General features: G+C 42.5%; 1 protein-coding gene and 1 long non-coding RNA gene across 2 annotated transcripts; both read left to right on the forward strand.

The window, feature by feature from the left end:
* The first annotated feature begins 14022 nt into the window (after nt 1-14022).
* Nucleotides 14023-28428, forward strand: TNFRSF9 (TNF receptor superfamily member 9). Its single transcript, XM_028108540.2, has 8 exons — nt 14023-14104; nt 14813-14996; nt 15736-15843; nt 16252-16389; nt 16830-16896; nt 18905-19035; nt 19545-19679; nt 26845-28428. The coding sequence occupies exons 2-8, from the start codon at nt 14873-14875 to the stop codon at nt 26931-26933; spliced, it is 792 nt and encodes a 263-aa protein (XP_027964341.1). The 5' UTR covers nt 14023-14104; nt 14813-14872; the 3' UTR covers nt 26934-28428.
* Nucleotides 28429-35343: 6915 nt separating this feature from the next.
* On the forward strand, nt 35344-44135 carry LOC148164569 (uncharacterized). Its single transcript, XR_015768118.1, has 3 exons — nt 35344-35433; nt 43475-43624; nt 43883-44135. It is a non-coding gene; the product is annotated as an uncharacterized LOC148164569 (long non-coding RNA).
* The last annotated feature ends 15998 nt before the right edge of the window (nt 44136-60133 follow it).

Here is a 60133-nt window from a genome sequence, read left to right on the forward strand (position 1 = left end):
TGCCCTACCGATAACACTTAGGTTATTTCCAGCTGTTTTTTGTTTTTTTAGAGTAGGCTCCCAGCCCAGCATGGAGCCCAACCTGCAGCTTGAACTCTCAACCCTGAGATGAAGAAGACCTGAACTGAGATCAACAGTCAGATGCTTAACCAGCTCAGCCACCCAGGCGCCCCTGCAGTCATTTTATTGTACAGACAGCATTGCATTGAATCACCTTATTCATATGCCCTACTTGTGTAGGTAAATCTGGAGGGTAAATTCCCAGAAGTGGTAAATACATTGGAGCAGCTCCGTACCAGTTGAGTCACTTACCGCTCTTGCCAGTAATGTGAGGTCAAACAGTATTTTAAATATGTCGGTGTTTTTGAAATTTCAGTTTAGCCTTTAAAAACATTTATTTTCAAGAAATAACTTACATTCCTTTGTTCGTTTACAGAGCACTTTAATATTTTTCATGAGATCCTTACAATGATGGTTAGAGTGGTTTTTAATAATTTTAAGAATTGTAAATGTATAAATTGCAACACCGCATTGTGCAAAATTTTTAAGTGTCTTTAATCATTTGGCATTTTAAGAAAACATTTTGGGAGTTCTGGAATAACTTCATCTTTGGTTATTTGCAAAGGAAGCAGGCAAAAGACACCCCCTTTCAGTTTTGAAGTATGGTGGGAAATAGGCAAGTGGTCAGATGTGTGTTTCAAAAACCAAGGAGGGATTTAGGTAGATGAAGGAAAACCAAGCGCAGATGGGCTGTTGTGTTCCAGTGCCGGTAGTAAACTCTTATAAGGAGACAACCATGCTGGTGGCCTGCTGCAGCATGAGATAGCCAGCACAAAACAAAAATGGCAAGACAGATAGGCTTAGCAGTGAAAGGGAGAGAGAGAATGAACCTGACTTAACACCCCTGAGACATCTGCATCACCATCAAGATCTGAAATGGACCTGGGTCAGCATCGATTTTATCAAAGAATACACTGCATGCAGCGTTTACAACTCAAGTATTATTTCTTTTAGAAATATTCACTCTTTCCTCTTTTACCTTCTGAGTGGAGGATATTCCCTGCCCCTTGACTTTGGCCTTGTTTTATTTATTTTTTTAAGATTTTTACTTTATTTATTTGAGAGAGAGAGAGAGCGGGGGGGAGGGGGCAGAGGGAGAAGCAGACTCTCTGCCAAGCAGGGAGCCTGATGTGGGGCTCGATCCCCGGACTCCAGGATCATGATCTCCGCTGAAGGCAGACGCTTAACCAACTGAGCCACCCAGGCTTCCCAGGTTTGGCCTTGTTTTAGCTAATAGAACGTTAACAGATGAGGCCTGAGCAAAGCCTTGAAAAGCACTGACCTGGGGACCAGGCTTGCTCTCTTGTACTTTTGCACTGTTGCATGAAGAGCTTTCCTCCAGGGCTGCTGCTGCTGCCCATTCAGTCTGGGTTTCAGAATGAACACATGTGGAACCTGTACCTGTGCCGGAGGCAGTCACCACAGCCAAATGGCAGACTGTAGGACTCAGATTTTGTTACACCGCGATAGCTCAGTGATTAGGCTTTAAAAGGCTCATAATGAAAAACAGCAGTCTTCTGACTCAGCCCTTTCTACCCCTCAACCCTGCTTTTCAGAGGCAAATATTTTCAACTCTTTAAATTATTTCTTGTAATTATCTCAATACAGTTGACCCTTGAACAGCATAGGCTTGAACTACGTGGGTCTGCACAGATATTTTTCGATGAACACAGTTCAGTACTCTAAATGTATTTTCTGTTATGATTTTTCTTTTATTTGAGAGAAAGAGCGAGCACAAGTAGGCAGAGGGGCAGAAGGAGAAGCAGACTCCACGCTGAGCAGGGAGTCCGACCAGGGGCTCAATCCTGGGACTCCGGGATCATGACCTGAGCCAAAGGCAGACGCCCAACCAACTGAGCCACCCAGGTGTCCCTCTTAGGATTTTCTTAACATTTTCTGTTTTCTGGCTTACTTTATATAATGAACAAAATATGTGTTAATTGACTGTTTATGTTATTGTTTATGTTATTGTATGGTGTCCAGCCAGCAGTGGACTATTAATAGTTAAGTTTTGGGGGAGTCAAAAGTTATATGCAAATTTCTGACTGCACAGGCTTGGGGGACAGGGGGTGTTTGGTAGCCCTAACCCTTACATTGTTCAAGAGTCAACTGTATTTTTAAACAATATGTTAATACTGTTATTTTTCCTTATTGGTTTAGACATTATATATTAACTTCCTGGAAAACATACTTTTCATTTCACAGCTGCAGAGGTTGGAGTCTTGGGGGGGGTGAAATGACTATAAAAGGTCCTGCAGAGTGTTGGTCAAATTCAGATATTCTTTTTTTTTTAATTTTTTTATTGTTATGTTAATCACCATATATTACATCATTAGTTTTTGGTGCAGTGTTCCATGATTCATTGTTTGTTCATAACACCCAGTGCTCCATGCAGAACGTGCCCTCCTCAATACCCATCACCAGGCTAACCCATCCCCCTACCCCCCTCCCAAATTCAGATATTCTGATACCAAAGTTCACACTCTACCCACCATAAACTCTTATCAGTATTACTTAATAAGTACACAACACCCATGACACTCTCTTAACTTTCTAGTTCATACCTCTTTCTCATCACACATTTGCAGAATAAAACAAAACATTAAACCATCCACCAAAAAATGTTGCTCTATTACTGGCAGTGAGGATACCTCCTAATTCAGTCCCTGATTTCCAGGCAGAAAAACCTCATCCTATTCAATATTTTTTTTATTCAACATTTGACAAGTCTTTATGCATTGTAAGAAGTGCAAACTAAAAGTCTCTGGCTGTTTTCAGGGAGCCTAAAATCTCCTTTTTCTTGCAGCATTTGCAACATTTAATTAAAAGATACTGTTCTGCCTTGGTGAGCTCCTAATCCAGCAATGGAGAAATGATATTGATAATGTGAGTGAAGGAGTTTGGGACATGCTACCTCCAAACACGCCACCTTGGCATATTGATTAATTTGAGCTAAAGGCATTTTTTTAAACAACAGGTGCAAAAAAGGCACTCAGATTCCCATTTTTTCATCCTGAAAGGAGAAGATGAAACTCTCAGGTGAGAACTGTGCTTCCAGTGCCAAGAGGAAAGAAACAGCACCAGAGAGGCGCTTGAGTCTGGAAGAATTTGCACATGGAGACCTTGTTAAAATAACTCATATTCCTTTAGTCTCCCTGTTCTACTTTACTTTTCCACAGTTGCCACTCTTTGTTCAACCCAGTATGTAAACATTTAGCTTTGCCACCTCTTTGGGTCTTCATCTTCTTATGAAGGCTCCTGGGTCTCGTAAAATTTGCATTAAATAAATTTGTATGCTTTTGTTCTGTTAACCTTTTATGTCCATTTAATTCTCAGGCCCTGCCCACCAGAGACCCTAAAGAGGTAGAGGTGAAATTTTTGCCTGCCCTACATTAACAACAGCCACCACTGGCCATTCTGATCCTGGTTCCAAAAAACAACCCTCCCCCAAAGTAAACTGGTCACAATTAAAGAAACTGCTGCTGGGTTACTTATTTTTCCACGCATCCCTTACATTTCGCATCTCATCTCACTAAATACTCATTTTCTATGAATGTGGATGTATCCTTTATCTCCTTGATAAGTACTTAACATCTTGTCTTTTGTTTACTTACCTGTTTCCCTCTAATCCTGTGAACTCAGTAGGACCTTCCTGTCTTGGTGACTACTGAATCCCTACCACCTACTACAGTCCCTGGCACATAGCAGGTGCTCACTAAATACTTGCTAAGCATTATCTTAGTTTCACCCTAAAGATGTTCCCTCCTTTGACTATGGCTATAGATTAATAGTTTATATTTGTAGAACACTAGAGTTTACAATGGGGCTCCAACCAATTTCTTACTCCTATTTTAATCTTTTCCACATCAAATTCATTTCGCCAGACAGCGAATGGGAAATTTTATGTGCAGCGGAGAGGGTCACTTCATTTTCACCCCTTCCTAGGTTCACTAAAAAGGGCGAGGGGCTCCATTGCAGTTACTGGGTATAAGGAAGGCGTTTGCGGCATTGCATAAAGGTATTTTTCAACATCCACCAGAGGCTGGTTCGGGGCAAGCTCCAGAGAGGTCCGGCAGAACCGGCGGATTTCCCCTCGGCGCCCCCGAAAGGTTAGGTCGGCGAGACAGGAGAAGAGTGGGCGAGCCCTGACATTTGAGGCAGCGCTGGCGCAAGGGGGAAATTCTGACACCGAGGTCTGTGAGGGGCCCTGGGGGGGGTGGCTTCGCCTCTGCTCCCAACGGTGTGAAAGCCCCCCGAGCGTGGGCCACCCGGCACCACTCCTGCGGCCGGACCGGGGGCCAGAGGCCGGCCGCCGGCCCGCAGCGACGTCAGGCCCGAGCCGCGCCGCAGGGGGCGGGGCGGCGCGCGTTCCCAGCGGCCCGTGCGGCGCGCTCGCGCCTGCGGCGGCCGGCCACCCTCCGCGTGGCCGGCCGGAAGTACCCGCACGACCTCTCGGCCGCGGTGGGGTCGCCGTCACACCTCAGCGACCCCGCGAACTTCCGGGGGAGGTTGCGGCCCGCGTAGGCGAGGCAGGAAGTCGACCCTTCCCACCTCCGCATCCCAGATTGGTTCCGGCGGCGGACCTCTAAGCGCCGCTACGTGCAGGCTGCTGATCGCCCCGCGGTGGCTTTTTGGAGAACCTGCAGAGCCCTGCGTCGAAACAGCGCCGTGCCGTTGGCCCCGTCCGTGCGCATTTCTCCTTGGCTCTTTGTGGAAGACGTCGTTCTGCTCTGCTGTTACTGCGATCTTCTCGGATCAGGATCTGATTAGGGTTTCGATGTAGGATTATCAAAAGCGTTAAAAATACCTTTCACTTGTGAAATGTGAATAGTAATGCCTGCCCATAGTTTTGGTGAGGACCTAGTGACAGCCTACGTAAAACAAGAGCTCGGAGCAACTGAAATGTGGGGTCCCACCTGGCTCTGTCCTGTGGTGGTCCTTTAATTCTGTTGCAATGTTTCCGGATTCCAGGGATCTTGGGAACACGGTGATCCACGAGCCACAACATTTCTCCCAGTGGTCGAAGTGATCAGTGTTCCACCTAGCAGCACACATTGGAATCTAGCAGAACTTCCTGAGTCCTTGCTCCTCCTGCCTTTTGATTGTGTCCTGTGTCCCTTTCTTTTCTCAAGCCCACTTACTGCACGTGGTGTTAAACCGGGGCTGCACCCACGGTGAAAACAAAGTATTCTGGCAACCTTTGGCATTCCTGCGTAGTGCTGTGGATCTGCTGGCTTTGGCAGTGCACGCCTACGCAGGGGATTACAATCAAAAGAAGGTATGCGACAGTGTTCAAATCCCTCCACGCTGTGGTTCCTTATTTTCCACATTCTTAACCTCTTACTCTCCCTCACTCATTTTTTATGTTCCTTGAACATACCCTGTACTTTGCCTCCTCCATGCTTTGGTACAAAGCAGTTCCCTCTAACTGGAATGCCATCTGCTTCCCTACCAGCCTTTCAAGGTATTTTCCATTTTGCAAGACCCAATTGCAGTGCAAAGCGCTCCAGAGGACCATATATTCCTATAGCACTTTGTTCTGTTATAGAATCTGTAAGGCTGGGTGGCCTTATCATAGTTATTTGGGTCAACTTCTTCCTTCCTTTCTAGAGTGTGAAGGCTGTTGGCATGGTGTCTTACCTAGATACGCCTCACAAGACAGCAAAACTCATTCAAGAAGCTTTGAGTGCCTGTCATGTGCCCAGCGCTGCTCTGGGTGCTGGGGATACAGCAGTGAAAAAAACCGCTCCCCTCCGATGGCGCTCACGTCAGGGAGAGTGGGAGAAGACAAACAGTAAACAAATGCACGAAAAGCTCTATGTGCCAGATGGTAATATGTACAATCGAGGAAAGTAGAGGGGGAAAGGAGATGGAAAACAACAGGGAGAGGAGGAAACCTCAGTGAGACGAGGAGACAAGTCATCTAGAAAGTGAGAGGACGAGATTTTAGATGAGAAAGCAGCAAAGAAGGGCCCTGAAGTGGATGTGTGTTCCCTCCGCTGAACAACAGCAGGGCAGGCCGGCTTGAGGGGCGCGGAAGGACTTAAAGTGGGAGAAGTGGCGGGTCAGATCATGTGCACACTTGCATCAGACATTCAGTAAATGCTCGTGAGTCAAATTTATTGAATTGATAAGGGATTAGAGAATAATGATAGTAATAATGAAACTTAGAAATTGTTAGAGTGGGATAGACCTGGTGGGCATATATTAGGTGTTCGCAACTTACATGCGTGTCCACTGGAACTATTTAGTGCGGCAGCATTTAACGGAAAAAAATCTCCATGAATACCGATGGTTTATGCAGTGGTCTTCCATTAAAATGGAAATCTGGAAGAAAAGGACACATTCTGTATAGGATGAAATGGACTGACATGTGACTGGAGTTATTTGGTAGATAATACAGATCACCATTAAAGAGTTCAGAAGGAGGGGACGCCACTAGGCTGAGTGTCTGCCTTTGGCTCAGGTCATGATCCCAGAGTCCTGGAGTCTGGATCCCTGCTCCGCAGGGAGCCTGCTTCTCCCTCTCCGTCTGCCTGCCACTCCCCCTCTTTGTGCTCTCTTTCTGTCAAATAAATAAATAAATAAAATCTTTTAAAAAAGTTCGGAAGGAAACAAAATCTATCTTCTGATGTTGTCTTGCTTTTGATTTGGAGGGGGAAAAACCTTGTATGTTAGTTGACAAAAGTTGAGTTTGTGAAATAATTGGATATATTTGTGTATTTGTTCATTATAAAAGGACTCTCCTTCCCCATGGCTCAGGTGAATGCTACGGAGAGGGGCCACAGGCAGAAGGTGGCTTTCAGCAGAAAGTCATAAGCTTCAGGACAACTTTGCTTGTTGGGGTGATCCTTCTTTGATCACCGTTGTCACTTGCAGTCCAAAGAACATTTCCCCTTAAGTGACCTGTGGCAACTATCTTCAGTGGAATTTTAGAATATAGAACACTTGTTTACTTAATAATTTTTGGTTACGTGCTCTTAAATTCTTAAAAGTCAATCTAGCTTCCTTCAAAAAGTGGCTACTATTGATTGCACTCTTCATCACATTTCTCAAGGTTGAAATCGGCTGTCAGTTTATTGGCAATCATTCACATAGATGAGCTCAAATGTGGTTTCCGATTCAGCTCTCAAACCACTGCATCGGCAGTCTCAGGCTCCGCTGCTGAGTCAACAGATCTTTTTATTCATTCACAGGAATGAGTAGCTCCTGAGTTAGTCATAACTCTTGGCCCAATGTTAAGGTAGCCGTGGAGTGAGAACAGCGGGGCTCCGGCCCTGGCTTCTTTCCCTAACACTGCGGCTGTCCGGTGTGCCGAGAAAATACACTGTCCTGATTCCAGCCTGTCGGTGTTTAAGCCCACCTCTGCCCCGTGAGAGCTGGATGATCCTGACCAAATTAGCTGACCCTCATGCCTTGGTCCCCGTCTATACAACAGGGATAACCTCGCAGGGTTATTCTGAGGATTAAAGGAGTTAACAGAGATGAAGCTAGAACAGTGGCCTGTAGAAGACACTCTAAAACTGTCATTAACACTTGGCTCGGTCACTTGAATTCTTTCAGCTTCTGTTTCTTAAACACTAGAAGAGTATCAATAGTTCTTGCCTTGTAGAATTGCCAAGAGGCCAAATAGTATGCTGAGTACAACATCTGCAATGCAGGAAGCAACCAGTAAGTGTTAGCTATTATTAAGTATTAGGAAATATTTATCAATAGTTGCAATCTGTTTAAGTTCATTAGTGAAGAGCCCATAGGAGAGGAACATAGAAAGTGATAGACCATAAAAACATGCCATCTTGATGAGGATGGTGACGGATACAAATTGCATAGATAGAGCTTTTGTCTTAAGGTGCAGTGACAGGATCCACACAAAGATTCAAAAGAAGAACGAATCAAAGACTAAGCAAGTTCCCGGAGCTAAAACTAAGTATTGAGTATATCTGTCTCAACACAAGACATGAAAGGCAGCAAGGAGGCTAGGTACAGGGCTTGTGATCCTGGGGTCGGCAGAAGACCAAGGGGCACGGATAAAATTCTGGAGTCTGTGAACTTGGATGGGGAGAATTACATCTTTTATTTTCGCTAACCTCTGGCAGAAATCTAGTATTTCCTTTGATCTTGAATTTAAAAATCAACAGAGAATAGCCAGAGGCACAGTACATACGATATCACACCAGTGGAAATCAGTTCTTTTCTTTCTTTTTTTTTAAATTTTTTATTTATTTTTTCTTCTTTTTTTTAAAGATTTATTTATTTATTTGTCAGAGAGAGAGTGAGAGAGCACAAGCAGGGGGAGCAGCAGGCAGAGAGAGAAGCAGGTTCCCCGCCGAGCAAGGAGCCCGACTAGGGACTTGATCCCAGGACCCTGGGATCACAACTTGAGCTGAAGGCAGACGCTGAACTCACTGAGCCACCCAGGCGTTCTGGAAATCAGTTATTTTCATATCATGTTACAGTTATCTCAGATAACCCAAAATACCATTTACACTCATGATTAATTTGAAATTATGACTCATGGTTAATTTGAAATTATGACAGGTATGACGAAGTCCATATAGTACCACATTGCAAGTTGGCCTTTTAAATATTTGGTGAGTATATTTCAAGACAATTAGTTTCCTCTGTAATCCTTTGTATTTTATTTTACAAATTTAAGAATATTATTCCATGAGGGGTAAGCATAGAGATCACAGGATGGAAGGGCCCTGTGCATAGAAAGGTTAGGAGTCCTTGTCAAGAGCATAGGGTCTGGAGCCAGCCAGCCAGCCAGGGTAACCCTTTCTCTGCTCCTTACCATGACACTGGACAGGCTACCCAGGTTCTCTGCGCCCCAGTTTTCTCATCTGTAAAGTAAGGACAAAGGCTGTTGGAAGGTATACTTGGGGAAACTATGTAAACACGTAGAATAGTGCCTTGCAGGGAGTAAGCCCTCAGTAAATGTTAGCCATCAGCAGAAAAGCATCTTACGTGAGACCCAAGGAAGGGAAGGGTACACCGTAGGCGGGGGTACACACACCAGAATGATTTCCCAAGGGAGAGAGAGAAAGAAAAGGTTAGGGCATGAGGAGGCAGGCAGGCTGTGAGACTGGAGTTAGCAAACTCATCCATTCATTTACTCATTCATTCATTCATTCAATAAAGGTTTCTTGGATGCCTGCTACATGCCTCTCAACACTTTCACTAACACTTGTGGGGTCTGGAGCAGGTGTAGAAATGGAACCCACGTACCATATGCCTGAATATTTAAAAGTGGCAAATCAAGCTAACGATTTGTTAAATGTGTTCTGTTTTCTCTACTCCAACAGAGATGTCTTCAAAATAACACTAGTAATTGTTTTTATGTCACAAAGTTGGGAAAATATCAATGATAACCGAATTTAATTATTGCAGGTATCTGAATGTATTTGGATGGTCTGGGAATGTTTAAATGGGTGGTAAAGACACACAATTCATAAATTATTATGTATTTGCTCCATAAAATTTCTTTTTCCTTGCCTTTATTTCATTTGTCATAACTGAGAACTTCACATAAATTGTGTTTTGTTGACAGTGCTGACAAAGGAGTAAAAAAACCATACATAATTGTACTCAAAGCATACAGAATTTATATGCATGTAATGTAAAATGTAAATGTAAATAGAATTTTTTTCAATTAAAATTATTTTTCGTGTTTGTTTTTAAAGTTACTCTACCAAAAGCTTTAAAGTTATCTATTAAAATAAAAATTGATAATTGATAAATATCAAATATCTAAAATTATTTCAATATATCTGAGACTTTTTATTTTTGAAATGTAATTACATTTCTTTTTTTTTTGAGAGAAAACGTGCAAGTGGGGTGGAGGTGGGTAGGAGCAGAGGGAGAGGGAGAGAGAATCTCAAGCAGGCACCACACTCAGCGTGGATCCCAATGCGGGGCTCATTCTCATGACCCTGAGATCATGACCTGAGCCGAAATCAAGAGTCAGAAGCTCAACTGCCTGAGCAACCTAGGCGCCCCTGTTTGTTTATTTATTTAAGTCATCTTTGCACCCAACATGGGGCTTGAACTCACGACCCCAAGATCAAGAGTCACATGCTCTACAGACTGAGCGAGCCAGATGCTCCCAACCTTGCAGTATTTTTTTTTAAAGATTTTATTTATTTATTCATGAGAGAGAGAGAGAGAGGCAGAGGGAGAAGCAGGCTCCCAAGGAGCAGGGAGCCCGATGCGGGACTCGATCCCAGGACCCTGGGATCATGACCCGAGCCGAAGGCAGACGCTTAACCATCTGAGCCACCCAGGCGCCCCAACCTTGCAGTTTTTATGTTACTTACTATGCATATACATATTTAAAAGTAATATAAATTAATATTGCAAAGAGTTCCTCAGACTTCATTTGCAACTCTTATGAATTCCATGCTAATTCACAAGGACTCCCAGAACCACAAACAGGAACAGTAATAGGATCAAGAAGATGGACACTTGGGACTTTTGGAAACTATACTTGCCATAATATTCTTGCAAAATAATAGATTATATGAGAATCTGTTACATCTCAGGTATTGCAAAATAATAGACTATACAAGAATCTATTACATTCCAAGGATTTGGCTAATGAATTTGCCTTTCCCAGCCGCAGTACTCTGGGGCTCACACTGTGCCTGCCACTCTGAAGCTGTAGCTCAGTGCAGAGAGGCTGTCATCATGTATTTCCAGGTCATAGACCAAGAGCTGTGGGGAAGTGTTTTCCTTTGGTTAGCCTGGATAGTACGTGCATCAGGTCAACTATAGAATTTGCCTTAGCTTCCTGTGATGGTTTTATCAAACAAGAATGTGTTAAATGAACAGTATACAACTCCTTAAACACTCGAATCAAGCCGTGCATAGCCTTCAGTAGACTAATTGTGAAGTGGTTGATTTTGGGTAACACAGGCTGATGAAGCTAATCTTGAGAATCCTTCCTCTCAGTAGAGACTTTTATGTCACTAGCCCAGCCTGAAAAAGTGAGCTAATTATTGTGCTGGGAAATGACAGACATCACTTTCAGAGGAGGTAATATCTCTGCCCACAGACTATCCAAAACGTAGATTAGTAACATTTAGTTAAATGAAAATAGAGTCCAGTTAAATGTCATGCAGCAATGTTAAACAGAGGACCACATGTAAATGAGGAGGCAACTTGGTTAGATCGTGACTTTGAAAGTGTTAGGTGATCAGCAATGTCATTTTTATATGGTATGAAACTCCTACATGGGGCCAACTCTGCTGAAGCCCGTGGAGGGAATCCCATAATCATTACAGGTAAAGTGACTCTCAGAGGACACTCAGAATTTGGGAATAAGTTCTATGGACACCCCATGCATTTTCCTTCTCTTTTGCTACTTGCCCTGGTTACTTCACTGATGACCAGCATGGGAAGCTAGGGAAGGCAAATTTTAAAGCAGTAAGTCTTGTAATAACAGTTACTGTTTTCTTGAGACCTACCTGCCAGGCATGGAGCTAAGTAGTTCATATTCATTGTTTCATTTAGTCCTCACTAAATGAGGATGAAGCACAGTGTTACTGTTTCTGTAAGAAGTGGTTGGAAAAATTGACTCAGGGAGGTTAAGAAATTTGTCCAAGGTCATATAGCAGAGCCTGGATTCAATCCAAGTCCATCTGACAGCAAAGCTTGGGCTCTTGGTCATGTGCTACACTCTACCGCTCCCATTATGTGGGGGGGGGCGGGGGGGGCATAATGAAATTGGGCTAAGGTAGCAAATGAAAACCAGAAGGAAGTACCACCTACCAGGATGACTATAGTAAAAAAATTTAATGAAAAACAAAATGGAAACATAACCCGTCCCAGCAAGGATGTGGAGACATTGGAATCCTTATCCATTCCTGGTGGGGATGTACAATGGTGCAGCTGCCCCCGGAAACAGTCTGGCAATTCCTCAAAAAGTGAAACAGAATTACCATACAATGCAGCAATTCTACTCCTAGGTATACACCCAAGAGAACTGAAAAAAAAATGTCCATTCAAAAGCGTACACACACATATTCAGAGCAGCATTATTCATAGTAATCAAAAAGGGGAATAATTCAAATGTGCATCACCTGATGAATGGAGAGACAACATGTGGACATCCATCCGGTGGAATATCATTCTGCTAAGTGCAAGAAGCCAAGACGCTGTATGAGTCTATGGATATGGAATGTCCAGAACAGGCAAATTCATAGAGACAGAAAGCAGACCAGTGGTTACCAGGGTCAAGGTCGGGGTGCCTGGGGAGTGACTGCTCTTAGGGATATTTTGGGTGTGACGAAAATGTTCTGGAATGTTATACGGATGATAGTTGCACAACATAGGGAATATCAGTGAATTCTGGGAAATAAACTTTAAAATAGTGACATTTATGTTATATGAGGTATATCTTAATTTTTTTAAAGATTTTTATTTATTTATTTGACAGAGAGAGACACAGCGAGAGAGGGAACACAAGCAGGGGGAGTGGGGGAGGGAGAAGCAGACTCTCCACCGAGCAGGGAGCACGATGTGGGACTCGATCCCAGGACCCTGGGATCATGACCTGAGCCGAAGGCAGCCGCTTAATGACTGAGCCACCCAGGCGCCCGAGGTATATCTTAATTTTTTTAAAGACATCTTCAGGTCAGGTCCCAGAAGTCCTTGAATAGTGGGCTATAGGATCCAGGTTTCCTTTGGTGGTCAACAGGGAGCCACGGAAACTTTCTAATGAGGATGGTGGCATGATAGGAGTCATGGAAACATGTAAAATGCATAGTACATAGCAAGTGTTTAATACATATTAGCTCCCTTCTCTCTTCCTCCCCCAATTCGACACTAAGCCCCCATGACTCCTGGGGGAAAATAGTTCTTTTCTGTTTGGATCCTAACAGAAAGCCATCTGTTTTAGTTGAAACCACTCTTGCTATAGTTCCCCTGGTCATCTTCCTGAGGGTCCCTAGCCTCTCAATGTTGGGCAGGTTCATCTCAGTGTCCCTAGAATATCTTCCTCACTTCCTCCCTCTTCCTCACCACCGCTTTCTCCTCTCTTTCTCCTGTACTCCTCTTCCTCTTCTTCCTTTTCAATTTTTTAAGTTTTTATTTATTTATTTAAGTAATTTCTACACCCAACATGGGGCTTGAACTCAGGACCCTGAGATCAAGAGTTGCATGCTCTTCTGACTGAGCCAACCAGGAGCCCCCTTCTCCTTCCCTCCGCCTTTTTTTTTTAATTAAAATAATGGTTTTCTAAAAAACCCTAATAGATCTCAACTTTACCCAGAGTTATCCACCATATAACTTCTATGCCTTCCTTGTCTCCACTTCATTTCTCCCTCCTTCTTCCCCCATCTCACCCACATAGCAAGGAGCTCAGTAGAAAGGAATCAGATTGCCCTGGGTTCCAATCCTGGCTCCCCATCCTGCTGATTTTCTGGCTAGACTCATAGGCTCAATGTTCTCATTTGCATAATGCCACTCTAATAATAATGATAATGTCAACTCCTGGGGTTCTTTTGAGGATAGTATTCATTAAAGCGCTTATTAGAGTGATGCCTGGTACATCAGCACCCTCAGTGAATTATGGTTAGAGCATCGCTATTATTATACCGGTAGGGGGTAGGGTATGGCAAAAGCGCTGATATTTCTTTAGAAGTGGATTTCATCCCTCAAATCTCAAATATGTGTAGGACTCATTAAAGGTTTTGACAAGGAGGGCTACTTTAAGTGACAACAGCCTTTCCCAAAGTCATCTGAGAGATGTCCTAACAGTACGTAGCTGCTTCCAAGAAATGGTTTGAAGTGCCATTATTGAGGGAGGATGGGGGCTCTAGGGGATTTTGGGGTCAACAAACATCAAATGGGCGATCTCACAGAGGGTGGTGGGGATTTCCCATGAGGCCCCGCCCCCGGCTGAGTCACCAAACCCCTGTGTTTGACTTGCAGCGAGGGAGAGGCAGAACCTCAGTGCTCTGAAGATCAAGGAGTGGAAAGTTCTTCACCAGCACTGAGAATCTCAAGGTTTGTCGTCTGGGACAGTCGGGGTAACGGAGTTGGGGTAAGGATAGCAGCTTTATTCCTTTTCTCCATGGCTAGACTTTTTGCCCTTCTAATTTCTAGTAACTTTTATTCCATAGCCTATTAAATAAAGATCAAGCACCTGGCCCCAAAGAGATTTCTTACTTCTTAGTTTTGTTACTACATGAGCTTCAAATCTCAAAATGGGCAAATATATATCTATCAAGAAAATGTGATCATGAGTTGAACAGAGCAGTGCTTCAACATTTTAGCAATTGGGTGTTGAACTGTTCACATATTGTTCTGACAAAGGGGAAAGAGTAATGAGATATCTTCCCACTGAGCTGAGCTGTTAGGTAAGACTGACAGGTTGTCACTTTAAGAACTCTATCTCAGAGCCAGCAAAGAGCTGCCATTGTTGAAATCTGGATGCTAATGCCAAGTGTCTATGAAAGTCCCTAAAAATTCTTGTTATTGTTATTTCTGCATTTTGGCAAAACATGTTGGAGAGTGCACGCTTAGACTTTGGCAAACCTGCACAAAGCTATGTGTGTAGTCATGTTTGTCTTATCATAGAAGTGTCTTATCATAGAAGTGTCTATGTATTTGCACCTTTTCCCTAATATTCCATCATTGTTTCTGAGAAGCTCCAAGTTATGGTCTTGTGGATGGCATAGGTAATGGTTGAAATGTAGATAATCCTAAAAGGAGAAACCACCTCATTCTTGGAAATTTTTACCTTTTGCAGAGCGGTATTTGTGAAACCAGCTACTTTGATTAAAACCCTTTTGGAATCTGCTTTGCTCATATGCTGTCTCTGCAAGATTTCACCATGGGCAGTGGCTATTACAACATAGTGGCTACCGTGTTGTTGGTCATGAATTTTGAGAGGACAGGATCAATGCAGGATTCCTGTAGTAAATGCCTAGCTGGTAAGAACCAAATTAACATGTGTGTTTGATCTGTTCTGTTGAACTCATGGTTCAGTGAGTCTAGTAGTCAGGGTTAATGAGTTCTGTTTCAATTATTTTTTTAAATTCATTCATTTACAAATATTTCTTGGGTGCTACATCTTAGCTGTGTGAAGAAGGTAGCCATGTCGCTTAATCCCTTGTGCCCCAGCTTTGGCAACTGGGGATGATGAAAGAACCTATCTCATTGCTCTGCTGGGAGGATCCTATGATAGGTTCTGAACAGTGCATGGCACATGGCAAGACCTCAGTAAATGTCAGCCTTATCTGTGAGGACCTGTGCTCAGACTGGGGGGCACAGCAAGGAATAAGAAGTGGCAGGGGGCTTCACAGAGTGGGGAAAAAGCAGACACATTACATTGTTAGTATACTGATGAAGGATGCTGATCTCCTGAATCCAGTCATATTGATCTCCTGGATCAATCAAGAGAAGTCATTCTTTTTTGTTCAATAGATAAAGGAAACTGTTTTCTTTCTGTTGGTTTGTCTGATGCAATATCTATACTTTGTTATTTGTAATTCTGCTGCTATGCTAAAGGCAATCTTGCAAATGTATAATTAAAAAGTCACTCAAAATAAAGTCACTGTGCCATCTAGAAACTAATCATTGTTTCTTACTCTAGTTTTCTTGTGAACTTCATAATGCTTTGGGCAATTACTATGCATTGTCCAACAGTACACCTATTATCTATCTTCTTAGGTACTTTCTGTGGGAAAAACAAGGGTCAGATCTGCCTTCCTTGTCCTCCAAATAGTTTCTCCAGCACCAGTGGACAAAAGGCCTGTGACATATGCAGGCAGTGTGAAGGTATGATTTAAAAGATGTATGTTGATCCGGGCATGTGTTGGGACAACGGGTTTTTATTCCCTAGTGTGTTGATCTCGGTGGAAAGTGTTAAGTGTTAACTATGCTGGTTCCTCTGTCAAAAGGCAGGTGCAGTAAAATAATTTGTTGTAAAAGCAATAATTTGTAGATTGAGGTTTTAAATATTAGAAGAAACACTCATTTGACCAGAGAGAAGTGTTTAATTAGGAAAATGTAAAAATGTCTTCTATTGAGATTTAAAAAATGAACTTTATGCTCTAAGGTCATTAGGAACATTATAAGAGTGAGCATGGTTTTTGTGGGTTTGTTCAGGATGATTTTTATTGCAGAACATAAATTTGCTTCCTGGATTCAGAGGTCAGCTGTCATGTAACTTGGGAAACTTTGTAGGTGTTTTCAGGACCAAGAAGGTGTGTTCCCCCATCAGCAATGCAGAGTGTGAGTGCATCTCAGGATTCCACTGCTTGGGGGCAGGATGCACCATGTGTGAACCGGATTGTAAACAAGGTCAAGAATTAACCAGAGAGGGTAGGTTTGCTCTTCTTCAATCTAGTGCAAGTCTGTTTATCTAGACATATGTCATTAATTTAGGTCTTGGTCCTTTGAATATAAAGTAAAACATAGATTAATAGAACCTTAAAGTAACATGCAATGAACCACTGAGCCAAGTATACGATATTTACAAAATTATTTTTCAATCAATGGAAATAATTTGAAATCACAACATTTGTTATTCACCAGGATTATGCATTTGCATACATTCTATACATATATATACAATACTCTATGTACAATTAGAATAAAAACTTTAGTCATCTTGGGGTTTCGTTTCAAGAAGCATTGTTGAACAGCCTGTGTAGATTGTATTAAGTTAATGACTTTATTATTATGTAATTATGTTCATCAAAGGAAAAGTTATGAAATCATAAAAAATTCCCTTTTTTATTGTTACTTTAATTTTTATGCAGGTTGTAAAGACTGTCGCTTTGGGACATTTAATGATCAGAAACATGGCTCTTGTCAACCGTGGACAAAGTACGTATAATTTCCTTTTGCTTTCAAAATAGAGAATCTGGATTAACATTTTTGGTTTATTTATTTATTTATTTTTTATAAAGTTTTTTTTTTTAAAGATTTTCTTTATTTATTTGTTAGAGAGAGAGAGAGAGCACAAGCAGGGGGGATGGCAGGGAGAGGAAGAAGCAGTCTCCCCACTGAGCAAGGAGCCTGATGTGGGACTCGATCCCAGGACCCTGGGATCCTGACCTGAGCTGAAGGCAGACGCTTAACCGACTGAGCCACCCAGGTGTCCCTGGGTTAACATTTTTAAAGACAAAGAATGTTATCAATGAAGTTTTAAAAAAATCTCTCTGGGACGCCTGGCTGCCTCAGTCGGTGGAGCATGTGACTCTTGATCTCAGGGTCATGAGTGAAGCCCCACGTGGGCCTATCAAATATAAGCATAGAAGAGCATATGAATGGGCAGTGTGTGAACAGTATGAGGTAGGAGTGATTTGATACAAAGTGGGCATTTTCTCCAGAAATGATGCCCAGAGCATTTAGCTCAGATTTACTAGAACTTTGTTACTGTCTGCCCCAGCTGAGAACAGTCATTCTGTTCTCTTTCCTTCCAATCTCTTTGCTGTCTCTTACCTTTCCTCACTGATCACTCAGCCCATCTTCAAGGGTTCAAGGCCAGCATTGAGGATGACACAAGAAGGGTATAAATTATGTTTCCTACCCTCAAAAACACAACACCTACTTGGGCAAACAAGACCATCACAGAAGTAAAACAGCCAACAGCATACATGGGAATATGCCTGTTGACCTGTGTGATCAGGACCAGAGCTACTCAGAGTGTGGTCTGTGGACAGGTGCTGGTCCACGGACAGTTTGTGGTGTCTGTGGCAGGAACACTACACATTCTAAGAGTGAGCGTTTAGAAGTGTGAAAGGCAATTGGCGGAGTTATATGTGTCCATCAACTCTAATAAAAATTGAGTTCTTGTGTTTTGTATGCTTTTGTTCTTTTTTTCCATTTGATTTTCTTACTAGAAAATCATTTTGATTAATATTTTCCATTTACATTCTTAGGTGTTACAAAAATATTGGTTTGTACAGATTGGGAAAGTTTTTTTTAAGGTCTTTCAACACAAGTAGTTCAGAGAAGTCAATGAGTCTGCATGGAAAGTGGGATTGAACTGGTTTTGGAAGAAGAGTGGGTTTGCATTAGGTAAAGGGATGAGGGAAAAGACATAGGACAATGGTGATGGTGATGATGGTATGTTGATGGGGATGATGATGATGGTGATGGTGATGATGGTATGTTGATGGGGATGATGATGATGGTGATGGTGCTGATGGTGTGTTGATGGGGATGATGATGATGGTGATGGCGCTGATGGTGTGTTGATGGGGATGATGATGATGGTGATGATAGCTACCATTTACTGGGATGTGTGGGTCTGGGTTCATAATGTCCAGCCCTACAAGTGTGTCCCTGGGGTCATTCATTTGCTCTTCACAACAGTCCTTGGTGCATGTATTCCTTATTTTACAGATGAGAAAACAAGCTTAGAGAGATTTTCTTAACTTGCCCATGGTCATTCTGCACAGAGACAGACCCTGGGCTCAAACCCTTGTCTGTCTGATGCCAACACATCATAAGGTTAGGAACTCCTAACCGTTGTACTAGGTTGTCTGTCCTTCATATATGCCAGAGATGGTCAAATATGCTTAAGAAATTGAGGGTGAGAGACTAACCAGGCAAAAACAGTCTGGGGACAGTTGTGGGACAGGGCTCCCCAGCCTGGGAAGAAAGAAGAATCCAGTTAGGTGGGTAGGATAGGGTGAATTATGGAGAACTGTGAAAGTTAGAGGAAGCCAGGCAGTCAAGTGTATGTTTTCCGTAGTATCTTTATGAACCCAGACCCTCACCCCTTTGTCACTAGGTTGCTTTATTGGATGGAAAATGTCAATATTTTTAATTAGAATGACCTGTACCTAAATTAATTATTTGAACTCTTTTCATTGAATGGTCTAAGCTGTTCTTTGGGTGGCAAATCTGTACTTGTGAATGGGACAAAGGAAAGTGATGCAGTATGTGGACCAGCTTCGGCTGACTTCTCTCCAGGTACAACCTCTGCCTCCTCGTCTGCCCCTGCAAGAGATCCAGGTAGCTGGTTCGTTGCTATTGCATCAGAGTGAATGTAGTATGGCTGTTCTGACTGGAATCTAAATCACCCCAATACTGTGATGTCTCACATCTCTGCCTACAATGGGCACCTCCTGCATGCCTTCCTTCTTTTATCCTGGCGTCAAGAAACCCATCAACTTTTTTCAAGTGTTTGTCATACAATCTGAGACACACATTAGTAAGCAGAACAAGGTGAAACTACCCAGACAAATACTACACCTTTGATAATGTCAAATTAAGGGGATTATGGAGTCCCATATTTTCTATATTCTAGAGAGGCCAAGCCATTTAATTTTTGTGGGTCTCTGGAAAAATTATTTAGGTTTTTTAAAAAAAGTTTTCTTATACGCAAGCAAGTTTATTAGGTTAGAGATGTCCAAGACCCCACTTCTCCTTGTGATTAGGGGTTTACCAATGTAACTATAAAAATAGGTATATTTGCAAAACTGTATATCTGCATGCATTTCTCCTTTTGCTCTTTTTTAAAGGTCACACCCCCCAGATCATCATCTTCTTTCTTGCACTGACGTCGGCTGCCGTGCTGTTCCTGGTGTTCTTTCTCGTGCTCCGTTTCTCTGTTCTTAAACATGGCAGAAAGAAACTCCTGTATTTATTCAAACAACGTAAGACCAATATAAACATATTCAATATGAGCTCGTCTGAGACAAGGCTTTTATAGTAGAAAGGAAAAGTTTCTTTTTTAAAAGATTTTATTCATTCATTTGAGAGAGAGAATGAGAGAGAGAGAGCACATGAGAGGGGGGAGGGTCAGAAGGAGAAGCAGACTCCCCGCTGAGCAGGGAGCCCAACGTTGGACTCGATCCTGGAACTCCAGGATCATGACCTGAACGGAAGGCAGTCGCTCAACCAACTGAGCCACCCAGGCGTCCCAGGAAAAGATTCTTTTTTTGGTTAGTATAGCACAGAGGTTATGTTATCAAGCAGGGGCAATTTTGCCCCCAAGAGGACATTTGGTAATGTCTGGAGACAGTTTTGATGATCACAGCCTTGGGGGTGTGGAGAGCATCTAGTGAAAGGAGTCAGAGATGTTGCTGAAATTCTACAATGCACAGGAAAACAGTTACCCACCTCCCCAAGTTCTCACCAAAATCTCTGATTTAAAGAATTATCCTTCCCGCCTTCACCCCCACCTACAATACAAATGCTTTGCCAAGAGTAGTGATGAGTAATTAGTGAGTTGCAATGAAACTGTAATCCATTTTTTAAATTTTTAGACCATTAAAAAAAACTTTCTATTTTGAAATAATTATAGGTTTACTGGAAGTTGTAAAGACAGTACAGAAAATTCTCGTGTTGTTCATGGGGTTACATCTTCTGTAACTAGAGCACAATATGAAAACCAGGCAGTTGACTTTGGCACATTGTGTGTGTCTAGCTGTATGTCGTTTGGTCACATGTGTAGATTGGGGTAACCTCCTGCACAACCAATACAGAAGTATTCTCTCACCACCAGGATCCCCTTCTGCTGGTCCTTTGTGGTCACATACACTCCCTCCCCACTCCCCGCTGGCAGCACAAGTCTGTTTTCCATCTCTACACTTTTTTTTTCAAAGATTTTATTTATTTATTTGTCAGAGACAGAGAGAGAGCAAGTACAAGCAGGGGGAGCGGCAGGCAGAGGGAGAAGCAGGCTCCTGGCTGAGCAAGGAGCCCAATGCAGGACTTGATCCCAGGACCCTGGGATCATGACTTGAGCAGAAGGCAGATGATTAATTGAGTGAGCCACCCATGTGGCCCCCATCTCTACACTTTTGTCACTTAGAGAATGTTATATAAATAGAAGCACGTAATATATAAGTGGATTATAAGCATGTGACCTTTTCAGATTAGCTTTTTTCACTCAGCTTCATGCCACTAAGGTCCACCCAAGGCATGATGTGCTTCGACGGTGGGCTCTTTTTTTTTTTAACCGCTGACCAGTGTTCCATGGCATGGTTGAACCTCAGTTTGTTTGACCATTCACCAACTGAGGGACATTTTGATTGTTTCCAGTTTTTGACTATTGCATATAAAGCCTTTGTGAATAATCGTGTACAGGTTATGTGTGGATGTAAGTTTTCACATTGCTAACATAAAAGCCAGGAGTGCAATTTCTGGGCCATGTGGTTTGTTGTTTTAAGAAACTGCCGAACTACTTTCTGGAGGAGTTGTACCATTTAACGTTCCACCAGTGGCATATGAGTGATCATTTCTCCACACTCTTGCCAGCATTTTGTACTGCCACAGTTTCTTACCCAGCTGTTCGAAGAGGAATACAGTGATAGCCCACTGTGGTCATTTGCCTTCCCCTAAGGGTCAAACAGCTTTTCACATACTTCTTTTTTTTTTTTTAAGGTTTTATTTATTTGAGAGAGAGAGAGAGAGAGTGAGAGAGCACAAAACAGGGGCAGCGGGAGAGAAAGAGGGAGAAGCAGGCTCCCCATCTAGCAAGGAGCCCAACCCTGGGATGATGACCTGAGCCAAAGGCAGGCGCTTAACCGACTGAGCCACCCAGGTGCCCCTCACGTACTTATTTTACACCTGTGTATTTTCCTCAGTGAAAGGTTCCTTCATGTCTTTGGTCTATTTTCTAATGGGATTTTTGTCTGTTTGTTTTACTGTTGACATTGGAGAGTCCTTGATACCTTCTAGGTCCTTCAGCAGGTGTGGGGTTTGTGTTTCTGCCCACTCTGTACCTTGCCTTTCCCTCCTCTTCATGGAGTCTTCTGCAGAGAAAAAAGTTTTAATTTTGATAAAGTACAATTCGCCAGTTTTTTTCATACATGGAGTCATGTCTGAGAACTCTTTAAGTCCTGGATCGCAAAGATTTTTATTTTCTCCTTTCTCAATGTTTTACATTTAAATCATGGTTTATTTTTAGTTAAGTGTTGTGTAAGGTGTGAGAGGTTTAGGTCAAGAATTTTTTTTTTTTTTTTTTTTTTGCTTTCAATGTCCAATTGCTCCAGCGTCACTTGTTGAAAACATTATTCTTCCTCTACTGAATTGCTTTTGTGGCTTTCTCGAAAATCAGTTAATTATACTTGTGTGGGGACTATTTCTGGTTTTTCCCTTTTGTTCCACTGTTCTGTGTGTTTATTCTCTGCCAGTACCACACTGTCGTGATTACTGTGGCTATAAAACTGGTCTTGAAAGTAGGTAGGGGGTAGATGGATTTTTCCTGCTTTATTCTTCTTTTTCAACATTGTTTTAGCTATTTTACTTCCTTTGCATTTCCATATAAATTTTTAGGACAATCTTATCTGTATCTACAAGAAGTCAGCTGGGATTCTGAAAGCAACTGTGGTAAACCTGTATATTAATTTGGTGAGAATTGATGTCTTTACTATGTTAAGTATTTATGTCTTAACATAGTAAAGACATTTCTTTTATTTCTTTTTCTTTTATTTCTTTCATCAGCATTTTGTGGTTTTCAGCATACCAATCCTGTACATATTTTGTTAAATTTAGGCCTTAGCATGTACATTTTTTTAAGAACTGCAAATGGTATTTTATATTAAATTTTGGCTTCCAGCTGTTCGTTGAGAGAGAGAGAGAGAGAGAGAGAGAGAGAGAGAGAGAGAGAGTTGTTATTCTATAAGAGTATAGTTGATTTTCATAGATTGATCTTGTATTCTGTGATCTTGCTGAACTCGCTTATTAGTTCTAGGAGCATGTTGTAAATTCCTTGGGATTTTACATGGACTATAATGTCATCTGCAAATAGAGACAGTTTCATTTTTTCTTTTCCAATCTGCATTTCTTTTTTTTCTTTTTCTTGACTTTATGTTGGCTAGAACTTCCAGCACTATGTCAAATAAAGTGTGGTCAGAGTGAATATCCTTGCCTCTCTTCTAATCTTAGGTAAAAATCATTCAGTATTTCACCAGTATGATGTAAGCAATAGGTTTTTAGTAGATCTTCTTTATCAAGTTGAGGAAGTCCCTCCTCTAGTGTTTAATTTTGTCAAGTGCTTTTTCTGCATCAATTGATATGATCATGTGACTTTTCTTCATCAGCCTAAGATGGTGGATTACATAGATTTGTGTTTGAATATTGAACCAGCCTTGCATCCCTAGACTAAATTTCACTTGGTCATGGTATATAATTCTTTTTATATACTGCTTAATTCTATTTGTTAATATTTTGTTAAGAATTTTTGTAGCTACATTCACATGAGGGATAGTGGTCTATGTTTTTTTTTTTTTTTTCCTAGAATTGTCTTTGTCTGGTTTTGGTATCAGACTAATACTGGCTTCCTCAAATAAGTTGGGACGTGTTCCTTCTTTATTTGCTGGAAGAGAGTGTGTAGAGTGATGTTAATTCTTCTTTAGATAGTTGGTAGAATTCTCTAGTGAAACTATCTGGACCTGAAGATTTTCTTTTTGGAGATTTTTAATTACAAAATCAATTTCCTTAATAATATTAGGATATTATTAATATCTAATAACTACTTCATAGTGAGCAAGTTGTGATCATGTTTTTTGAGGAATTTGTCCATTTCCTCGAAATTGTGAAATGTATGTGTTTAAGTTATTCATAGTATTCCCTTATTATCCACTTAATTCTCCAAATATATTTGTGAGCTTGTATATTTCCCTTTTCAGTTTTGTCAGGTTCAGCTTCACTTTTTTTTTTTTAAAGATTGATTGATTGATTGATTGATTTGACAGAGACACAGCAAGAGAGGGAATATAAGCAGGGGGAGTGGGAGAGGGAGAAGCAAGCTTCCCGCTCAGCAGAAAGCCCGATGTGGGGCTTGATCCCAGGACCCTGGGATCATGACCTGAGCCGAAGGCAGACGCTCAATGACTGAGCCACCCAGGTGCCCCCAGCTTCACCTGTTTTGCAGCTTGATTGATGTACACACATTTAGAATTGCTAAATACTGGGTAAATACTGGTCTTCTGGGTAAATTGACTTTTTTAAAATTAAAATTATGAAAGTTCCCTCTCTGTGCTGATAATTTTTTTTGCTCTGAAATCTACTTTATCTGATATTAATATAGCCCTGCTTTAAAAAATTAATATATACATGGTATACCTTTTTGCATTCTTTTACTTTCAACCCAACTACATTTTATATTTTTTATAAAGATTTTATTTATTTATTTGAGAGAGGGAAAGAGAGAGAGTGTGCATGAACACGAGTGGGGGAGGGGCAGAGGGAGAGGAAGAGAGAGAATCTTTAAAAAAAATTTTTTTATTATTAACATATAACGTATTATTTGTTTCAGGGGTACAGGTCTGTGATTCATCAGTCTTACACAATACACAGCGCTCACCACAACACATACCCTCCCCAATGTCCATCACCCAGCCACCCCATCCCTCCCACCCCCACCACTCCAGCAACCCTCAGTTTGTTTCCTGAGATTAGGAGTGAGAGAGAGAATCTTAAGAGGACTCCACACCGAGTGCAGAGTCAGACACAAGGCTTGATCTCACGACCCTGAGATCATGACTTGAGCTGACACCAAGAGTCAGATGCTTAACCAACTGAGTCACCCAGGCGCCCCCATTTTATACTTGAAGTGAATTTCTTGTAGACAACATATAATGGTCACTCTACTAATCTCTGTCTTTTAGTTGGTATATTTAAACCATATATATTTAATGTAATTATTTATATGGTAGAGCTTAAGATACTATTTTATTTTTTCTTTTCTGTTTGCTTTCTCTGGTTTTCATTTCTCTACATTCCTGGGATTACCTGAACATTTTTTAGAAATCCACTTCGATTTGCCTATGGTTTTTTTTTTAGTGTATCTCTTTGTATAACTCTTGTCATGGCTGCTCTATTTATTATCATAATTTATCCATCTGCTAGTATCAACATTATAACACTTTGAATGAAATATAAAAATATTACCTCCCTTTGCATCTTTTTAAACTCCTCCAATTTATAATATACTTATCTTAAATATTACCACTACATACTTTGAGAACCATATTAGACACTGTTATAATTTTTGCTTCAACTGTCAAACAAAATTTGGAAAACTCAAGGGAAGGAAAGTTTATTGTATCTACCCATATATTTGTTCATTCCTTTTTTCTTTATTCCTTCCTGATGTTCCAAGATTCCTTCTTTTATCATTTCTCTTCTATTTAGACAATTTCCTTTCAGCCATTTTTTTAGGGTAGGCCTTCTGGTGACAAATTCTCTCAATTTTTCATCTGCGAATGTCTTGATCGCCCCTTCATTCCTGAAAGATATTTTCACCAGGTATTGAATTTGGGCTTCCAGGAGTTGTCACCAGCCTTTCTGGTTAGACCGGGCTGGAAGATATTCTCCACAGCAGCTGGAGCTGTGATTCAGCTCCTTGCCTGGGCATGGGCAAACCAGGCTATATAGTGGGCAGATCTGAATCAGGCAGATTTACACTCCATCAACTACCTTAGTCAGGGTGAACCCTCAACTTGGCTCTGAAGATAAACAAAGCTACTGGTTGGGATTGCTACTTGGACTCTGCAAATATGTACTCAGTCTGCCAAGATCTGTGTGCTGGTTGCTGCAAGCTCCTCTCCCTTCTCCATCACAGTCAGATTGCCAGTGGTTGGACGCTGCAGATTCCCCTGCCTTTCCTGTAGTGCAAGATCAGACTAGGAGCTCCCGTAAAGGGACCCCAATGCTGGGAGAAGCTGGAAGTTCCCTTTGGGTCCTCTTTTCCCACTGGAGGAGCCAGAGGCTTGGGGAGATCTGTCTGTGTGGTGCTGTCCTTGTCTGCAGGAGGGGCAATGTGGTCAATGGTAACTGCTTCTCTTACCCTCCTAAAACAGTCTGTCTTGGTCTCTGTGATGCAGAGGTGGGGGTGCTCCAGCCTCATCCCCATGTTCTAAGATTCTGCCAGTGGTGTCTTGTTCTTGAATAGTTCTTAGTTGTTCTTATAAAGGAGACCAAAGTTGGGAACAAACTATGTTGCCCTCTTGTGATGTCACTCCCCTTGATTATTTTTTTTACAGCAAGAAGCATGTAATATCTTAATATTAGGCACTTTTGCTTTGTCGGGCTATAAAAAAAGTCTGTTTAAGATGAAAAGTTGCTCAGGGCTGGGTGACTCAGTCAGTTAAGGGTCCAACTCTTGATTTTGGCTCAGGTCATGATCTCAGGGTCTTGAGATTGAGCCACATTGGGCTCCATACTCAGCACAGAGTCTTCTTGACCCTCTCCCTCTGCTCCTCACCCCCCAAACCCCGCTTGCGCGTACACACACACACACACTCTCTCTCTCTCTCAAATAAATAAATATAATATTGGAAAAAAAAGGATGAAAATTTGCTCAGCAGTAACACAAATACTTCACCCTAACATGTAAAAGGAAACTAGGAAATTAATGTACAAATCAATTATTTAATTGCCGATAGATGGAAGTAGTGGCAGTATTTTAATATCTTGGTGTCATAAGCATTTCATTCAAAAGAAACTGTCTAGTGTGTAATCTGAGTAACCCTCAAGACTAAAATCCATACTGCTGAATTGAAACTATGGTTACGTTTGGGATATGACCAATTTTGTGCTATAGTGATTCATGCTCAAGTTTTTAGCCATCGTACAAAATAAAGAAAATCATTTTTCAGGACCAGTAAGAGTAATTGGTAAGAATAAATTGTAAATAATCCTGAGAAAAAACTCCTACTTGCTATTGTCTCTCTTATTGATAAACTTGTTCAAATTAGAGTTGAGCATGGTTGTGACTAGAGATGTCCTGTGACTGTGATTTACAGAAACTGGATGTTAAATGGCTAAAACAAACAGCAAAAGACAAGTTGTTTTTAAATTACTTTTCAGCATTTGTGAGGCCAGTACAAACTGCTCAAGAGGAAGATGCCTGTAGTTGCCGATTTCCAGAAGAAGAAGAAGGAGAATGTGAGCTGTAAAGCAGAAATCCAAAACTCCACTGGGACTGTCTTGAGAAGGATCACAGGAGAAACATGAATGATCCCACCATCATATCTTTTTAAATTGAAGACACTCGTCCTAGATAAGACTCAGGATTACCCCCAAATTTTTTCAAATACCGACAGGTTAGCCTTTAAAAAATGTACCCCTTTTAGCACATGTATGGGACAGAGCTTGTGGGAAAGGGGCATTTTCTAGATAATGCTTAATAGGCTTCAGCTAGTTTGTTTTTGAAATCCAAAGAGAATTATACTTAAAATTACATCACATAGGATAATGGCCCAGCTAAAATGATAGCTAAAAATCAATTCCGTTTTGTGTGTGTGTGTGCTAATATAACATATGACAAAAAGCCATAAGATGCAGGAAATACCCCCAACCAAACTTTCCATTGGTTCGGATATTCAAGACAATGAGCTCTACTGATATGAGGGGAGAAATTATGACAGTGCCCAGATTTGAGGTCAAGGAAAAAATATCTCAGACCTTGAGGGAGAGTTTTGGAAAGAGTTCCAATGTCTTTGCACATTTTGTGGTCCCCTCCATCTTTGTATCTTCTGCTTTGTATTGCTCCTCTCTGAACCAGGGCTTACGTTTTGCTTCTTTGTTGTTTAGATTTTTTTTATTTATTATTGAAGTATAATCGACAATGTTATATTAGTTTCAGGTGTACAACATAGAGGCTCCACAATTCTGTACATTACTCAGTGCTCACCGCGAGGAGTATTGTCCCCATCTGTCCCCATATGGCGTTATTACAGTATTATTGACCGTATTCCCGATGCTGTACTTTTCATCTCTGTGACTTGTTTATTTTAGAATTAGAAGTTTGTGTCTCTTAATCCCCTTCATCTGTTTTGCCCATTTTAAAAAATTGGCTTATGTGTTTTCGATTCTTAAGAACATTAAAAATAATATCTGGCACATACACTAAATAAAAGGAAGAAGTGGGAATGAACAATCATAGAATGAAGTCCCATGAACCCATAGCCCAACCAGAGGACTAGAGCGGAGTTGTCAAACTTCCACAGGCCAGATATTAGGGGTCATGTGTCTCTGGATGGCTTATGAGCTAAAAATGATTTTTACATGTTTAAATAGTTAAAAACAAATCAAAAGAAGACTAATATCTAATGACATGAAAAAGTATGTAAAATTCAAATTTCAGAGTCCATAAATAAAGTTTTATTGGAACAAACAACCATACTCAGGTGGCTTTTGGGTTACAACAGCAGATTTGAGTAGAGACAAAACACTGTAAGGCCCACAAAGCCTGCAATATTGAACATCTGACCCTTCATAGGGTCAGAGTCAAGGTCAACCACCATCTGTGTGTTGCTTCCCTCCCTCATCTGCCTACCTCCCCACCTTGCCCCCAGGCATGCTCTCTCAGGAACGTCAATTTGATCCATTCCCTTGCTTAAAAAAAGAATCATTGCTCATATATTTATGAGCAATGTTATTTAATTTTGCTTGTTTTTGAGCTTCATGAAACTATGTTATTTAATTTTGCTTATTTTTGAGCTTTATGAAAATGGTATTATGCTGTATGTGACTTGCTTTATTTTTTTTGTGACTTGCTTTAATCACTCAAAATTCTATTTATAAAGACTCATTCATGTTATTGTGTATAACTAGAATACATTCTTTCTGATGATTGTATCATTTAACAAATATACCATAATTTATCGATCCATTCTGAACCAAAGGACGTTTGAGTTGTTTCCAGGTTTTTTTGCAATTATAGACAATGTTGATATGAATGTTCTTTTGTGTGTGTCTTGTGGAAATGTCTCTAGGGAAATTTCCTTAGAGTGAAATTTCTGGGTCTTAGGGCACATGAATGTTCAACCTTATGAGCTAAGTTATGCAGAAATAAAAAATGACCCTCCTTACCCACCCCCACCTCCAATCTTAATGGACTACAGCAAAACAACAGAGATGCAGAGATGCATTTCTTGCTGTCATCACATGCTGGCCGTGCCTCTGTCCCACATTATGTCACTTGGGTTTAGGTGGAAGGAGCAGCTTCCACTTGGAATGCCGGGCGTCTCATGGCAAAGGGGTACCGGCCACTTTGCTCACAGCTGGTTGGCTAGATTCTAACCTTTAGAGCAAGTCACACAGTGAAGCTGTGCATCAACGGGGTGGAAGGCATAATCTTCACCCAGGGAGGACCAGAAAATATGCCTGAACAATAAGAAGTCCGCTGTGGTGCTGAACTGCTTTTCAGAACAGTGGTTCTAAGTCATGCACCTGTCAGCCTCACTGAATCCCATCCTTGCTACCCTCCAAGATCGTCAGACTCTTAACTTTGCCCATCTAGTGGGTTTAAGAGGGCATCTCACTGTGGTCTAATTTTGCATTTCCCAAATTACTAATGAGCATCTTGTCGCATGTCTTATATCATTTGTGTTTCTTTTTGTGAAACGCTTGCTCATGTTTTTTGCACATTTTTTAAAAAGATTTATTTGAGAGAAAGAGAGCATCCATGGAGGGGCAGAAGGGGAGGAAGAGGAGAGAGAATCCTCAAGCAGGCTCTCTCCTGAGCACAGAGCCCGCTCATCCCATGACCTTGAGATCATGACCTGAGCTGAAATCAAGAGTCAGAGGCTTAACCTACTGTGCCACCCAGGCGCCCCATTTTCCACTCATTTTTAAAAACTTGGTTGTTTTTTTCTTATTGGTTCATAGTTCTTCATATATTCTAGATAATAATCTTTGGTCACTTGTATATGTTATAAATATCTGCTTTGTTTGTAATCTTTTTCTCTTTTACATTGTGGCTTTTTCAGTCTTTCCAGTAATAAGCAAAAAATTTCTTACCTTAATTTGGCTAAATGTACAGCTCATTTCTTATATAGTTAACACTTTTTTTCTTTCCTGATTAAAGAAGCCCCTCCCTGCCCCAGTATCATAAAGATACTTTCTCACCTTTTATTCTGAAAGTTTTAAGTGTCTATTTAAGTCTAAACTATCAAGAACTGGCTATTGCATGTGTTGTGAGGTCGTGGTCCAACTGTGAGCTCTGTGTGCAGGTATAACCACTAGACCCAGTGCCATTTATCCCATGGTCCTTTTCCCTGCGGATCTACACCACCACCTCTGTCCTTCACTGAGTTTCCACATGTCCTTGCATCCATTCCTAGGCTCTCTGTTCTGTTCCATTGGTCAAGGAGTCTGTGCCCATGCAAATACCACACTGTCTTTGTTACAGCAGCTTTATAAAAGCTCTTGATACCTGGTAGGACAAATATTTAATTTAATGTCCCACAAAATTTTATAGTTTCTCCAGAAGTTTGCGCATCATTTATTAGATTTATTTCTAGGTACCTTGCTTTGTGTTTGCTTCTTATTTTATAATTTTTATTTATTATTTATTTTTTAAAAGTGGACCCCATGCCCAACGTGGGGCTTGAACTCACAATCCTGAGATCAAGAGTTGCACGCTCTACTGACTGAGCCAACCAGGCACCCCATGTTTGCTTTTTAGGTGGTTTTGTTTGTTGTCAGAGTATAAAGATGTAGTTGATTTGCTTATATTAGTTTATAGCCAGTCTCCTTGTTAAACTTTTTTATTATTTCTGATAGAATGTATGTAGATTCTTTTGGGTTTTCTGTTCAATCATGTTATTTGTTATAAGAATCGTTTCTTCCTTTTCTAATCCTTTGTTTTTTATGTCTTTTCTGCTTGACTTAGTGCTGGGTCTTGCAGGGCAATGTACTAGTCTTTTCCATCTTATTTATAGGGGATATTTTCAGGAAATTTTTTTTAAAATATACTTCATCAGGTTAAGTTCCCTTCTGCTCCTGGCTTGTGAAGAGGGTTAGTTTTTATTTTTAAATTATGAATGCGTATTGAATTTTACCAAATGATTTTTCTGGGGGAGAAAAGAATAATTTGCTGATGAGTCAGTCAGTGGTTCTATCATCTTTGACTTGGATCTGAACTTCAGCCACAGTCCAAGAAAATTACTGCCTGAAAGAAATATAATGTAATAATAGGTATTTCTGTTTTTCTCCCTTCTTTAAAGGATGCATTTTTTTAAGCCTTTGGTGTATGATTTAATTATATGTGCTCAGAAAAAATTTGTTGTTTTAATTTAAATAGATCAAGTATCTTCATTTTTCTTTGAATCTTGTGGATTGCCAGTGCCACTTCAAGATCAAGGCTGGGGTATAAATTCTAATGTGGCTTTCCCTCTCAGCTTTGGGCACCTGGTGTGTAATTCTCTGTGGTCCATTACCCACATACACAAAAGGATTGGTCATGCTCTACCATCTTGGGTCACCCTCGCTAACTCAACTAAACTCATCTGTCCCAGATTAGAAACACAGGAAGTCCAGTTTATTCTGTGTTTATTACTCAGACTGTATGATACTTTTATCATGGTATATTTTGTTATAACGTATAAAACTTATAAATGAAAAACAAAGGAATTTGGGGTAGGAGTCATTTTCCCCCTAAATGACAGTTAACAAAGAAAGAAAACCAAGACAGACTAATATGATCCCCCTTGGGGATTAATTTAGGAATCTGATAGTTAAGTTTGATAGAAATGAGTGTGCATTTTTACAAAAATAAATGAGCATATTTAGGGATGTACACATTGGAAACAGTTTTCTAAATGCTTAAAAGCAAGCTTAGGTTACTTCTGAAACAAATTTTTCTTTTCTTTTCTGGAGGAAGGCATCATTCTGATGGAAACTTTTGATATGAGGGGCATATGGCTGCTAAAGTGGGTGTCTTACTTCTGTGCAGAGCAGACCTTTCCATTTGTGGGTGAGAAGTACCCATGGACCTCAGTTTGGGTGCGTTATATGTGGTCTGTGTGTGATGGGGTGGGGAGACTGGTCATTACCAATGTTTTTTAAAAAAGGGCTCTATAATAAAAACACAAAGCTATCATTTTCACAGAAAAAAGAATATCTAAGAAAAGAGTTTTTTTTTTTTTTTAAACCCTTCATATTACTATGGTAGCATCAAATCGTAAATGCTAATCATGAAATACCATGCCATTCTTTGTAAACCATGGAAGCAGACTTTAGTGCCAGGGTATGTGAAAGATTTAGAGTTTGGGATTTCTTGCTCCCAACATTTTAGTTACATAAAAATGAACGTTACTTTTTTTTTTATCAATATAGATTCTGATAGCTGTATCTCAAATTAATTGTCATTGAAACCTTTCAAATATGTCTCTTACAAATTCATTGAAGAGGCTGATGCTGACTCTGAAATACAGATCACCCCTCCACTGAACTAGCATCCCTCCAGTGCTCTGCACCAGGCACCATGTGAGGGCACAGAGATTAAGGACCCACTGCCCACCTGAGGGCTTTGAGTCCAGGAGACTGACCGGTACAACCTGAGAAGAGACATAGTGTCACCAAGACTTACTGTGTGCCAGGAATACCATTGTGAAAGTAGTTGGAAGGGGTCTCCCAGCCTGGTAGGGAGACAGTTGTTGGGGTGGGGTGGAGGTGGGGCTCTGTGTGGTGGGAGGCCAGCTCAAGAAGGCGTGGAGGGAGGAGGGAAGGCTTTGGGGGGGGTGAGGAGGAGTTATCTACTCCCAGTGTGTGTTTCCCAGAAGGAGCAAAGGGCCCAGGCAAAGGGGAGGGAAGGTGGGGGCTGGGGACTGAGAGCAGATGAAGGAAGCTGCAGGGCCAGCAGGGAACACATACCCAGATTTTATAGGCTATGTTGGGAAGCTTGGATTTTAAACTGTGGACACTGACTTCGGAACCAGGGAAGGGATTTGATTAGATTTGTACTTGGGAAAGAGCTCCCTGATTATAGTCAGGAAAATGGATTAATGAGAGGCAAGACTGGACTCCAAGCCAGATGAAGGGGTTCCTGCAGGAGTCAGGGTGAGCCTTTTGGGGTGCAGCTCCTGGTTTCTGACCTGGGCAGCTGGGGGGAATGGTGTGTAGGCAGAGCCAAGGCCCTGCAGGAGATGCTGGGGCAGGAAGGAGCTGGTTCAGTGTCAGCATGGACCCTAGGGGTGCCCGGCATAGGGCCAAGTTGGTGGTGGGAGAGAGGAACAGGGAAAGTAGTCTTGCAGAGGCTGGGGTAGGGTCTCCAGAATCCAGTAGGTGAAAGAAGAGTCAGGATGGCCAAGGTCAACAAGAGGCCAGGAAGTGACAATAAAACATACTTTAGGTTTAGCAACAAGACAGTCACCTTACTGGAAGGCCTTGCGAGGGAGTGTTAACTGTGAAAGCCAAGCCCTGGGATGGAGAAAGTCATGGAGAGTGACAGCAAATGCACTCACACTTTTCAAGATTCAGACGAAAGAAAGGAGATGGTGTGAGACCTAGGGGCTGCCCGTGATCTTGGGTAGAGAATCACATAAAACAGGGGATGCCCAGTGAAATCCAATCTTCAGAGAAACAATAATTTCTCAGTATAAATATGCCCCAGGCAGCATTTGGAACATGCTTTTACTAAAAATTATCTGTTGTTTATCTGAAATTCAAATTTACCTGGGAGTTCTGTATATTTATTTGCTGAATTTGGCAAACCTAGTGATGGGGGAGTACAGTTGATTCTTGAAAAATACAGGAGTTTAGGGGCACCCAACCCTCTGTGCCCCCAGTTAAAAGCCTGCCTATAATTTTGGACTCCCCCAAAACTTAACTACTAACAATCTACTATTGTCCAGAAGCCTTAAGGATAACAACATAGTCAATTAACACATATAGTAAATGTTATATGTATTATATGCTGCATTCCTACAATAAAGTAAGTCAGAGAAAATAAAAAGTCAAGAAAATTACAAGGAACAGAAAATACATTTATAGTACTGTATGGGAAAAAAAATCCGTATATAAGTGGACCCACACAGTTCTAACCGGTGTTCTCTTTATCACTATATGTTGCCAGCTTACTTACAATATGTCTTGGTGCCAGTCTGCTTCTGTTGATTTTGATGGGCCTTCTCTGTGCCTCCTGGATCTGGATGTCTGTTTCTTTTCCCCAATTAGGGAAGTTTTCATCTATAATTCCTTCAAATAAGTTCTCTGCCCCCTTTTCCTCTTTTCTTCTTCTGGGACTCCTATGACATGAATGTTATTACATTTGATGGAGTCACTGAGTTCCCTAAGTCTATTCTCATGATCCATAATTCTTCTCTCTCTGTTGTTGAACTTCATTATTTTCCATTACTTTATCTTCTGTGTCACAAATTCACTCCTCTCCTTCTTCCAGCCTGCTGTTCATTACATCAAGCCTGTTTCCAATCTTGTTTATTGGGCTCTTCATCTCTGATTCTTTTTTTTTTTAACTCTTTTATCTGTGCAGAAGGGTCTCCCTGATGTCTTCTTTTCTTTTCTTAAGCCCAGAGAGCATCCTTATGATTGTTGCTTTAAATTCTCCATCAGGTATGTTACTTATATCTGTTTCACTCAGATCTCTGGCGGTGGTCTTATCTTGCTCTTTCATCTGGGATGAATTCCTCCATCTTGGCATTTTGTCCAAGTCTCTGCCTTCTTCCCTATGTTAGAAAAGCCATTTATGTGTCCTGCTTCTGAGACTAATGGTTTTTTGAAGAAGAGGTCATGTACTGTCCAGGGAGTGTCTCTGGTGGGTGCTGCGTGTGCTCTGCTGTTGTGTTCTGACTGCTCTATCCTTCAAGCGAGTCATCTGCAGAGGCTCTGAGCCCTTGCCTGCTGTGGGCAGTATTTGGTCCCTGGCCTGAGTGTGGTGAGTTTTAACTAGGTGTGCTCTGGTCTCCTTGTGAAGTGACACCTGACACCACCTCCACCAGAACTGAGGCCCTGTAGAACTCTCTGGTCAGGAGATGTGGTGCGGGCAGGAGTTTGTGCTGGTCTTTTGAAGAAGGGGCCTTCCTTGCTAGGACTGAGGCAAGTGTGACTGAAAAGCACAATCCCACCAGAGTGGGGATGGGGTGGCACCTGGTGTAAGCAAGTTAGGCAGCCTGGGTCCATGCTGCCTGCTTCCTGAAGGTGACTTTGTGTTTAAGCTGAGGGGTGGGGGGAAGGAAATGGTACCTTGTGCATTCCCCTGTGTGTTACTTTCTCACACCCTTTTCCATGACAAGGGCTCTGTCTTCTTCACAGCAGCCACGATCTGTTTCGCCCCCAGACCACATCTCTGCACTTCCTGCCTTCTGCGATGTGGCCTCTTCTCTTCCTTTAGTTGTGGAGTTCATTCTGCTAGTCTTCAGGCTGATTTCTGGGGTACTTAGGAAGATTTGATAGTTATCTAGTTGTGTCTGTGGGATGAGACAAGCTTAGGGTCTTCCTACTCTGCTGACATCTTCCCCCTTCCTTCTAATTTGTATTCTCTTTCTCTCTCTCTCTAAGTAGGCTCCACGCCCAGCATGGAATCCAATGCAGGGCTTGAACTCACAACCCTAAAATCAAGACCTGACCTCCGATCAAGAGTCTGATGCTTAACCGACTGAGCCACCCAGGCGCCCTCTTGTGTTCTCTTTTAATTGGAGAGACTCAAACAAGGTGAGATGCAGATGTTTGAGAGAGTCTATAATGGGGGTCCCAGAAGCTGGTGTCTGGTGACCCAGAGGACGGGCCAGAGCATAGGGAACAGGGAGGATGGAAGATACCGGTTTCATAGGAGGATGGGGCCAGATGAATGCAAAGGCTTGTAGTCTCCTGATCTTGATGGAGGAGAACAGAAGGGGTACTTGCCAGAAGGTTCTCTGGGATCTTCTGCAGGTATGGGGGGGCGCAGGGGAGGCTGGAGGGTGGGAGAGTGGGACCTGTTTTATTGGAGGCTTGGATTGCCTCCAAGACCCAGGAGAACCCTCTCCCTGCAGGGTTGTGGGCAGATACAGTACAGGCAGATGGAGGTTCCTGCCATGGCTCAGGAGAGGTGGGGCAAACTGCTCCTGGGCTGAGGTTTTCCAGGAGGGAGCCACAAAAAGTCAGAGGGACAAGGAGGTTGAAGATACTGGCCGAGTAGCAAAAGGACTCCACATTCAGATTTTACACAGTAATTGTGTACTTGTTATAAGGGCCATTTTAATCCCGTATTCAATCTTTCTTTTTTTTTTTTAAAGATTTTTATTTATTTATTTGAGAGAGAGAATGAGATAGAGAGAGAGCATGAGAGGGGGGAGGGTCAGAGGGAGAAGCAGACTCTCCTCCGAGCAGGGAGCCCGATGCAGGACTCGATCCCGGGACTCCAGGATTATGACCTGAGCCAAAGGCAGTCGCTTAACCAACTGAGCCACCCAGGCGCCCTTATTCAATCTTTCTGAAGACAGGTTAATGAATATGCTTAAACCCACAGGGTGATGGTAGAAGCAGTGCCTTACACAGCAGCCTCCTCCGGGAAAGGGGGTCTTAGTGTTTCACGGGGACCCAGTTTCAGTTTTATTTTGTTTCATTTTTAAGATTTTATTTATTTATTTGACAGAGAGAGACACAGCGAGAGAGGGAACACAAGCAGGAGGAGTGGCAGAGGGAGAAGCAGGCTTCCGGTGGAGCAGGGAGCCCGATGCGGGGCTCGATCCCAGGACCCTGGGATCATGACCCAAGCCGAAGGCAGTAGCTTAACCAACTGAGCCACCCAGGCGCCCCCAGAGTTTCAGTTTTGCTAGATGAGAAAACTGACGGGGGCTGATGGTGGTGGGGGCTGCACAGGGTGAATGTGCTTCGTGCCTATAACCTGTGCACTTAAAAATGGCTACAATGGGGCACCTGGGTGGCTCAGGTCATGATCCCAGGGTCCTCGTATCGAGCCTTGCATTGTGCTCCCTGCTCAGTGGGGAGACTGCTTCTCCCTCTCCCTCTGCCTGCCATTCCCCCTGCTTGTGCTCTCCCTCTCTCTGTCAAATAAATAAATAAAAGCTTTAAAAAAATGGTTACAATGGTAAATTTTATGTTATGTATATTTTACCTCAATTTGAAAAAAATAGATAATTCTTTAAAAACCACGATGAGGGCAGAGACAGGCTGTTCTGTCGACTACTGTGTCCCCCGCATCCCGCCCAGTGCCCGGCATGTAGTAGGCCATCAGTAAAAGTACAGTGAACGCGTGAATGAGCAAATGACTGCATTGAGACGAGAGTCAGAGATGGCCAGAGGGTAAAGCAAGTGAACTGGCCACATAAGCACTCATACTCTTGTGTTCTTAGGTTTCTTTCTCTCCTCCTTATGTGCTCAGGAGAGGTTTCTAAAAATTATCCAGCTTGGCAGAATACACCTTTTTTTCGTGACATATTGCATAGAATAGAAACTCAAGAAAAACACATGCCAGCTAAGAGTTTGTCTGCTCTCACTTCCGGGGCCTCCTTCTCTCGCTGACCTCCCTCCCCACCAGACATTTCCCTTTCTTTCTGCACCTGCTTCCTTGGAAGTTCCAGCTCAGCCCTCTGCCCATCCAGGCCTTGGGACCACATTTCTAGGGATTGGCATCCAAACAAATCCCCAGGATCATAAGTGGCGTGTAATTGTGCTTAGATATGCCACATCTTAAGGCCATAGCTTTATTTTTATAACTTTTTTTATTAGACAAATAACTTTTGTTGACAATTAGGAAATCCTTATACATTTAAAAAATAATAAAGCCACCATCTGCTCACTTGGCTTTTGTAATAGAGGAAGCGTCTATTGAAGATGATCCATATATTTCACTGGGATGTGGATCAGGGCATCTTCCCGTCAGTGTTAATGGGAGAAGAAAAAATACCTTTTCATCTTTTCTAAGTTTTTTCTAGGATAATCTAAGTGTTGAATTAAAATTTTCTGGTCCCAATCAAAGGAAGGGAATCAAACACTTACCAGGCCTGTCCCATATATATCATATTTCAGAGCAACCAAATACCAGGAGGGAGGGAAATTGTGATATCAGAAAACAACAGCAACACCATCATTTTACAGCCCATAATGAAATAATTAATTCAGACAAAGATCATCAAAACCATCAGATAAAACTGGAGACTGAAAACTAGACAGACAGACAGATGGAAACATATGTACGTATGTAGATACAAATGGACACACAGAAGAGGGCTGGCTGGACTAACGGAGTAGATGAAACCTCTAATCCACACGAAAGCTAGATTTCAAAGCTGAATTCACTATGTAATCCCCTCGAAACTGCCCCTCTCCAGCATTCTCTCTCTCTTGTTCCAGGAGTCCTGCCACCAAACACTCCCAGGCAAGGAACCTGGGGGTCGCCAGGGCCCTGTCCCTCACCCTCACCCTCACCATCAAGCCAGTTTACACCCTCAGGCATGTCTCCAACTGCACAGATGTGACCCATCACTGTACTGCCTACCCTTGATCAAGGGCTTCCCAGCATCCCCAGGGTGAAGTTCAAAATCCCAGGTCACCATCCCAGCCAGCACCAGGCCAGTCTTCCATCGAATCGCCAGTTCTCTGCGCATACCATGCTGTTCTATGACTGGGTTTGACCACAGGCTTTTCCCTCTGCATGAAATGCTCTTATCTGCCTGACAAAATCCTGCAATTCCTTCAACATCCGCCAAAGCAGCCTCCTTCTGTGAGTCTGACCTCCCTCCACACAGCCCTCTCTCCCTCCAGAGGGTTCGTTCCTGGACCTCCTATGTCACCTCATCCCTGTGCCTCCCACGGTCTGCATACCGCCCTGCGTCCGTCCATCCATCTTCCTCTTACCTGGCTGTAAACCTCCTGAGGGCAGGAACTGTGGCTTACTCATCTCTGAATCCTCAATTCCTATGTGGTATACAGTATGTGCTTAATAAGTGCTTCCTAAATATATTGAACAGCTCCTTTAAAACTGTGGGGGAGGGGCACCTGGGGGGGCTCAGCCAGTTAAGCATCTCGGACTCTTGATTTCGGCTCAGGTCACGATTTCAGGGTCATGGGATCAAGCCCTGCATAGGGTTCTTCGAGCTTAGCGTGGAGTCTGCTTGAGATTCTCACTCTCCCTCCGCCCCTCCCCTGCTCATTCTTTTTCTCTAAGTAAATAAATAAAATCTTAAAAAAATAAAATAAAACAGAAGTGGGGGGGAACCTTACATTTCACCTTAAGGAACACTACAAGGAAAAAAGAGGTTTATCTGTCTGATTAAACTTTTGGTGATTCTAGACAATACCGGCAGTTTTTGCCTATGGAGTTAGTAAATTCTTGACTACCTGCACTGAAGAAAGAAGCAGTGGTATGAGAATCAAGTAATTTATATTTGAACTGGAACTGACCTAGGAAGGTGTTTTAAACAGATTTACTTTTGCATTTATACTCTTTTATCATATTACATTCTCCATGGATATCCTCATGGAGGAAAGGGAGGAAGGAGCAAGGCTCATCGACCTGGGTTTTTCAATTTGTGCCATATAATCCATGTATGGATTAGTTAGAGTTGGTACACAGTTAGGAAGTTTAAAAACCTTCCAGATTTAAACAGTATGGAGGTTCCTCAAAAAGTTAAAAATAGAACTACCCTACAGTTGAGTAATTGTGCTACGGGGTATTCAGCTAAAGAATACAAAAAACACTCATTCAAAGGGATACAGGCAGCCCTATGTTTATAGCAGCTTTATTTACAATAGCCAGACTATGGAAGCAGCCCAAGTGTCCATCTACATGAATGAATAAAGAAGATGTGATACACACACACACACACACACACACACACACACACACACACACACACACAATGGAATATTACTCAGGCATAAAAAAGAATGAAATCTTGCCATTTGCTGCAACATGGATGGAGCTAGAGAGTATGATGTTAAGTGAAATAAATCAGTCAGAGAAAGACAAATGCCATATGATCTCACTGTATGTGGGATTTAAGAAACCAAACAAATGAGCAAAGGGAAAAAGAGAGAGAGAGACAAACCAAGAAAACAGACTCAACTATAGAGAACACACTGATGGTCACCAGAGGGGAGGAGGGGGGGGGGGGTGAGATAGGGGATGGGGATTAAAGAGTGCACTTGTCGTGATGAGCACTAAGGTATAGACTTGTTGACTCACAATGTGGTACACTTGAACCTAATATAATGCTGGAATACATAACTATAACTAACATAACTATACTGAAATTAAAATGAACACTTAATAAAAAATTAAAATAGAAAAACCCTTCCAGATTTTACAAATATCTCAATCGCAACATTTCCAGCATAATTTGTAGAAGCTGATTTCAGAGGATTGCTTCCCTGCCCAAGGTCTGACTTGAATGAGGCCGCCATGTAGACAGGGCCGAACTGGCTCCAGATTCCGCCTGGGATGCTGTTCCGGGCTGACCTCAGGCTCGGTCTTCTTTGCTGAGTCCTACACGAACTTTTCTTCCGGGCAACCTGCTTTCTCGACAACCCAGAACAGTCAGGGCTTTGCTTGATTTCACGGACTTTCATTCATTGTTTCCGCTTCATCCAAAAAAGCTAACACTGGCTAACATATATATTTACTTGACATATTCCTTAAAAACTCACTGTAAAAAACAAATTTCTATTAGAACCATAAAAATTAAAATATACTGAAATGGATAATAAATAGATTCTAATAGAATTTAGGGAAAAAATTACCCTAAGTTCTCAATTTTAAGAACTCCTTAAAATTCTAACTTCGGCAGTTGTGGGCCAAAAAATTCTTTCACCTAATCTTTGTTGTGAAAGGTACACATGGGTAACGAAACACATGAAGTCCATTTTCCAAATGCAAATTCAGAGAGTACTAGTCAAGGAGAAAAAAGGTAACCATTTGTTTGGAGCCCCTTTGGTTCTTGCTCGGAATCTAAAAGGTGGTGGCTTCTTAATTTTCTTTGCTTTTCTCTCCCTCCCTCCCTCACTTCCTCTTTCCTTCCTTTCCTTCCTCCCCCTCCTTTCTCTTGCTATCAGCAAGCATGACACTCAAATATAAACGTAGTAACACATGTCTGCAGACCTTTACTCTTGCAACATTTGATTCTTTTAGATTCCAGTAGAAGCTTTTAAGTCAATCAACTGGAAAGAACAAGAGCCCTCTGCCACAAGGGGGCAGTAAACACCACCCTGCAGAGGGTTGGCCCGGGATCAAAGGGAGAAAGGGGCCTCTTCTATGGATGGGAAGACGGAGGACTGAAGTTCCGGACCTGTCTGAGATGGTGGAGCTAGTCGCCAGAGTCTGTTATCCTCAAATATTAACATGCCCCCAAGTGCCAGAGAATGAAACAGGAGGTGCCTAGTTAGGGATGTTGTTCCCCAATAACTCAGCTGTCTGACGGTTATGTACAACTCACCAGAAGAAAAAAAGTAGATGCTCATGGACAGGAAATGAGAAACTCTTTCCTGCCTTAGGCGTTTCAACTTGCTCTTCCTTCTGCCTGGAATGCTTTCCCTCGACCTAAACCCCGGGGCTCAGACTCATGCACTGAATTATTTGCTGGGCAAGTCTGCATGGATTCCCACAGATATCTCAAACTTGAGATATTCCAAAATGGTTTAGGGTACTTGCTTGGGGTTCCACGGCACTGGACTGACCCTCCTCACTGTGATGGTGAATAGTTACTTAGCCTCTCGCTAGGTTCGTTTCCTCGTTTAAAAAATTAAGATAAGAACATCTGCATTACAAATTTTTCCCGAGGTTTCAGTGACATTACACATTCAATTAGATTGTGTATATCGTGTGGCACGGTACCTGATCACCTCAAAGCATGGCAGCTTCTTCAGTAAAAGGTATCGTTTTCCTCCATAAACCAGCCCTTCTCACTTCCTCTCCCAAGGCCAAGAAGAGATTAGCATCCCTCCACTGTCTCTTTCACCATCTGCATTTAACTAATCAACAAATCTCAGTGTACGTTTCCAGAATCCAGTCCTACCTTTCGATCCCAACTGCCACTATCCTAATTCCTGCCTTCAGTACTTTTTGCCTGGACCACTGCTGCTGACTCCCAGCAGCCTGCCTCTCACCCAGGTTCCACACGGCAGGTAAAGTAATCTAAGTAGGATGGAGCTCAGCCATGTAATAAGAGACTACTGTGAACAGTGAAGTCATCTGGGTTTAGGGCTTAATTTGATGACATTTTTACCTCAGTTTTAATTGATCCCATCTAGAACTGATGTTTATGTTTGGTGTGAGGTAGGGATTCCATTCCATTTCTTCTACTTGTATAACCAACCTGTCCCCCCTTAATCTGCAATGTCACTCTCGAAAACTCGAGTATCCAATTACAGATGAAGTGAAATCACAGTTTTGGGGCTTCATTCACATACTAAGGTTCAAGTAAAGCCTAGGAAAAAATTTAACTCTGCACTTGAGACCTTTCCCTCGGAAAATGTTTTCAGAATGAGCTAAAATGGGGAAAAAGCAGCCACTCCCCCACACCCATTAGCTTGTCTGGATGACAGAAACAGATAGTTATTTATCTTAAGCTCTGCTTTAAACAAACAGACAGACAAGGTTGCTTCTGAATTTTAGCATTTAACTGAAAAATGGAGAGAGCATCCCATGATGTACATTCAAATCTTTCATCCCAGTTAGAGTATGAAATTCTTTAACAAACTTTAACAATTCTTGATTAAGAAATGAGCACTGAGCAATTTGACCTTTGTTTGGCTCTGAGTATGAAAGACTGTTTTTCAAATGTTAGTTATCTTTAAATGAATAACTGACAAATTACTGATTCTAAAACAGCTCTGTGTTGTTCCTCACCTCCCCTTTGCCACGAGCATCTATGCTGTGAATTTCTTGTGCTGATCACCCAACTTGTAGCCACTGTCTTCCCTAAGAGCAAAGGGGATGGCAATAAGAGGACCATAGTCCGGTCAGACCTTCTAGGTAGGGCCAATTTGAACTGATGCACTGGATGGTGCATTTTCTTTCTTCACAAAGGTGATGAAGAGGACAGAAGTTACACATCTGGACATTTATATTGATATTTACAAACCCAGGAGGCCAAAAAAGTCAGTAAAAGATTTAAAACAATTTCCTCGTCTGAAGGTGGCATATTTTCTTTCCCTCTATTTCTCAGTGATCTGAAAACCCCCTTCTTCCTGTAACCTTCCCACATATTCTGTTGACTTTGTTTCTGCTTTTTGTGATTGTTTTCCCCCAGTGAATGTGGCACAGACCCCATAGAAGCATCTGGATCCATTAACGGTAAATTTCACCACCGGATCGCAACCTGCATGTGGCATGGATTCGAGGGCCATGAGGTCATTGCCTCAGACAACTTCCTGGGGCTGAGAGGCACAGGGCGAGGAGCAAATCATGATAGGGAAGCCGAGGGGAGGGTCCTCTTTCCTGCCCCGTGCTGCCAGTGCTGCCGAGCACAGAAGGTTGGCCTGGGAGGTCTGACCACTGAGACTCCAGGAGCAGGTGCGGGAGCACTGTCTGCGCTCTCCCAGGTGTGTCTGAGGACCAGGAAGGGAGGCTGCCCCTCACAGGGTGGCCTCCAGCTACGATGCACACCACCAGCTTAGCTCTTTGGAGCATTGGGCTGCGTGATTCATTTTAAAGAGAATGTTTTTCTTTCATTTCATCCTTACCTGTGTCAGTTATTGATCAAACACACATAATCCATGCCTTCCTTCCCTTCTCTTGCTTTTATTTTCACAGAAGGATCCAGACTGGCTGGATTCCATCTGCACCTTTGAGCCCTCTGTGCAGCTCATGGTGGAGGGAGCCCGTCGCCCAAGCAGCACCTGGCACAGAGCAGGTGCCCCGCGTACAAGTCGCCTATAGAGAAGGAGAGGATGTTCCAGCAAGGTACACCTATAGAAGGGCCAGGGAGTTTCATTACTCACCTTATCCTAAGGAAGGCAGCAGAGTGGGATATCACTTACTGAAAGAAGATTTGCATCCAAACATACACCTCCTTTTTTGGAATGAGGAAGAAATAAAAGTTAGGATATACTTTTATAGATGTGACGAAGGTTTGGAGAGAGCAATTAAGGTTTTTTCATACATTGGTTGTTGAAGGTGGAACTTGGAAACATTACTTTCCTGCATTTTTGTGTCTTTCAGCTTTCTGGCTATTTGAACATCTTCCTAAACGAATTTCAGAATTATTGAAAGGTTTTAGAGAACTGGTTTTGGAAAGGTTGTCAGAACAAAGATAATTGTTGAAGTAAGGAGGGAGAGGGAGAAAAAAAGAACAAAGGTAATTGTTAATCTGTAAGCCACATCTTCGCTTCTTGCTTGCAGACCTATTTGCTCTGCAATGCTCACAGAATTTTTTAAAAATGCAAATGTTAGCTAAGTATTCTTTTATTAATTTGCTGCAGGTCAAATCTTGTTGTAACACATTATCATGAAGGAGTTTAAATAGAAAGTCAAGATTCATAAATCTCAACCATAGCCCCACTTTCTGATAAAATCAATAGTTTTTTAAATATTTCACTTATTTATTTGACAGAGAGGGCAGGGGAGAGAGCACAAGCAGAGGGAGTGGCAGAGGGAGAGAGAGAAGCAGACTCCCCGCTGAACAGGGAGCCCGATGCGGGGTTCAATCCCAGGACCCTGAGATCATGACCTGAGCTGAAGGCAGACGCTTCACCAACTGAGCCACCCAGGCACCCCAAAATCAATAGTTTTTAAGAACAGAAGACCTTAGGCAAGCTGCTGGTGTCCACTGAAATAGGATCTCACCTGTATCATAGCTGATTCTACTCTTAAATGGCCACTTCTCCCGTGGGGTCAGCTTCCTGCTCCTGAGACCAGTTCCCAGACGTGAGGTTCTCCATGTGCTTTCTTGCCTCACAGGTAAGTAGGGCTTTGCCAGTACCATGGGTCGCCCAGAAGGAAAAATTGGAGGCACTGGCCACTGGACATCTCACGGGAGCAAAATCAGACACATGGTCCCTAGACACCCATTTCTGGACTCACACAGAAGATTCAGCAAAATGGCACCAAACATCCAATTTCCCACATTCTCTGTGTTGTTCTCTAAATGAGCTGTTTCCCATCAGCCTGGCCGTCATCATTCCTAGACCTGGCGTTTCAGGGGCCAGCAGAGCGGCGGGCGGGTCAAGAAAAAGTTTCTGAGGCCCAACTGTGCTCCATCCTTGCTGGGAGAATGAGCCCCGTCCTTCACCTCGCTCTGGCTGTGACCTCATCCTGGAGGGCTCGGGGGCTGTCAGGAGGATGAATGAGTTCATGTTTGTACGGGGTTCAGGGCACTGTGAGAGCTAGGTTCAATGTTCATTCACCAAACACATAATTTTAACATTCTCAAAGGGTAAGACTAAAGGGACGTGAACTCTACAATTCAAATCCATTCTCGGGGAGTGTTCCTATGGTCCTGAGGAGTCCCTGCACGCTCCGGTCTTTCCTTTGTTAATAGTTTCAGATCAACGTGTGCCTCCCAACTGCATGCTGCTCATCCTTTGGCACCTGGCAGGAAGGCCAGCAGGCTAATTCCACAGGCTTTGCACTGAGGTAGGTATATGTGTAATTTTTCTAAAAAGATTTTATTTATTTATTTGAGAGAGAGCAGAGAAAGAAAGAGAGCACGAGCAGTGGGGAGGGGCAGAGGGAGAGGGAGAAGCAGGCTCCCCATTGTGCAGGGAGCCCAACATGGGGCTCGATCCCAGGACCCCGAGATTATGACCTGAGCTGAAGGCAGATGCTTAACCAACTAAGCCACCCAGGTGCCCCTATGTGTAACTTTTTAAGGTATACGTAATATGATTTAAAAAAAGATTTATTAATTTATTTCAGTGTGAGAGAGTGCAGGGGGAGGGGCAGGGGGAACGAGAGAGAGAGAGAGAGAGAGAGAGAGAGAGAGAGAATCTCAAGCAGACTCCCCACTGAGCACAAGCCTGACACCGGGCTCAATCTACAACTCTGAGATCATGACCTGAACCGAAACCAAGAATTGGATGCTTAACTGACTGAGCTATCTAGGTGCCCCCATAATGTGATTTTTTTTTTTTGACACTATGTTTTGAGCATCTTTCTAGGTCAATAGCCAATAGACCTCATCATTTGCATGCTGCTAGAAACATCTTGGCAAGTACATATTTGCAAATTTTCTGATAATCTCCTTGGGATGAATTCTTTGAAGTGGTATTACCACATCAAACAGGATCTACTTCTTAAAGATTTGTGAGCCATAGTCCCAAATTTGGTCTTGAGGACAGAAGAACCCTCTGCCTGCATGGCCGTTGGGAGGAGGGTGGACATTCAGATGTCTACTTGAAAAGGCTTTGAGAGAGAGGAAAACCTGATTCTAGTTGGCCAGAGTCAGTCAAGGCCAGAGAGTGAAAGGCGGTATGCAAAGAAGCTGAGATCAAAAAGGATGTGGGAGAGATTTTCAGAGAACTTTCTAAAAAAGATTGTCTTGCGGTTTGTTTTGTTGGCATTTTTCTTGCACTGTTAATCAAGTGCAGTGGTGGGGAAAGCCTGGGAGAGAGGCTCTATTTTTATTTTTTTTTTTAATTTTATTTTTAGGGGCTCCTGGGTGGCTCAGTCGTTAAGCGTCTGCCTTCGGCTCAGGTCATGGTCCTGGGGTCCTGGGGTCAAGCCCCACGTTGGGCTCCCTGCTCAGCGGGGAGTCTGCTTCTTCCTCTCCCTCTGCCCCTTCCCCTGCTCATGCTTTCTCTCTCTCAAATAAATGAATAAAAATGTTTAAGAAAAAACTAGTAACTTAAGGAAGGAAGGAAGGAAGGAAGAAAGGAAGGAAGGAAGGAAAGAAGGAAAGAAGGAAGGAAGGAATTAATTCATCCTTCTGCTTTCTTGATCTCTGCCTTTGCCTCCGGATCACACAAATGTGCCCGAGTCCACGGGTACCATAGGAGCTCCTCTGGATCCAGACACCCTGCGATGCAGGAGAGAGGCCCACTCAGGGGTGCAGTCTGCAGGGAGAGGCCCTAATGGAAAAGGCTAGTCCAGCCACTGCGTGCCATAATGGAACCTCTTAAGAACTGGGCAAAGATCTGATGATTTGTGTCACGCTGACAAAATCCTCCCACATGCTACTTGGCAGTAAAGGACCGGGACAACAGAGAGAGAAAGAAATACAGCCTGACAGCCACAAGAACGGTCAAATTTGAACTCATTTTTGCCATTTTTTCCCCCTGACAATTAAAAAAAAAGTCCTAGGAGAGTCCGTGTATAATGGTGCTGGCTACACAGGGCTTAAGGATGGAAGCTCAGGGAGAGCAGGGCTGGAGGGTGAGAGAAGTTCTGCTCTAGGGTTAATGCCAAGACCGCAGTGAGTTTCCCATCTGCTAATAGCTCCTTTGTGAGCTGTAGGTCTCTCTTCCCCCTGGTAGGACCTGCCCCCGCGCTCAGCTCATCCAGAAGCCCTGCCTTTCAATGAGACATTTAACTCTACAAGGACTATTGATTTCTCTGTATCTTTAGGAAAGCAGAGACTACTGCTTCTCTCTCTTGGAAGGTGAAACGTTCAACAACTGCTTTAGTGCTGTGTTCATGGTGGGACCAGCCCACTGGGGCTACAGACTGGTTTCCTTAAACCAACCGTTACATGTGGGCTGGGAGACTCCTGGAGATGGTGTGTGGGTTTGTTAATGGAAAGAAAGGAAAACTATTTTAAGTAGTTTTGTTTTTATTTATTTTATTTTATTTTAAATTCCGGTGTAGTTAACATACAGTGTTATATTAGCTTCAGGTATACAATGTAGTGATTCAGCACTTCCCTGCATTACTCAGTGCTCATCACGATAAGTGCCCTCCTTCATCCCCATCCTCTGTCTCACCACCACCCCCACCCACTTCCCCTCTGGTGATCATCAGTGTGTTCTCTATAGTTAAGAGTCTGTTTCTTTGTTTGTCTCTTTTTTTCTTCTTTGTTTTGTTTCCTAAATTCCACACGAGTGAAATCATATGGTATTTGTCTTTCTCTGACTGACTTATTTCACTTAGCATAATACTCTCTGGCTCCACCCATGTTGTTGCAAATGGCAAGACTTCATTCTTTTTATGGCTGAGTAGTATTCCATTGGTTAGATAGATAGATGACAGATAGATATCTTCTTTACCCATTCATCTATTGATGGACACTTAGATTACTTCCATAATTTGGTTATTATAAATAATGCTGCAGTAAACATAAGGGTGCATGTATCCTTTTGAATTAGTGTTCTCATACTCTTTGGGTGAATTATCCAGCAGTGCAATTACTGGATCGTATGGTAGTTCTTTTTTTAACCTTTCGAGGAACCTCCACACTGTTTTCCACAGTGGCTGCACCAGTTTGCATTCCCACCAACAGTTCATGAGGGTTCCCCTTTCTCCACATCCTCACCAACACCTGTTGTTTCTTGTGTTTTTGATTTCAGCCCTTCTGACAGGTGTGAGGTGATATCTCATTGTGGTTTTGATTTACAGTTCCCTGATGGTGAGTGTGCTTAAATAGTTTTTAACTACTTCCAAATCTAATAAAACTTGAGTCTGACAGCAATATTCATTCTGAGCCTGTGGAATATCAACTTAGGTTTTCTGAGATTCCCTTTATAGGGATTGTAGAAGTTATCACAGATAACTAGATATATCCAAAAGGACAAAGAAATTGTGCCAAAGGAGCAGATAAAGAGCTGGAGAGCATCTATAGGAAAAGGAACCCCTAGGCACTCATCAGAGGCTGAGCCTGTATGAACTGAAAATTCACCCATGTTCTAGTTCTAATGTTGTGTAACAAACAGCCCCAAAATACAATAGCATAAGACAGTCATTTTAATATGATCATGGATTGTGTGGGTCAGAAATTCAGACTGGGAAGATTTATCTCTGCTCCACCAAGCTTGGGCCTTTAGCTAGGAGATTCCACGGCTGGAAGTGACAGGTTATTTGGAAGCTGAGCTCATCCAGAGTCTTCTTCACTCACAGGTCCGGCAGTTGATGCTCGTTGTCAGTGGGAGCCCAGCTGGGCTCTCAGCCAGAACACCTACACATGGCCTCCCCTGTGCCCTGGGATTCCTCATAACACTGTGACTTCAGGGTGGTCAACTTCCTGCACAGTGACTCACAGCTCCAAAGGTGAGTGTCTCAGTGAACAGTGAACAGTGAAGAAGCTGCATCACCTTTTATGACCTAGCCTCAGAAATCACACAGTACCACTTCCCACACGGTGTGGGAGTTTTAAAAAATGTCCACAAATTCTTTGATTCTCCCTTTCAAGGGTGCACCTAATTCTCCTACTCTATACTTAGTGACTCATATATCATGAATACAATGTGGCAGTGATGGTATATGACCTCCAAGACTAGGTAATAAAAGGCACTGCAGCTCCTTCCTTCCACGCCCACCCCCACCCTGTTCTTGAAGCCAGCTGCCAAGTCATGACTGCCCTCAAACCACCCAAGGGGGAGGTCCTGCCAAGAGTCATGTGAGCTGGGTATCTTGGATGTGGATTGTCTTAGTTTGTTTGGGCTGCTATAACAAAAATACCATGCACTGGGGGGCTTAAACAACAAACACTGATTTCCCACAGTTCTGGAGGCTGGGAAGTCCAAGATCAAGGTGTTGACAGATATGGTGCCTGGTGAACATTAACTGGTTTCTTCATAGATGGCTGTCTTCTTGCTGTGTCCTCATCTGGCAGAAGGGTGAGAGAGGTCTCTGGGATCTCTTTTATAAAGGCACTAATCCCGTTCATAGGGGCTCTACCCTCACGACCTAATCACCTCCAGGTTGCACCTCCAAATACCATCACTTTGGAGATTAGCTTTCAACACGAGTTTTGGGGGAACATGGACATTTAGCCTGTAGCCCGGATCAAGCCTTCAGCTGATATCTCGACTGTAACCTGAGACCCTGAACCAGAACTACCCACTTAAGCCATTCCCAGATTTCTGTGCTCAGAGACTTAGATAATAAATATCTGCAGTGTTAAGCTGCTAAGCGTTAGGATAACTTGCTACTCTGCCATAGAAGATTAATATACAGGGCCAGGGCACATTCGAGGGAAGGTGACATACACTCCACTTATCAATGGGAAAAGTATAAAAGAATTTGTGGACATGTTTTAAAACTGTCCTAATTCACAAGGGAACAATAAAGAATTATTTTGGTCCCCACCCACCCACAAAAAAAATTTAAGGGTTCTGTGGAAGCTTCACCACAAAACCTGCTTTTGTTATTTGTTCTTCTTAATGTCAAAACAGTAACATGTGCTAGAAATCCTGGGTCCCTACTTGGTCAAAGAAAAGAGAGTTCTTGATGAAACTGGCCTTCCACCTTTGACTTCATTAAAAATATGAATTCCTTTTTCTGGAGTTTCTCTCAAGTAGCTTCTGTGAACATATTATGCTTGATCTCACCTTTAATCATGCTGCTCTCAGGCTGGTCCCTACTTTCCTCTTCAATTTCCCTTAGTAGGAAACTAACTCCTCTTCATCCTTTATATCCGAGGTCAGGAATCCACCATATCCAAAAATATACTCACCAAAAAAAAAAAAAAAAAAAAAGGCTCCCTAGGAGCCCACTGCTGCCCAGAACTCCCAGGTGTGCATCTCTCTTACTGTATTCACTACCCTGTATTATGAAGATCTGTTTGTGTGTCTGTCTTTCCCATCGGGATGTGCGGCAGGGACTGTGTCTTATTCCCCACATTAGTGCCAGCATCCAGCACACTGGGAGCACTGCCTGTCAGTAAACAGTGATGATGGTGTGATCGCCACACCTAGAGGACCAACAGCGAGAATTGACACCACCATACAACATGCTAAGCATGTTTTCACACCATCTCTTTTAATCCTCGAAATGAGAAGATCAACTGCAATTCCCCTTTGGCAAATGAGGAAACTGTTGCACAGAGAGATTGAGAAATTGTCTGGTACCCAGCTGGTGAGTGGGACCACCCACCCACTCATCCACAAGAGTCATCAGACCCCAGAGTCTGCCCTTCTGCCCCAATTCTATATTGAATTCTATATTCTCAATCCAAACAAAACCAGTTCCAACAGTTAGGATTCTTAGAAAGAAATAACATTTGAATAAGTAATGTCTCTTAGATTATATATAATTATATATAATGTGCCATACTATTAAGTGGTAAAAAAGAGGATGAAAGAGAGTAAAGCACAACCGAATCATTTTCATAAACAAATTTTGCACATCTTAAATAAAATGTTGTGCACAAAAATGCAGACATAGGTAAAGGGGAGGCATTCTTTGATTGAACTGTAAGACCTACTCACACTTAGAAATCTACAGGCTCAGGGGCGCCTGGGTAGCTCGGTCATTAAGCGTCTGCCTTCAGCTCAGGTCATGATCTCAGAGTCCTGGGGTGGAGTCCCGCATTTGGGCTCCCTGCTCAGCAGGAAGTCTGCTTCTCCCTCTCCCACTCCCCCTGCTGGTGTTCCTCTATGGCTGTCTCTCTCTCTGTCAAATAAATAAATAAAATCTTTAAAAAAATCTGTGCAGCTCTGGTTTTTGTTGTTGTTGTTTGTTTGTTTGTTTTTCCAGAGAATAAGGAAAAAGGACTGAGAGCAACCCCATTTCAGATCTACAAAGTAGCAGAGAGCATAGTGAAAACTCAAAGAGAAAGTCTGGATTTCTGGCCACAGGACTGAGAAAGGGGCCCCTGGGAGCCAAAGAGTCTTTAGGGAATTACAGAGTGGAGAGGTCTGGTGAAGGGGATCTCTTAATTCCATGTACAAATGGGCACGAATCCTCAGCTTGCCCTAGGGCTGTGCATGTGCAGGAGAGACCCAGAGCAACACAGCAAAGACTTTGAGAACTGAACTACAAACATAAACAGCTGCTTGCACCCCAGCTAACCTCTAAGTGCTACATGCATGAAACAGACACCAAGGAACACAGCAAAGATTTTAAAAACTTAAGTGATATTGGAACCACCATTCATTCACAGAAGGCAAAATAGAATTTGTGGTAGTAACCTAGCCAGGTAACTGCCTGCTAAACAATAAGTCAGTGTTCTCCAGAGGATTTTAGCAGGACACAGAGTCTCATAACACCATCATCAAAATGTCCAACCCTATTTGGCATACAAAGAGCCAGGAATATGTAACCAATTCTCAAGAGAAAAGAAAATCAACAGACACCAACTCTGAGTTGACCCCAGTATTGGAATTAACAGAGGCTTTAATGTGGGTATTATAACTATGCTCCATGCGGTAAAGGTAAATACACTTCAAATGAATGGAAAGATAGAAGGTCTCAGCAGAAAAATAAAAACCACATAAAGAAATATAAACTTTAGGGGTGCCTGGATGGATCAGTTCATTACTGTCTGCCTTTGGCTCAGGTCATGATCCCAGAGACCTGGGATTGAGCCCTCCATCAGGCTCCTGGCTCAGCAGGGGGCCTGCTTCTCCCTCTGCCTCTGCCCCCGCACCCCAGCTCTCCTGCTCTCTCCCACTCTCTCTCAAATAAATAAATAAAATCTTTAAAAAAATAAATGTAAACTTTAGAACTGAAAAATACAATGTCTGGAAGAAAACAGAATGGAGATGACAGAGGAAGGAGTCAGTAAACTCGAAGATAAATCAAAGGAAATAATTTGAAAAACAGAGAGAAAGATTAATTACAAACAACTGAACAGAGCTTCAGGGACCTCTGGAACAACATCAAAACATCTAATATTTGTGTCACTGGAGGTCCAGAAAGGGAAGAGAAAGAGACTGGTATGGAAAAATACTGGAAGAAATAATGACTGAAAACGGCACAAATTTGATGAAAGATATAAATCTACAGGTCCAAGAAGTTCTGTGACCCATCAAACAGGATAAACTCAAAGAACACAGGCTGAGATACAGCATAATAAACTGGTGAAAACCAAAGATAAAGGAAAGATCTTGAAAGCAGCCAGAGAAAAGTGACACCTCGTACAGGGAATAATTGGAATGACTGTGGATTCCTCACCAGAACCTACAGAAGACAAAAGACAGCAGAACAACATTCTGTACTCAGTGCAGATATTCTTTAGGAATGACAGCAAAACAAAGACATTCTCAGATGAAGGAAGACAGAGAATTTGTTGCCAGCGCACTTGCTCAAAAACAAATACTAAAGGAGGTTCTGCAGGCTGAAGGGAAGTGATATCACAGGGCAACTTGGTACTGCAGGAATTCCTTTAGGAATGAAGGAAGAACAATAGAAGGGGTATATATCTGACTAAATATACTAGACTATTTTCTTAATTTCTCTAAAATATGGATATTGCTGAAAGAAAAAAATTATAGCATTGTCTGGTAGAATTTTCAGTGAATATAGGTGAAATACACAGGGACAACTATAATATAAGAGAGAGGTTGGGGTCACGTGGGTGGTTCAGTTGGTTAAGCGTCCAACTTGTTTCAGCTCAGGTCATGAGCCAACCATATCAATAAGTACACTAAATGTAAATGGTCTACATTACACCAACTAAAAGAGAGATTTTCAGATAGGATTGAAAACACAAGACCCAAATATATGCTGTATTTAAAGAAATATAATGACTTACGTTAAAAGCAGAAGGATAAAAGAAGATATACTATGAAAATACTAGTCAAAAAATGGAGCAGCTATATTAATATAGACAAAGTAGATTTCAGAAAAAGAAATGATGAAAAAGGGATCAAAAAGAACTTTAATAATAGTAAAAGGACCAATTCACCAAGAAGACACACCATTCCTAAATGTACATGTACAACAAAAGAGCTTCAAAATCCATGGAGCAAATCATGACTGAATGAAAAAGAAAGTTCATAATTATTCCCGGAGATTTCGACAGTCTTCTCTCAATAATCAATAGTTTCTAGTGCAGAAAATCAGCAAAATATACGACTTGAACACTGTAAATCAACTTGATCTAATTGAGATTTAGAAAACATTCCATCTGGAGTGCCTGAGTGGCTCCATCAGTTAAGCGTCTGCCTTTGGCTCAGGTCATGATCTCAGGGTGCTGGGATTGAGCCCCAAGTCAGGGAGCCTGCTTCTCCCTCTCCCTCTGCTGCTCTCTAACTCTCTCTCTCAAATAAATACATAAATACATAAATAAATAAATAAATAAATAAATAAATAAATAAATAAATAAAATCCTAAAAAAAAAAAAGAAAGAAAACATTCCATCCAAAACAATAGAATACACATTCTTTTCAAATGCACATTCATCAAAATAGGCCACATTTTGAGGCATAAAACAAACATTAACAAACTTGAAATAAAAAAAATTTTGCAAAGTACATTTTCTGGTCATAATGAAATTAAACTGATCAATTACAGTAAGATATCTAGGAAACACCAAAACATTTTGAAATTGAAAAGCATACTTCTAAATAATCTATGAGCCACAGAAGTCACAAGAAAAATCAGAAAATTTTTTTAACTGAATGAAAAGATTTAAGATATCAAAGCTTGTGGATTCCAGCTAAAACAATGCTTAGAAGGATTCTACAAGATAGTTTCTAGAACTAACAAGTAAATTTAGCCAGGTCACAGGATATGAAGTAGTATACAAAAATCAAGTGTATTTTTATATACCAGCAGTGAACAATTAAAAATAGGGATTACACAGACAGGACCATTTCTAATAGCACGAAAATTCACAATGCTACTCCCAAGTGAAAAAAATTTAGAGTGATACAGAATCTGTATGCCGGTGTGTATAGTAGCATTACTCATAATTTCCAGAGACTGCCCTTCAACTGGTGGATGGATAAATCACGGCACACCATTACATGGACTATAAAGTAATAAAAAGAACTGAAATGTTGATTCAGATGAATTTCAAATGCATTATGCTAAGTGAAGGAAGCGAGTCTCAAAAGGCTAGGAACTGTATGATGATTCCATTTATATTATATTCCCTCAAAGACAAAGCTTTAGGGATGAAGGAGGCATTGTCAGGGATGTGGGTAGGAGGAAGCTACAGGCCGCAAAGGGTCAGCATGAGGGAAATTTGGGGGTTGAATGGAATTATTCTGTCTCTAGATTGTGCTGGCGGTTACATAATTATCAACTTGTCAAAACTCACAGAACTGGCAAAAAGTGTACATTTTACTGCATGATAACTTAAATTAAAAATTAAAAAAAAAAGACAATGGAATCCACACTCCTCATCTGAGTCCAATCTGAGCTACCAGTGCAGTTCAAAACATAGTGGGATTGCAAACCAGGGCTCTAAATCAAGGACACTAGAGGAAACCCATTTTTGTTGTTGTTTTGGTCCGATAAAATAGAATAAAGAAGGGAAATAAATGTGCTGTATCATGTTATAAAAATAATAATATGGCCAACAATTGTCAATGGATTTTTCCTTTTAAGTCAGAGGATATTTCCCTTCAGAAGAAAAATATTGACGAGCTCAAAAAGGCAATATCACGCTTCCTCGTATTACACATGCATAATCACTTTCTTCCTCCAGAATGTTCCCATCTTTGGGTTCTTCTCCTCGTTTTTCTTTTATTCCAAGAGAGCTACTGAAATTGCTACATTCCTTCCCTGTGCTTGAAATAAAAATACAGAGTAAAATGTAGCAGTAATGGCTTCCATACTGTTAGGCAACTCCATCTTCAGCAGGCAATGGCAATCACATCAAAGTATATTTTAGTTTTGTTCTTTGATCGCCACACTATTGTTAGATAGTCATTTGTTTCAGAAGCTGTAGATTAGACCAATGTGCATTTGTTCTGGGAAGTACTGTGTATGTAAGTCTTCCCAGCAGGGGCGACCATGAATTGGCTTGCTGCAAGGGCCAATTGTGTGTGAAGACATAAGTCCATCGAATGGTACAAAACATTAAGAACAAATATTTTTTCAGCATTTTGTAGAAGGGAATGTTCTGTAAGTACTATGTGTTTTTACAGTACAAGATAACAGTGCCCTTTACCAAAAAGCAAAACCATACCGTTTTCTTTAGCAATTTCTCAAAATAATTTTTTATTCCCAGGTGGTGACTCAAAAATTTTAATAATGTGCAAACATCCAACTAAATATCAAGTATAAAAATTCCTTAATAAGGCAAAAATATATCCCCCTGTAACTCTGACTGTGAAATTCATACATTTTCATTTACTTTCAATTAGTAAGAGTCATAGAGTACAATTATGACAATGCTTAACTTCCATTATAAAATCGAGAAATGGGCCTCAGAATTAGCTTTCTAAATAATACCGATTTAACTTCTTTAAAAAAGTTTATGACAAAGGTGTGGAATTGTTTAAAATATGATATAGGGAAACCCTATTAGAACCAATTCCTTTTGTTTGGAGTATTCTAGTTAGTGACAGGACAGTTCACAGCCTGAAATCTGATCTGTCTTGACTGATCTAGCATGGGTTTGTGTCCTATGGATTAACATTAAAAATAATTTCTTTTATGTTTATTTAAATTTAACACTAGCTTGAATACTATCTTAAGCATCCCTGTCTGAGCTGAATAGGGCTATCTGGAAATGGTAAAATTGTTTCTTTGTGTCAGTAGATACTCATCATTTGCGTCGCTTGGGGCAAAATGTCATTTGTTCCTGCAGCCTAGGCCGAGATGGGTTTGGAGCAAGCCGTCCGGACGGCAGGAAAGGGCCAGACGCCTGAAAGCCTCTGAGATTCCCCAGACTCGGCCAGGGCAGGAAAGACTTTGTGTCAGACCTTCCCCGCGTCGTTGTCCAGGAGCACGGGTAGCACGCAGGTCCCAACGAAGACTTACACCTGGACACCTGGGAAGCCTTATAACTCGGAACAGGTGCGGTGCAGGTGACTCCCGATGGGCCCGCGAGACCAGATCGCTTGATTTTAGGGATGCAGCAAGAAACAGTGTGTGTTTCAAGCACAACAATCCAAGTCCCAACAACCATCTCCCAGGGGCTCCCCCTCAGCCCTCAGCCCGGGACTCCAAATCCCTCCCACCTCCGGGGGGCTCAGCGCCTTAAGCCCCTCCTTGCCCCTCCTGGCCACATCCCTCTGGACTTCACCATCTCACTCACCTGGCTCCACCCGCCCTGTCCTGGGAGGCCTCGTCCAGTCTTGACCACAGGCTGCCCAGCTCCGCCCCACCCCGCCCACCAAGGCCCCGTCCCTCACCAACATTGGCCACGCCCCCGACACCTGTGCCACGCCCCCTCGCCTCGACACGCCACGCCACGCCACGCCACGCCACGCCAGGCACGTCACCCTTTGCCCCACCCTGCCCAGCCCCAGCTCCGCCCCATCACTCCCTCCAGGCCCCGCCTACACGGTTCGCCACGCCCCTAGCCGCGCCCAGGACCCGCCTCCGCTCCGGACAGCAGGTGCGGGAGGCGGAGCCCTGTGAGGATCCCAAGTCCTCTTCCCCACCTGCACTCCCCCCCCACCCCCCACCCCCAGGTGACCCTATGCCAGGCTGTCTCCTGCACTTCCAGGGCCGAGGGACCTCGTACTCAGGCCGCAAGTGTTGCCTCCCAGACCCTTGGGCCTCACCCAGGTGTTAGCGAAGCACCTGACAAAGCAGCCCTATAGACCCACAGACAAGGAAAAACAAGAAAACTTATCTTTTAGAAACTTTCCAAGTATGTTCACTTTCTGAATGAGACTTATGTACAAACCAATAAAAACTGTAAGTGGATGGATGGATGGATGGTGGGTAGGCAGATGGATGGATGGGTGACTGGATGGGTGGACAGAGGATGGTGGACAGAGGATGGGTGGATGAGACCACTGCTAATTGTCTTTTAGAAGAGTGGCCCTGGGAGTCAGTACACTGGAAAATTCTACTAGAAAAGACTAGGTGTGATTTGGCCAGGCATGTATGTATCATATAGACAACACATTCTTTCATTAAAAGTCAGCATCAGGGGCACCTGGGCGGCTCAGTCAGTTAAGCGTCTGCCTTCAGTTCAGGTCATGATCCCAGGGTGCTGGGATCGGGCTCCCTGCTCAGCAGTGAGTCTGCTTCTCTCTTTCTCTCCCTCTGCCTGCCTCTTGCCTACATGTGCTCTCTCTCCATCAAAAAAATAAATAAAATCTTTAAAAATAAAAAATCAAAAAATAAAAGCATCAGCAAATATTTTTGGAGCACCTATGTTGCAGGCAATGAGAATACAGCAGAAGGCCCTGCCCTCATGGAGCGTACAGACACCAGATAAACCCACAGCATGCCAGAGGCTGTGGAGAAAAGCCAGAGCAGGCAGGGAGCACAGGAGGTGAGGGAGGATCCTAAGGCAAATGAATTTGTGCTTGTAAATCACTGAGCGTCCGTCATGGAGAAAGCATACTGTATTATGTATTTGAGAACTAAGCACATGGACGGATGGTAAGAAGGAAGCACTTCTGGCAGTGGGGCTGGCCTGGCTCTCACAGCTGGTCCTGCTGGACACTGATTTCATGGAACACCATCAGACAAGGTCACCTGTGTCCATGATGGACCAAGACAAAACAACAGCGCTGGCAAGCAGGTCTGCTCAGACAAAAACAAGAGCTCATGCGAACCACAAAAATGATCCAACACCCCCTATCCTGGCTGACATGAGAGATGGCGGCTTCTCTTCCATCAAAGCTTTAGCCTCACAAGGTTTGTCCTACTTTCTGGATAGGGATGATTGAGATATCCAAGCATAGCATCACCTCTGTTTCCTGACAGGTGGGGTGGAGCTAGGTGGGCTGTGGGCAAGACTGGGGGAGTCCTCCCAGGACAGCACGGGTGGAGCCAGGTGAGTGAGATGGTGAGGTATGGAGGCATGTGGCCAGGAGGGGCAAGGAGGGGCTTAAGGCAGCAAGCCCCCCGGAGGTGGGAGGGATTTGGAACCGCGGCGGAGGGCTGGGGGGAGCCCCTGGCAGATGGTTGTTGGTACTTGGATTGTTGTGCTTGAAACACACACTGTTTCTTGCTGCATCCCTAAAATCAGGAAAACCAATCCAGAGCACAGCCCTGCTTCTCAGAGACTCCACCCCACCAAATCACCCACCCTAGATCCTTTAGGTCCTTTTCAATACCTCCTTACTAAGATACTGCATGGTCCCCCATGATATATGGTTTTATTAAGTGAGTCAAAAAACCCAACTTTGTTGGGCTATCAGCGTGTTCTTGGTGTTTGTTTTGTTTTGTTTTTAGCTAAAAGACATTACAAAAAAAGAAGTAATAAAAATGAAATGATTTGGGGCACCTGGGTGGCTCAGTCGTTAAGCGTCTGCCTTCGGCTCAGGTCATGATCCCAGGGTCCTGGGATCGAGTCCCACATCGGGCTCCCTGCTCGGCAGGAAGCCTGCTTCTCCCTCTCCCACTCCCCCTGCTTGTGTTCCTGCTCTCGCTGTGTCTCTCTCCGTCGAATAAATAAATAAAATCTTTAAAAAATGATTTTAACAGAAACAATAGTTCAATATTCTATATTTTTAGAAACTTGAGAGATTCTCTCCATCTTTACATTGGAGGATTCAGGTAAACTAAATTCTGATCTTAGAACAGGCCTGCAAGAAATACAGGGGAACTTTGGAAATGAAAGCTTAGGTTCGGTTTCAGGGGACACGAGGGTTTTCTCACCTGAAACATCAAATACTTCTGTGAGTCAGGGACTCTGGTGCATGGTGAAGAATTTAGTTTTTGATGACTAGATCTGAATTGGAATAGAAGTATCAAGGATACAGGCTATCTTCCATTATATACGAGTTAAGAAAGGGATACAGAAATAGTAATCATGATAAAGTCACCCAGCTGACCCACCTGGGCTCAGCGCCCTCTCCTCGTAGATCCATCGCTCTGTTTAACTGCACACCCAGCCCTCAGTCACAATTAAGATTCTCTGTAACTAAAAGTCTCCTGTGACATCGGAAATATGAAAAATGCTGGCTGAAGCCGTTCGGGCACCATTCAGGTGACATTTGAGTCATTCCCTTGAACAATGCCTAAACGGGGGCTCCTGTGTAATTGGATGAATCAAATCAATAAAGAGAGTGGATATTTCCCCAGCACCCTTCCTCCCCCGCCGTCATTCACAATGCGTGACACATCCCCTGGTGCAGTAAGTCCAGACCCGGAGTGTCACTGCTTTGGCAGCTCATCCTTTGGAAAGTGGCCTTCTAGGTCGCATGGATGGGGATAGACGTCTCTGCTAGAAAAACGATGCCTGAAAGTGAAGATCCAGCCCATCAGTGGCTGCCCACCAGGTCCCATGGAAATGTGACATTTTCAAGGCAAATGGATGGACTTGTTTTTTAGAGTAGTTTATAAAAATCGAGGCCCATCGAGTAGGGCGGTTATCACTAGACACGTTGCTATTTTCTCGTGTGTTCACCCCTCTGCTGGGGAGGGGTGGGCAGGGCCATCCTTACCCAATTCCACAAAGTGGCTCCTCTCAGGCGCCCCTGCAGTGGAAGGACCCCTGAGCACCCAGGGCTACCC

Source organism: Eumetopias jubatus, unplaced genomic scaffold (assembly GCF_037043125.1).
Source record: "Eumetopias jubatus isolate StellerSeaLion01/CBP00866 unplaced genomic scaffold, mEumJub1_p1.0 scaffold_4, whole genome shotgun sequence".
Taxonomy (NCBI): domain Eukaryota; kingdom Metazoa; phylum Chordata; class Mammalia; order Carnivora; family Otariidae; genus Eumetopias; species Eumetopias jubatus.

Bases quoted from the DNA above. Each gene is read 5' to 3' on its own strand.
- TNFRSF9 (XM_028108540.2), top strand. From the start codon at position 14,873: ATGCTGTCTCTGCAAGATTTCACCATGGGCAGTGGCTATTACAACATA. The intron at 14,997-15,735 runs GTAAGAACCAAA...CTATCTTCTTAG, and splicing joins CTGTAGTAAATGCCTAGCTG to GTACTTTCTGTGGGAAAAAC. The intron at 15,844-16,251 runs GTATGATTTAAA...GAAACTTTGTAG, and splicing joins CATATGCAGGCAGTGTGAAG to GTGTTTTCAGGACCAAGAAG.